Here is a 72,089-nt window from a genome sequence, read left to right on the forward strand (position 1 = left end):
GCTTATTTCTGGGATATTTACAGTCTAATCGACTATTGGAGTACGAGGCAAAAATCTATGTAAAATTCTAGGGAGCTTATTTAAGCTTCTAAAACAATTTTTTAATAGAACTGCAATGTTTCAGAACAGTCACGTCTTCCAAGAAAACTAATCTACTCGTAGTGCTGAACAAACAGAAGTAAAGTCATTTATTTAAACTGAGTAGGTATAGAAATATATGTTGATTTACTGTGGGTCCCTGGTACTCACAGCACGGAGCGTATATGTTAAAAAATCAGTTACTGACAGCTGACAAAGGGTGGTTCTTAAGCCTGAGGCCTGATACAGAGTGACAAATACCTAAACGTAAAATACTTACATGTCAGAAAATTTTATATATGACTTCGTAATTGGATGTATTTTTTTAAGAAGTCTGTTGCATGGATTTCGTGTAAAAGTAAACATTTACTGCAGAAAGACTCAAAACTGTAGGTACGTACAGCATCAGTAAGAAATATATACTCCAGGATTTGATTCAAGGACGCCTGGTGAGATATCATTCCTTCTTTTATTATACAAATCCACGCAGGATTTCGTTGTTGACATTTTACTACCAAAATTTAATTTTTCAGATAAGCCAAGTGGGTTTTGGTTTCGGCGAGTCAGAATTGGCTCTCAATCACGGGCACAAACAGATTCCTGGAACGTTTTATTTTTAGAATTTATCGGGAAATCGGAGGAGAACTTTTATAATACATTGAGACGACTGTGCACTTCTCGACTTCCACTCGTGTAGAATGCAACCTAACCTAACCCCTTCCCCGCCAATGGCCTCTGCACAGAGCGCACGAATATTGAATCACAAGAGAGATAATAAGATGGACTGGAACGCGTCCCCTGGTCTGTGGACTGAGTTCCAGCGTTCACTGCGCGCTCTCTCGGCTACTTGTTGTAATTACAGCTCTCGAAAATAAACGAGGATGCGTATGGAACTTGACAGAGCAACGTGGTACAGCCTACCCTATTATTAATTCTGGGTACCACCGCGAAGATTCTCATTTACAGGCGACTCGAACAAGAAAATGCAAGGCAGAAACCACAATGAGACAAGCGGGATCATTTATCTGCGCTCAGAATTCTTAATTTTCATACTCTTATCGTTTCGTTTGAAATTCATCCACTTTGACCACAGCTGCAGATATCCTGGTTTTATGGTAAATTTAATTAAATACTTTACTCGCGTCTCACGTTATAGAAAAAAAACCCATGAAATGTAGTTATATTTTCGAAACCGGTTTTATATCACATGAAATGGAACTTCGATAACTTTTACGTCCAATTATAAAATTTACAAAGAACGATTTCTCTAACAATAAGTGTACATACGTGAATTTGAAAGGTCAAGCTACTTTGGACACACTCTGTATGCACCGATTTGTCCGTATAAACTGCCAGTTGAAACACTAACAGTCGCAAGAAATTCCCAACATTTTATGGAACCCGAAGGTTCAGTACCCTGTCCACTAGAGCCCGCCACATGCTCCGATACTGAGCCAGATGAATCCAGTCCACAACACTCTGTCTTACACCTCTAAGTTCCCCCACCCACGTCTAGGTCTTCCTAATTGTCTCTTTCCTCCTGTTCAACACACGATGGTGGGATACAAATGGGAAAATTTCACACTGCAAATGTTTTGTTTTTAATTTATATTGCAGGTTTTCTACGTGCTTCAAATGGGCTTTGAATCTAACATGCACGGACTTACAGGACCGTGACCTCGCTGACCTCACAATGAGCAAAACGTGAGGGTAAGTTTCATCACCGAAGTACATTCCAACACGCCCCCCGCGGTGGACAGAAACCAGGACAGACACGACTTCAGTAGGCGGAAAGTTTTCATTTAGCGAATACGTCAATTAGGGCACGAAACGTCTGCTGATGCAACGTCGAAAAGAACTTAGTATGACAGTCTGACACTCTGAATCCATGTCCCTATTAACAAAACAACTTTGTACTTCGTACTATAAGTTTATTCTTTTAGTATTTATTATTAATTTGTTTAAACAAGTTCCACTGAAAATTTATTGAAATTATCATGAACAACTTGTCAACACTGTTCGTAGGTAATTAACTTTCCACCTATAAAATGAAAGTCGTCACATATTTGTACTCCTAACAGTCCATAAAGACTTGCGAACATCAATTTGACAACAAAGTAAGGATCTGTTGGGGCGGAATAGTGTGGACCAGATGGCTAGCAACGCAGGGCCCCATAAAATCTGTTAGAGAGAGCAAACAAAGTCGAACGATGCTCTGTGTATATTGCCAAGACAATAAATATCGAACCTTGAACTACAGTTGTAAAATTCCTCAATAGTACTTCACAGTACAGCAGAGTCCTCTGTCGTATAAAATGTGAGCATCGCAATTCACGGAGTAAGAGATGCGACGTGTTTAACCTAAAAGCGACTTTCGTTAGGGAGCTCCAAGCCTACGCAGTCTTATTCTGAAGAAACAGAAGCCGTTCGCTGGTGGCGAAATGTTGCACAGTGATGACTAGAGTAGAGTCGCGTATTGAGGCTCCCTAGACACGCATGCGCACGACGTAGCAAGCCCCAGTTCAGGCGGAACAACATCGCTTCTCTGTCAGCTCCTCACTCGAAGACCCACCAATCGTCAAAACGTGTAGTCGCAATATTTTTTAACGCTGAGAACAAACGGGAGAGAGAATCATCAGATGATTCGCTTGCAAATAACGAGCGTCGAATACCCGCGGCTGTCGACCAAAGCTGTTTTGAGCGCGACATAAATGGCGAGTCGATTTGAAGGCTCATACAATTCAGCCTACAGAGTACACCCTAACGCAACCCCCATAATCATCCACGTTAATTCACATGCCGATGACAATGTTTTCAGAAGCTGGAAAATAATTCTGTATCATCTTGAATCATATTAAAATGTATGTAATTTTAATTGGTTATCAACTACGGTGAGAGTGTGAGGGCAGATTTCGTCTAGGTGAGAACAGAAATCTTTGCTTGATTCGTGAGAAGATAATAGTAAACATTCAGTTTCCATAAAAGCCACAGATTGCTTCGACAGATGAGGGGCCATACAAGCTTCTCAAGAAGAATCCTGCCACAAAGGGCACGTTCCCTTTCCAGACCACACAATTCATTCATCTTTCTTCTTCAGAACGAACACGTGATTGCCGAGTGTCGCTTTGCAGAATTTCCAACGCGTGCAGAGGAGAGTTGCCAATAAACAATAGTTTCTTGTGCATTTTTATGTACACAAATCGCATTTCCGTCTTCTTGGGCACAAAGAGTTTTATGATAAATATAACACATTTTAATAAAAATATACAGCTGAATGGCTTTAAATATACACCGAGTACCAGGCAACAGGAAAGGAGAATTTTATCGTGTGATTAAGCGTTGTACCATTAGGACCGACCGGGATACAACTCCGCACGTCGTACATAAGGAGAGCAGGTGGCATTTCATGCTTAGCTGCAAGACTTTACGTAATTATCGGGTCTACCTGTTTATCTGCATGCCCGACAGTCTGACCACCCATGCACCCATCTACTCATGCATTTATCAGTCTGTCTGTCTGTCTGTCCACCTAACCTGAAAACAGCGCAGTCACTGAAGACACAAACGTTAAGGTGCAGTGTCTATGTGGTCGTTCTGATGCCAACCAATAAAATTCGTACGCCTTCTGACCAGATTCGCTAATTCACTAAGTGCCAATTCCGACGTATGTAATTGTTTACTTTATTAAAATATATTTATTTCATTCACTAAATGAGTGTCCATGTTTTTGGACAGAGTGTATGAGCGAGCAAGACACCAGCTTTAATAAATTCCATATATTCCAATATTAACTTAAAATTTAATTACAGATGTTAATTGTTGGGTCAAAGCCATATATCGGCAACAGGTGTCCTGAATTTGTATAAACTAATTATACGTTAATAAGGTCTGATGAACTCGTATAATTAATCACTGGTATGATATTTCTTTTACCGAGTTTGTCCCAGTTTAAAATAATGGGAACTTTTTTGGGTAACCACCGACCATCCACTCATATATTTTCGGGTATTATGTAGATGTGTTCAGCGTAATTTTTATGTTCATTCAGTGGTCTGAAAATTTACATTCGCATCACTAAAAATATAAAAAATAATCCACGGTGTTAAATGGATATTTTATCGCCTTTCTTTCACGTCCATAATACTGAGTACTTTATACATCACTAATTGATAACCCACTAACGTGGACTACTCTAAATCTGTTCAGCCCAATAAATTAATGTCCACCTAATGTATCTATCTCATCCTTATATTCTTCTACGCATAATGAGTAGCACAGATATATGGTACGAATTGCGAAAATTACAAACAGGTAATTCATATTTCAGCACTACTGCGTCGTGGGGCTTTTGTGAACACCAAAATAAACCTTCAAGTTCCACTAAAGGCGTGGAATATGTTTACTGAATGGGCGACTATCAGCTTCTCAAGAAGGACTATGCTGCAAGCGTCCTCGTAAAACGATTTGAAAGTGAAATAACTTTAATATCTTGGTTTAGTTTCAGACGGCTCACTTGAAGGAGTTCTAACATCTGAAGAAATTATGCTTTGACGCCCGCGGTGGTAAGAGGTGGGAAATTCGGGGAGAGGAGACGATTTTCCCATTTTCAGAGAGACGTCGATCAATAATTCATAACTTTGCCACGCCGTCGAAATAAAGTCTCTTCGGTGCGTCCGTGTACACCACGCACCTTCAATTACAATCGTCTCTTCAAACGTCTTACCGAATTTCTATTCCCTACATACAACCTAACCTAACTTTGGTGCCGTTCGCCACATTTATACACGTTACTTCCATTATTTACGTAATTTTATAAAGTTATTATGTTTAAATATTCGATTCTTCGCAGTTATCCTCATTGTGTCCATAATATAACTGCGTATAAAATGCAATTCTCCTCGTAAGTTCAATTTCCAAACTATTTTCATCAGTTTTTCTATTAGTACAGGCCTCACGCGCATGCGCCAACACAAATGTTTTAGAACTTCAGACGTGCTTTAAAAAAAACTGCTGTTGAAGCGAGAACTACGTATGGAAGAAAAGCGTTGGTCCAGTGACGTCACTACCCTGGACATACGGACACGACTCAGTCAGCCAACCGGCGCCTGCGCATTGCTGCAAATGGAGCCTTAGGAGCCAAAGACAGATTCAACACTGGGACAAAATTCCCAAACCCATGTATCACGCGGATAATCCGGGAGGACTGAGGTAAGAAATTGAAGCTATCAACAGACACAGAAAATGAACAAAAGTAACACAAGAAAAAACTGGAATAAATGTCGTACCATTAGAAAGAATATGGACTGAACAAATTTTATTTATTCTTTCCGATTAATATGTTCAGGCATTGCAGTTTGTCTCGAGCGATAACTCGTACACTGAAGATAATAGGAACTTCGCTAACGTAGATTTCTCATTCTTCAGATTTACATAATCACGCACACACACAGCTTAACTCAGAGTTATTATTAGTGTTTAGGAATTGTTAGAGCTCCATCGTAGGCAATGAACACCTCATAAGCTCGTCCAAACTTCTGTTCTGTTTTTGAAAAACGATGGATCCCACAGCTGCGTAAAGACGGGACCTCGTATCACATTAACCTTTGGTCATCCCTTTAAGAATTACCTAAGAGGCAAGAATGATTTCCGATCTTGTCAGAGTAACGTCAAGAACATGTCTTTAAAACCAATTTGTTTCAAAAAAAATGTACACATTTACTAAGTCGTCAAAGGTAACATACTACAACAGATTATTTAGAATCTTAACTTGTAGCTAATTATCGTGTTTCCATGCAAAATCTGTCTCAAATTCCAACCTCACATAAATATTATCACTATACACGATTTGTAAACTATAGTCTCAACTCACAATAAACAAGCTTTCTGTAAGCATTACCAGGCTACACGAACTTCATATAAACATTTTCACTGTGATCAGAACGCTCCAAGTTTTTTTCAAAAAAAAAGAAATAGTTTAAACACACGACTGAAAGCAAACGAGATAAAATGTACCTTAATCTTTTATCATCTTTACTCCTTCCCGTTTCTATATTTTCATTTATTATTGTTTCTGGGATTTCTTCAAATCCCTCCCACATGCCAGTATAAATTTAACGACGTTACAAACAAACACACACGAAACTATTACCTTCTGTATTCTGTAATATGAATCTAAAAAGTTTTAAACAAATCAATGTTTCTATTACTTGTCATTACAAGACAACACTACCAATAAATATTAATTATGACTAAATATTACACACTTCCAACATTTTCCCAACGAAATCCCCGCCCAGTTCGTCCGTGAGCTCAAGAAATTACATACGCCCACATCATAAAACAGCCTTTTATGTAATAAAGAAAACTGTCGAGAACTTTACTACTCGTGAAGTATCATAAAAGTTTTACATTCAGAACTAAGAATAAAATACCAACCAAATTCGCTGCATTTCAACAGAATTTTGTGTTCGCTGTTGTTTTAAAACGAGGATTATCACAAAAAGATAGCAAATGTCCAGTACACCTCTGTCATGTCTACTTTAATATTATACTCAAATATGTATCTCGGTCTTTCAAGATTGTACGAAAATATTAACCGTGTAAATATTCGATCTATTTTCCTTCTTCAGAATAATGGCCACTTATCAAGACCACAAAAGCAAAGTATAATAACCATCTCACGAATAAAGATCATTTAAATTTCGTTATATTCACGATCTGTTGGCAATGCTACAAAAATTGCACCCTTCCGTAAAATATAGCCCAATTTTGCCGCTCGAGCCAAACTTTTAAAAACGCCGAAAAACGAGACAAATACACAGGGCTTGTCATTAAGGCAGCCAAACCTGAAAACCCATCCAATAAACTGGCGAGGAGCCAGCTTACTTCAAGCCTGAAACACACAGAGATACGTCACGCCCATGACAGCGTTAACGGAACACACAAAATGCAAACGAGAGTTCTGGGTACTCACAGAGCGGAAGTTCCACGAGCCTGGTCAGAGCGTGGACGTGGAAGGCAAAACGCTAGTGGCTTTCACAAATGTTATGTCCAGAGCTGTAGAGTCGACTCCTTCATAAAATCTCAATTTATTAATTAGTGTAAACCTACGAAAATGTTAAATAGCACCATAATAGATTTCATCACCACCACTTGAACCATCATCCTACTTTTTAGACTTATAACCTATATTTAAATATACGTCTAATGGTTATTGCAGAAATCAGTTGATTTGTAGACAGTTTGTGTTCTTAAGTTACCGGAGGCAAAGTTACAAAGCATTTTTCCCACACCACGTGACTCAAAGCGTCGTTGAATCTCCCTAAGCGTTAGGCCGCCTGCGGCACACTCGGTATAGAAATTGTTCTTAAGATTTTATATCGAAGTCGGAGTCGATACATTTTTATCGACTCCAACTCCACAGCCCTGGTTAAGTCCCGCCACAGATAAGCGTTGAATTGTTTTTTGCAATATAAATAGTTTTACAGCGACATAATCGAAACAGACCTCAGGTAGGCCATGTTAAGAGGAACGCGCATTCCTACTTATTGTACGAGCAGAGTTGATTCAGTGTAGTCACAAAGCTACGACTCGTCCTAGCAACGGCATTACACATAACCTGCATGTATACAGACCTGTAATTAATTAGCGACTTCCTTCTCTGACTCGCGTTACACTGGGTGGGCAGAAAAGCCGGTCCATCCTAGAGAGGGATGCTGGGACCACAGAGGAACCAGTCAGTTTCGTTTGTGACGTACAGAGAGCAACGAATTATGATGCTCTGGACCACGCGACGTCTCGTAACTGGTGGAAATGGGACAAGAAGGCGCGGAGACTGAACCTAATTACACAGACTCATAGCCTTGTATTTAACCATGACGATAAAACTTTAATTTCTAATGCCAAGTCACAGAGCAAAATTCAATTATTCATTAGAATTTTATCTGTTGAAGAGATTGTCCACAAATCTTTCCGAAACCCCCGTTTATACCTATTATTTAGTAAATAATCACCTCCCATAACACTTACATGTACGCTGATTACCCTCCTGACCTCACCCTATCACAGTTCTGGATGAGCTTAGGAAAGTTCTCTGAAAGCGTTAGTGCTATTTCGTGCGCCTACATAATCAGTTAACCCCAAAGTTCGCACATCATATTTCTTCTCCGTCAAATTCCAAATGAAACGTCAACTCGTGTTGAATAAATATTACTTCAACAATCATCAATTACTCTGGGTTCTTTCGCCGTTCTGTCTGATTGAAGTTAGCCGGTGTTTCGGAGGTACTTACTGCCTCCATCATCAGGGCGATACTTCCTGATGATAAAGTTAACAAGCGCCTCTGAGAAGTCGGTAATCGCCTATCACAGTGCACGGTGCTACAACCCATCAAAATTGTGCATTTATTCCGATCACAGATCAAATTAGAATCGTTATGTTTAAACGTCAGAATTACATTTTTATAAAGTGACGACGGTACTCATGATAAATGGTAGTTCTGAAATCTGGACCATCAGGAACCAGACTAAGACGAGGTTCTTAAGATCTTAGACCAAAAGATAAATAACTCGCAGACGGAGGAACACAATTAAATACGTTTTACCTGAATGGGAAAGAAAATTGACAAGATGATTTGATTAAATATTATGAGGTATTGTAGATGCGTCATATTGTGAATTAATAGTATTAAAAATAACCAGCCACTATCCAATGCAGTACGTACAACTCCGATCTCTCCAAATAGGATTACGATATTACTTCTTTGTCCATATACTGAACTTCGACATCAATAAGAAATACAAAATTAGTGACCTGGAATACTACAATAATTGGTACTACAACGAATGGTGAATCAACATAAAGGACAAAACATCATAAGGAAAATCATTAAAAAATCCTTAAAAGTAATTTAGTGAAAAGTTTATATACAAAACACCAGATGATGGCTATATATAGCCGAAACATGTTGTGTAAGTTCCATATGTAAATCGAGTACTCGATAGGGAACATAATATGATATTTTAATCTTTTAATCTTTTAGTTTTATTGTGATTGACGGTTATTTTTAAATATTTTAATAAATATTATGAGTTTTCTAGACAGCGCAACCGCTGTGTGGCGACCAGACCTGACGGGAGATATATCCCTCCCTTCCGCCAGAGTTGCAGTTTGCAAAAGAAAGTCGATTGAATTACAAACCACAATTACAGGGAGACCAACATGGCAATAGACTTTTCCTTAAGAGGGACAGTAAAATGGGTCTTCAACTTGAAGCAGGCGACAATGTTGATGAAAAACCTTTGCATTTTTCAGCAACGTAAAAAAGTCAAAGAAATATAATCATATCAAGACAAGGAAATATACGTCTCCATATCTTATAGGCCTATGTGAGCATTTTAAGGACGTTTTAGGCTTAGGAATTGCACCGGATGTTACAGAATGGCAGGGGCTTGATGGTACCACGTGACGAATTAGAAATTAATGCAAATAGCCCTCATCCATTCGGATGCAGTGACATCCCAGCATTCATCTGGACGGATTTTGAAAAACCACAATACTAAATCGACGATATTCGATATCAAAGCAGATATGGGGACTAAGAAAATAAAGACTTATGAAGAAGCCGATATGGGAAGCATTACATTTACATTTTCAAGGTTAGCCAGTAGCTTAAATGAAAATGGAGTAACTCCTAAGATTCCTGGGAAAGTTTTCCTCTTTTCATAAAATTTATTGACCGCACTCAGAAAGCTAGTTACATGTAAATTATGACGGGGATCGCACATCGGGGTAAATGTTAAGGTCTCGTTTAAGGCGCTGGTATCCCATCGTTTTCCTCCAAGGAGAGAGAAAGCCTGAGAAATCTCAATTAGGTTAGTAGCTCCGGAACTCGATTCGCGAGTCACTGAGCTGAAATTAGTTTCTGGGTGCATGGACACCAGAAAGTAGGTGCTACGAGCGTACTTAGAGAAGTGTTACTTCGTACTAAGAACGTCACTCTCTGAAATGGATTACGATTTCTCCATTATGTCTGATGCCACGAAAACAAGGCAACAGACGTCCACAAAAGGATATATCGAATATAATATCTTCTAGCAAACAAAAAATACATTGAAGATTTCCGTCTTCTGGGTTGTTGCGCTGTTTAGTCTGGTCGATGTTAACCGACGTTTCAGAGGTCATACTGCCTCCGTCATCAAGGCGATGATGAAGGCAGCGTGAACCTCTGAAACGTCGATAAACTTCTACCAGACAACACGGCGTAACAAACCAGAAGACAGAAATCTTCATACTCTGATGATGGAGGCAGTATGACCTCTGAAACGTTTGTAAACATCGACCAGACTACACAGCGCAACAACCCAGAAGACAGAAATCTTCATACTCATCGCTCTGATGATGGAGGCAGTATGACCTCTGAAACGGTTAACATCTACCAGACTACACAGCGCAACAACCCAGAAGACAGAAATCTTTATACTCTGATGATGGAGGCAGTATGACCTCTGAAACGTTGGTTAACATCGACCAGACTACACGGCGCTTCAACCCAGAAGACAGAAATCTTCATACTCTGATGATGGAGGCAGTATGACCTCTGAAACGTTTGTAAACATCGACCAGATTACACAGCGCAATAACCCAGAAGACAGCCAGCTTAAAAATAATTCTATTCCATGCGATTAGCTAGTTATAAGTTTGTTGTAGTTTGTATGCCTGCCGGGAGAAAACCACGAAGCTGAAATAAACAGAGCGAGAAAGGATGAAAAAAAAGGAGATGAAGAAAATGAGAAACCGTTGGAAATAATTATTTGTTTTTTGATGAGAAGGGCAAAGGATTTCGTAGCGTCGTGTTCTGGATACATACAGAAGCTTCGCCTCTGTTCTAAATCCCTGCATGCTCCCTCATTAGCTGCGTTCCCCAGTGTCAGAGAGCAGGTGTACCAACTGAAGGGGAGATACATAAAGCTACGTTTCCTCTCAGACTTTAATACTACGCATTAGACGAGCAGAAACAATGATTCAGATTTTTTCTTTTTGTGGAAAAAGAAATTAGAATCAGAGCTGTTAGTTTTTGTTAGTCATTGTATCTCAGTCTCCATTTCAAAGTACAGGAACGACATTTAATTTCACATCATTGAAAAATATATATATATATACTCACAATATACAAAAATTCGAATACAGTACATAAAAAGCATTAGAAGTGATTCAGAAGTAACTGGAACGAACAGAGATGTTTAAAAACCCTATTTTGTTCTCGAATGTACGAGAGGTTTCAATGAATACGAATGTCCTCTACTAAAACCAAGGACTTCACGAAAGAAACTGAACAAGTGGCAGTTTGTTACGTTGCAAGAGACAAATCTACTGCACGTTCAGTAAAACAAGAGAGGAACTCGTAGAGAAAGGGAATTCGATAGAAATGCATCTCTGTTTATCAGAGACAGGAAAGGAAAGACAATGTTAATTAATTTTAATCAACAACTACGGTAAGCAGTTTGAGGCGGCTGATTGCCCGAGAAGATTTTATTGAAAAAATTGAGCAGTCGACCAACAAACAAAAATAAGAGAAGAATTTTGTGAAATATGAGAATAATACATTTTTTAAAAAAGCGATTTTGAGAATTGTGTCTAAAAATCTGTATATACTTTTAACTAAGATAAATAATTAATAAAATCGTTAAATTCAAAATATAATCACATGACTGCTTGCTTATTGTATTTACACTATTTTCTTACAATAATTACACTTCGTTAGTGAATATGTAGCTGCTTGCATCGAATTTATAAAAGTAAATAGACGAGACCTCGAAACGCCTGTCTGGATGAAATCTGTCTTATAGGAGTTTTCGATTACACCATCGCTCAAAACGCGTAAGACCCTTTAAGTTTCCAGGTGTCCAGATGTTAAAAGGAATTATCCGATGCGATCATCGCCCTGATAATGGATGCAGCAAGGACCTTTGACACGCCGATAAACTTCTATCAGACTACACACCGCAAACAACCCAGAAACTGCCATTTTCAATTATGGTTTAATTTAAAAAAAAATTTAAATTACAGGACACATTATTCCACACGACGAAATTTTGACACTTCATTTCTTATTAAAAATTTATACAGTAATATAATCTGTCATCCTATAATGGACACCGATGAAATTCGTGTGCCTACAGGGCGCTGTATTTAGACAGTACTATACCTAGGCTCGCCATTGTGCTCCAGATAAGATATGCAGATTTGTGAACACGTTTTAACAAAGACATTTCCACCTTTGAGGATACTTTGCCTTTTTGGGAAGGGCGGGGGTAGGAAGTGTGTTACAATTTGAAACAACCGTAGTATAATCAGGAACACAAAATTTCGTCATCATTCATCTGCAAATCTGTCTCTTTTTTCGAAACATTAAAATCACAACAATTTTACTTTTCGAAAACTCTGAGTTGAAATTCAGTGAACCATTACGGGCTTTTCATGTATTGGCTGACTAGCTCTAAAGTAGCACGGAACCAATCTTTTATTTGAGGATTAAAGGCGAGATTCAAGACGACACACAACATTAATACATCAACCGGAATCTAAGGGAAATTTGCAAACGCAATTGTCGGCCTTAAATGACGAGACGATGGTCCATTCCAGCCACAGAAAATGCGAGGAGAAGACTCAGGCTTTTCAAGCCACGTAGTCGAAGTAAAAGCTGTGAACCCACGACCATGCCTCTGGGTGCACTTTCTTACACACTCCTTAAGGACCAAAAGAACGTGAGGAAAACTTCATTACATCTCACTCCTACGTCGTATGGCAGCATTCCATTGTCTCCAGTCCAATTCCATTTCTTGTTCAAACTCCTTCTTTAATTGTTTTTAACTATGACGGAAAACAAACACTTTCTTCCGGAGACAATGCCTTAGTGGGTTTTCCTTCTGAAAGACTTCACTCGATATACAGGTCACACATAAATCAACGTAAAACGCCAGGAGAGGAAGTCCCCACGCGGAGTGGTACAAACGGGGTAAAAACAGACCATTCCCCATGTCACACGTCTCCCAAAAGAAAATCAGGCATCCTTTATGCTTCAGTGCAACTACAAATAAAACTTAAAACTTCCCACGAGCTTAGAATGTTTCCAGGGTTACCAACTTCGAAAACAAATTAGTGTTCTCACGTGTCGAATAAACTAAAGTGGAATACAGTGTCCACGATGGACTGGACCACTCGTCCAATGCCAACACCTGTCAGGGTTCTTGGTTACGGCAGATTCCGTCAATTTATTTTGAAAGGTGTTTTTCCGGCTACATCAAGAAACAAATGTTAACCTATTCGCCGTTAAATGGTATAGCAGAATCGTAGCAGCCGGGCACAGTACGGTCGTAAAATTTAAATGCAAGAGTTTGATTCAAGAATATAATGTTCTCTCTTAAGCGCAGCTGCCACGCCATGACCGTCGGCCATTCGCAAATCCATAAATCGCGGCGTGTTAAGTAAAGGTGTTTTCCGGGTGTTATGAGCCGAGGTATCAAAAGAACACGACCGAGCGTAAAAATTTAACTTCTACTCCTTCTTGTTCTACAGAGAGCTTCTTCGTAGTTGTGCGTTCTTTGCGGGAACTGCATACGAAAACGCATTGTGGGCTGCTCGTGTCTGTCCGTCCGTCCTTTGATTCAACTCTAGAACCACTGGACTGATATTGATGAAATTTTACATGGCGGTTGTGCCAATCTGCACTAACTCAAAATATTATTTTTAATATCCTACAAGCAGCGATAACAAAATGGCGGATGATGAAAATCGCGAGGTGGACATTGATGTACTGCGATCTGGTGGCCAAAGTGGGAACAATTTAATAAGGCCGATTTACGACCTCTAAATGGACCTCGAAAACAACGCGTTGTGTGTATTTTTGAAAGGACCACATTTTCCGAGCTTATTCTATTCAATTATTTCAGACATACAAACCTCCTACTTCAAGTATATTTCGCTTCATTTAACCCTCGCCCATAATTCAACATGAAGCAACTTCGTATTACGTCAGTGCCGTTAACATAGACTTAAGTTTACCCCTGTGCTTAAATAAACATCGCCTCGTACTAACTGAATTACTCCCACTAAACAGCATTTTAATTAATTAAGAGGGCTGACATATGTAAATAACTTTAATGTAGAAGACAGGCCATTAGCATGCTGAGTGTTTGAAGTCATAAAATAGGGAAATTAGCTCACCACCAAAAACCCACAAGAAATTATACGACGTATAACATTGAACATGGGGCTACAAGCTTCAGATCATGTGTGCGTATTTGTATTTAGCTCGATATGAACCATTTTTTAATTTCAAAACTGAATTCATCCATCCACACACACACATCATCAGTGCTACATGGCTGGTCTGAGACAAATCTGATTAATCCACGATCCATAACACATGCGGAAAGCAACTACGTACTACAATAATACACATGATAATGAGCGCGCTATGTAACGAGATGGATTCGGATGAAATTTTGTATGGATGCTACGCCATTAGGGGACTAGCCTAAAATCACGCATTTCAATGTCCCACAATGGGTGATACGACAAACGAACAAGCGTTTGAGGGGATGGGGGATAGACACTAACCCCATTTGCAAAACTTCCATACAATTATGCTGATTTTAGGAAAATAAAAACTTTGGTATTCTCTGTAAAATGTATAGTATCAACATGGCGGATGCATATAACCAAAAAAAAGAAAAGTGTTTATGTAACTATAATTTGATTCTATGACTCCAGGTCTACAAAGCCAATGAACCTCGTGACTTGTCAGTATTAATTTACATTACGTAAAGAGGACTCAGCCGAAGTGAGCTTTCATTAATAATTTAGAATTTACAAAGAACGCATTTGTGTATTCGGTACGGATGACACTTTAACAACCTTGTTCTTTATTCTAATGGTGATCAACACGAAATATTTTAATAAGAGAATTCCGAAGATGGTTTTTTCGGAATCACAACTCATTCTTTAGAAGGTGAAACAAGTTTCAAATAGTACCATCTAGCACGGAGGTTAAGGATGTACCTTCATAGTGAAGAGGGCAGAGACAGGTCCACGATGAAAACTTTTGAGTTGCAGGAGACGAGGATGTTTACTGTTGTGACACGTATCACACAGAGAGCGCGCCATCTTCCGAGCCGAGGAGGACAGTTAGAATTAAAAGTCGAAAAGTTTACAATTTCAAGTTTTGTATGCTGTATGTTTTATTAATAAATGTGAATGTCTGCACAGAATTTGTGTATTCCTGAGCTCCAGAAGGCTCTTGTTTCAGCAACTTATAAATATTTGTTGCATTTGGATAATTCACTGCAAGGTAAACGAAGAAGTGGATAGTTTCAACTGAGTGTTGTGGGATACCATTTTTACTGATATCCACGTCTGAAATTAAGATTACGTCTAAATATCTAAAGAAACATCCGCACAACAAACAGCCTATCGCACGAATTTGGAAGTATTGAAAGGAAAATGGGTGTTGTTCATGAAATTGAATTATCAGAGGCGGGATCTTTATAACATTGCACGTGATATCTCTTTACTCCATGATACAATATGTCGGATCTTCAATGTGTTCCCACGGATATGTTTAACCCCCTATGAGGCAGGTGTGAAGGCCATTAATCAGTCGAAAAGAAGTTTTTATTATCCACGTCTAGATATCTGACGTAGGACACAAAAAAAGGAACAAATATGCGAACAAAATTGTTTCCCAGTTCTGCAATAAATCACTGAAAAACAAATGTATTTTTCCATCCTCGGTACAATTTTTTTTAGGTGTATGAGGCCAACAGTAACAAAAGTAACTGGCTCTTGTTCAAAACAGAAGAACAGAGACTATAAGCGATTGTTAATATCCAGTTCGACATTGATACCATCCACCAAATAAACGCGCATGGAGCAGAGTTTTCAGCAAGACAGAAACAGTGTCTCAGGTAATCACGAATTTCAACGCGTGGACAGAAACAGACGTCATTGCAAGTCTAATAAACGTTTCTCTCATAGGATAACATTCAAGATGTGGTCCTGTTCCCACTTATATAATCATAAAATGAAGACAAAATATTTATTTTTTTAAACTGTCCTAATCTAAAAAGCCCCCTCCTCTATTTTCAGCATCAGTAGGAGATAATCAGAGGTCATTTATTAAATTTAAGTTGTTACACAGTGATGGGACAAGAGGTGTGCACCGGGTATTGGTTGGGAAACCTGAAGGGAAGAGACCGCTGGGAGACCTAGACGTAGATGGGAGGATAATCTCAGGCGGGATCTATGGGAGATAGGAGTTGAAGGAGACTGGATTTTGTTGGCCCAGGACAGGGTCCGGTGGAGGGCTTTGGTTAATTCGGTGATGAACCTTCGGGTTCCGTAAAGCCATCTAGTTAGCTAATTACACAGTGAAAAAACACTGAAAGAACGTCTCTTTATCTGGGACTGTGCGTTATGCGGCCCACAATGTGTCGAATTGTGCGGTGTTCAAAATATCTTCGCCTCTCGCTCAAAATATTTATGAGTGTTTTCGGGTATGTTGGGTGACGTAACTAACTCTGCGACTACTCATATCGAAGTTATAACCGGCAGCTAAGTAACTGAATGACTCGATACAGGGTATTCGTTCTTGAGAACCACCACCACTTACAATATTAGGAATCCGTAAGAATAAAAAAGGCTGGTTCCGGAAACGCTCTTGAATCTGGGCACCATCGACTAATGGAAATTCGCTGTAATATTCTGACTGCTATGTTATAAATTTCCAGTCACATGCTTTTAAGTATTTTACATGTTTTTTCACTGGTGAAAACACAAATACCCCACAGCATCACGAAGATGAACAGAGAGACTCTGTTGTAAGGAAGCAGCTCTAGACGTGAAGGCAGAGAGATCTAGGGACACGTCAATGTCTCGCCAACAGACTCTAGGACAAAATTACTACACAAGATGCATATTTCCCCAAATATTATTTCAAAAGATCAAAGTCACATTTACGAAGACATTAAGAGACGTGTTAAATTCGGGGAAAGATTGCGTCCATCACTTCTTAAAAAGCTGGCAGTCGCTCAGCCGGTAAACAGGTCTGGTCTGTGGTATGGCGAATGACCACTTCAAAGGATAAATGTTCGATGTGTGACGAAATTCGAAGAGATATTGCCCTTCATGAAAGAACAGCGAGACAGCGAGTCTTTGACTCTATCTTACAAAGACCTGTTCTGCAGAGGCGAAAGGAAAAAAAACTATATAAAAGGTCAGGAAGAATAAACAAAGCCATCGGCGGAGTTTCGAGAGCAAGCCACAGCCCATACTCACATTCTCTCAAACGGCTTGCGATGAAGTTTAAGACATTCTGGAATGGCCGGATTTTCACATCGGTTTTTGCAACAAAATTATTAAAATATTAAGTATTTTCATTCGAATATCAACCCAGTGTAACTAGTTTCAATTAAAATCTCTTCATGATGACCCACAGAGTTGGTAAACTTTGTTACACAACATTTCCCTTTTCAGAATCACCCATTTTCTCGACTTATTCCGCATTCGTTCGTCATAGAACACAGCCCCACAACAGAAAGTTTCGTCTACAAATAATTCATCTGGTAAAATCATAGTAAGATTTGGTACGTGACTGTTTTATGATCTGCCGAATCTTGGCTCTTAGTTTATTTAAGAACACATCGTCTAATTAACTACTTACTTGCGGCAAACAGTAAGATGCTATCTGTGAACGATTATTTTGGAAAATATTTAAATAATCGCTCGTGGCCTACTTTAAAACACACTACCAGCATTCGCCTTGATGTACTGTGGAACATTACGAAGATCCTCGGTCACGATAGACGGTCATTGTGCCGAGATTCGAATCTGCAACTCCTTGAACACGAAGCAGGTTTCGACATTCCGTGAGACGCGGTTATCCGCAAATCGTTCAGCGCTGACAAACATTTCCTTTAAATATTCATACAGGCATTCGTTTCCAAACAGTGTTGACCTAACAATTTCAGGCACGTTTAATAAAACACGATCATGTGCTGTGTTATACGCGGACATCCAAAATGTTTTAAATCTTTCTAGATGGAATCGCTTACTCGTAACAGAAAATTTCAATAATTATTCTGTACAAAAAAAAGGTTCATTTTTGCCAAATGCAGATGTTCACGACTCTGAATGTTTCAAGTTGAGAGAAAAGAAATATTTAGTTCAGCACAAAATTCCACTATCAATAAAATTCCTGATAGCTGGGTAAATTTAGTACTCCGTTCTGACAAAACATATTATTGGAATACCGCGTTACTTCCTTCGTACCTAAAACATGATTAGAAAAAAAAAACATTAATTTTTTTTTTCGAATGTAACTGACAAACAATACAGGAAACGTTTTCTGTCCGCCTAGAAGAATTTCGTCGTCACTTTTGAAACTACTACGATTAATCTAATTTAAGTATTTTTTAATATATCTGCAAAGATTTTTCTCGGATCTGGCCCCAAAAATGCAATTCCTGTAAAAACAACGGAATTCTTTTAAAAAAATTGGAAATTTTCTATATGGCAAATGCCATTCTGATGGAAAAGTATAATTTTACGTTTTCCCTCGAATCCATTTACGAAGTAATATAATACAATTAAAGCTTTCAATGTCAAAATTCTCTTTCTAGCGAGGCCATTTTATTTTTTCAACATCAATACAATTACATTCAAAATTACCACAAGAGAACGTAACACTGCTACAAAACAATCTTAGCCTGGCACTTGAAACTTTGCCAACCACACTGTAAAGTGGCCACGTGCCAACGAAACAATGAATTTAACGTCTACGATTGAAAACGTGCACCACTGAAGGTTTTCAAGGAATCTATAAGCTTAGCAGGTGACTATCACATCATAAATCTGCAAACATAAATTGCATTCATCTCCTTCGGGATTAAAACATGTCTCAAGGACCAAGACAGACATACGCTCTAATACGACATTTATTTTAGAACAAAACACGCTTACCTGGTAACACAAACCATGAATTACTAAAGTGAAGTAATTTTGCTTATTAGCCTGGTTCACGTAAACACGTTTTGTAGGGAAAACGCTTTTCAGGCAAGAGAAGACGTTTATACATATTTTATGAAATGTGTTTACACGGAATGTGAATAAACACTATCTGTATATATGTTAGAATAAACAATTTTATAAATGCCTATGTGCTTTACGAGTCAGAAGTTACACGAATAATACGTGAGGAGACATTCTACGTTCCTGCAAAACTGAAGACTGGACATAATGACACACATTCCGCTTTAAATTAATTAAACAGAACCAATATATAAGCGGATGAATCACAGTTTTGTACGGCTACTCAAAGCACCATCTTATCATCGAGATTACAGAGTGTCAAACGAATTCTAAGTGTGGGAATAAAAAAAATTGTACTCGCAAATCGTAATTCGTTCTGGAGCCCACAAATCTCTTTGGCTAGGAAGCCGAGAGCCCCCCCCCCCCTCCCGGGGTTACAGTAGATTTAACAATGGCGGCTTTTATAAACATGACAAATCTGGAATTTCTTCAGGAGATTAGTAAGATTAATCAAATCACGAACAGCTGTTGCCCAAGAACGCGACTTAATGAACCTGATCTCTTGAATGCTGAATTCATCTGACGGAAAGATTTGTGCTTTTTTTTTTATTACAACTAATCCACAGCCTCCGAAGTTTGGAGAATTATATTTAAAACCGCCTGTCCTAATACACGCGGCAGCGCATCTCGCTTTGAATAACGCTGACTGAATCTCTGGAACAAAAAGAGAAAGAGCTGATTTGAAGCGAGCGTTACACACAGCGGGTAGGTTTTTCCGCGGCACGCAACTTAATGGGCGGAATATAAACAAATGGCTTCCCTACAATCCGCCTCCAACGTCGTACTCATAAAACCGCAAATCAGAAAATATGCCACGAAATCAAAGCTAGCCTAACAGCAAAGGACTTCATCGTGGGCGGACTTTCACAGCTTCGACTATAACCAACATTCCTGGTCCTTTTACTTAACTACAATCTCACACTCCTGCTATGTATTCGAGAAGTCCCGGGTTCAAATCTCTGCCCGGACACAGGCTGTGATTTTTCCTGGTACTTCACAGTCCCTACAGCCAACTGCCCGGATAGTACCTTAAAATAGGCCACGACTGCTTACTTCGACATCTTTTCCAGTTCATTATTCACTATCATCCTCCCATACAACGCTGTAACATCTGAGCTACTTAAAATCGTGTCGGTATATAAAATATAAATACGTATTAACTTAAAATGCCTGTTATTGAACAAGAGAATGTGTTCAGTCACGGTTTTTCCTGTGCACCACTTTTCGCACAGTGTGTTACATGTAACTTACAGTGGATTTTCCAAATATATTCCTTCGAAGTTTTCATTTTTTATAGGTTTGAATACTGATTACTTGCACAAAACTATTATCTGGTCGAAGTTATTTTGTCACATAGCAGGCATGTGCGTCATATTAACTGCGTTATCTATGAAATAGTACACATTACACATTACTGACAAGATAAACCATAAAAAGGAACTAGCCAGTCCTTGAACATTCTGCCACGTGAATAAATCCCAGTCTTAGTGTTACTTGTTTATATATTACCTCCATCCAGGGCGTTGGAAATGCGACGTTAAACACAACCGAGCCACGAACTGTCCGGAAGTTATCCGATACGTAATTAATCTGCATATTTTTATTTATCTTAATACAGTAAATATATATTATTTAAATCTTGTCCGTCTAATCACAATAAATTCTTATTAAATATTAAAATATTCCAATAATTAACATTTAAAATATTTAAAATATTAAATGATGTTCTTTATCGAAATATTAGATTTACATTAGACCATCGAATATTTCGATAAAGAACATCATTTAATATTTTAAATATTTTAAATGTTAATTATTGGAATATTTTAATATTTAATAAGAATTTATTGTGATTAGACGGACAAGATTTAAATAATATATATTTATTATATCACAATATGACGCAACTTTACCATCTCATTAATACAGTAACTTAATACTCTCGCCTGTCGTAAGTAAACATCACGGACTCAAATAAAGCAATGAATTAACTGTGAAGGTAGCAACATAGTTGCATTGTAGTCCACCAGACTGCGTCTTTCGTAGATGCACATGGACCACACCCCGGCATATTAATATCATTCAGTAGGAGCTTTAAGGAATGTCAGCTGCCAACCTAACGATCATACAGTGCCCTACAACGTTTGCGTGGGGATGAAATTCCCTTTGCCTCACACTCTCACGTGCCCTGCATATATGTATATATATTCACAATAAAATCTCGCAAAAGAGCAAAATCTTTATCCTGACATAAATAAACTCAACATAAAATACGACTTAATATTTATTCCTTGTAGTGTAAATCAATATGAATGAGACCCAGGTTTATGTCCACACTTCTTTTAACTAATCCAAGACTTTTACGATTAGGTTTTGTGTATAAAACTGAATTTATTATAAGCTCTTCAAGACGACACATTCAAATTATATAAAAATCAGTGGTATGTATGAAAATGTCTGTCTCTTGGATTATTGCGTCGTGTAGTCTGGTAGAATGCTACCGACGTTTCGGAGGTACATCCTTCATTTTACATAAAAAATGTCGACCTAAATAGAAGGGGGAAAAAGCAGGAGGCCAGAGGAAATTATAATTTGTATTCTTCATCTAATAAATCAAAGAAGATGGGGACGGGGCATGAAAAGGGCATTGGAGTGAGAAGTCAAAAGAATAATTTTACATAATAAGAAAAATTTGGGTCAGCAATAATTATAAGACTGCTCTGAATAAAAGGTCGGTTGTCTAAGTTCGGTTGGTCTTTTATTTTCTTTAAATAATCCAAACTGTATAACAACTTTCAAAGTACTGCGATTTTTAAAATGTACTCTGTATGTAAATTCAGAAGTCGGTCTTCAGTCTAAAATTCATTTATAATTCCTGAGTGACCGATAATGTCTATGTTAAGATCATTCATCATTAGTGACTTGTACCTTTAAAGCAACTTAACATTAAGGGAATTTCTAGGAATAAAATTTGCACAGTCCCAAGCAACGGACAAAACTTTCTCAGTATAATCAGAGCTTGTTCAAAGCGACGTACATTAATTAAGTCGCATTTATTTGCTGGTTTGAATTTAAATGCGAATTAACAATCTACATTAAGCTTAAAATCTCCCTGATGATGACAGCTGGAAACACCTCTGAAACGTCTGTAAACTCTTACAAGACAGCCGTCTTTGTAATCGCCTCAGTTAAGCACCTCAAAAACCTCACTCATTGAAGCAGAGTCCTTAAATAAGTTTCTTTCCAGATATTAATTACAGTTTCCACAATAGCCCACAACTGATACATATCCTAACCCCGTTAAATGCGGTCCACAATTTCAGACCCTCCTCTTAAAGATCAATTTTAATATTATCCCACCAAATACATTTGTGTCTCAAGCCCTCTAAAATCGTGCTTGTATTTCTGACATCTCATTCTGGTTTTTGATCACCCTATTAAAATGGGGCGAAGACCTCAAAATATAAAATTATTCGTATAAACGTGAAAAGCTTTTTAACGTTTCCTATCATGCTAGTTTTTATTCATCTACCTAGTCCCAAGCTTGGTACCATTCCTTGTCGGCTGTCCGCTATAGTCTATTTAGTACATTCGGAAATGCCGTTCCGAAAGTCACCTTCCCCATTGAAAACTCAACGATGTACCACGCGTTAGTAACAAAGGACCCACTTACCACGTAAATGACAATGTTTCCAACAAAAAAGGACACGCAGGACCTCCACATGAAAACAAAATGCCATGAACTGCTCTTACAGCTAATAGCCTTTGTTCAATAACACCAAGGACTTCAAAATGCAACCAGCAATCACCAAAAAGCATTTTTCAAGGTCACAGCATTGCAGCGCGAACAGCGGGGTTCAGATGAATTAAGACAAGTCAGAACCAGCAGCGCTGTGCTGGTGGCCTATGCGAGCGTGACGAAGGGACCGAAGTCCTCACATGGCTTTGAAGCTTCTACGTAATTTGATGACGGCTACTACAGTACGGCCTTCTTAGGTTCTAAGTTTCTGCCATATAACCTGCACAAAGCAGTTCCAGACACGTTATATACGTCGACCATTTCCAGAAACTTTATATATTTCAGCTGGTTTCTTAGGGCCCATTTCCTTGCTACGGAACGCATTTACAGACTTTTCCTACAGCTTCCTAATAGTTTTCCCCCATTTTTGAAGCCACTCACAACACAATAGTAGTAGTATAATTCAAGTAAATACACTATGAACTCAAAGAGGTATCTTAGCCAAGGCCTGAGACTGAACTGTAAAATGTGAAATACAGCAGTACTCCGCATCTGAAGACTGTTCGAACACGACTCTCTCCTCAATCAATTACGATAAAGTTACGGTTATTTACAGACTAAAAATGGCCGACGTAAGGATGATATTAAAAACTTTGAGGATGTGAAAGCACGGGGAGACACATCTCGGTTAATACGAGACAAAAAATTCAGATTATTTTAATGATTTTTGTAAAATCATTAAAATATCAAAAATAAGTTTTTGGTGTAATAGCCACAAAGGTAATTACAATACTTTTATCTCATTAAATACTGATATAATACGCCTTAGATTATAGCAAAATGAGCAGTGATTGATGTTGTTTGGCGACAGTTTTAATTATCCAACTCGACATTTATCTCCTGTTATACACGCACGCCCAAACACACCGTATTTCACTTCTTCGATTTCAAGACGAGTTTTCTTAACATTTTGAATTTTCTGAAATCATGGTTCATGTTACATCTGATGACGTCTAAGGATCGATAAACCGTTCTATTTCCCCTTAAAATCTGATACTAAATCAAGTGCATTTCTTACAATCGACTACGTCTTAAAATCGAGGAAATGCGCTGTGCGTACGTCCTATAAATCACTAAAACCTTCTAATGCGAGAGTAATCCCATTATCCATAATTGTTCTTGTAGAATCGAACACAATTGCATACGAGGTTCAATTAATTCTGAAATTTTACAAATTAATACGGAATTTGTGATTGATTATCCTGTTCTGTGGCAAGCGCTCTGGCCTGGTATACTCCAAACTTATTACCCGAGCATGAAGATGGCAGTTTTCTGAGTTGTACTACCGCGTAGTCTATTAGAACTGTTATCATCAGTAAAATCTCATTAACCTGATTATGGAAGCAGCAAACGCCTCTGAAACGTCGGTAAACTTCTACCAGACTACACGGCGTTACAACTCAGAAGACAAACCATCTTCGGACTCGCCTCCGTGAGACCCCAAAATCCTGCTTATTATCCAAGCATCTGCATTCAACACTTAATTAAATATAAAATAGAATTATGTGGTAAATTAATCTTCTGTCAAATCATATTTCCTCACTGGTCATTCTGATTCGGTAAGTGTCTGGGTTAAAAGCACCCACAGTCGCTTAAAATGTTACCATCTAAAATATAAAGACTAAAACTTAATACTTTCGTTCTTCATCAGAGTTCTTGTGCTTTCAATACCAAAACATCCAAATCAAATCATCGCGTGTGCAGTGACATCGGATGCCGTGGCTCTCTTTTGTTAGCATCTCTGTCCTGGTTTGAGACATTTATTGCCATAACAACGGGCCTGGAAACATTCCTACAACCTAATAAAATTGTCCAGGAAGAACTGAAATTCTTTCCTTGTACGAAACTTGTGGTTGTATTTCTTAACTTAAAAAAATACTCGCACAAGAGAAAGGACATTTTATTCGAGGACTGAAAAGTTATTTGAGACACGCAACACTGTTCCATACATTTGTTTCGAAAGCCTTTCAAACATTAAGATATAACTGTCTGGCCAAAAACAGAATCCGAACAGGGGAAAACATTACCACCAAAAAGAAAATTATTCCGTAAGTCCCATTACATTTAAGGTGCATTTATGTGTTACAATTATACAATTATTACACCGACAATAAAATTATTCGTCATGTAACGGAACATTTAAAAACTATAATTAATATCACATTAATTGTTACTACAACCTGTATACATGAAGGTATATTAAAATTTTATTCCGTTTATGTCACCATGAATTAGGACTATGTGAATTAATTATTTGTGGTTTAAATATCAATAAAAGTTTGAAGAATTTGGTGTGTTAAACCTCGACAGCAATAAATCGTGCTGATCCCTCATTTATTATTTCACAATACATAAATAACTAAATTAATTAATTAACATTACGCGTTATAGAAACTGTTAATAAATTCGAAGTACGCTATTTTCAATTTGTAGTACACAACCAAAAAATATAATAGGACTAAATGAGACGTGTCGAAACATAAGGGAATCAGTTATTTTTAATAGCAAATTGTGGGTAAACGCATTCCTCAAATTACTCCACAAACTTGTCCTTAATACTTCAGTTCTGATATTTATTCTAAACGTCAAAGTTTGTATCGTAACATAAGCACTCTCACCCTGGTGAAGCACGCACCAAGGAACTCTGAAACGTCGGCAAACATCAACCAGACTACACGGCGCTACGTCCCAGAAGAAACCATCTCTCGTCTTCAATTTACTGATCGCCTTCGGTGAGAAGTAAAATTCCTTTATACATACGGATGAGGGAAACAAATCAATTTGGTTAGAGTAAATCTGTACTCCTCCCCCAGTATTGTCAGGGTGATTAAGTCGAGAAGAATGAGATGGACTGGGCATGTAGCGCGCATGGATGGGACAACAGGTGGTTGGGAAGCCTGAGGGGAAGAGACCGCTGGGGAGACCTAGACGTAGATGGGAGGATAATCTCAGGCGGGATCTATGGGAGATAGGAGTTGAAGGAGACTGGATTTTGTTGGCCCAGGGCTTTGGTTAATTCGGTGATGAACCTTGGGTTCCGTAAGCCATCTGGTTGGTTGGGTCCACTATTTGGGAAGCCTGAGGGGAAGAGAGACCTAGACGTAGATGGGAGGATAATCTCAGGCGGGATCTATGGGAGATAGGAGTTGAAGGAGACTGGATTTTGTTGGCCCAGGGCTTTGGTTAATTCGGTGATGAACCTTGGGTTCCGTAAGCCATCTGGTTGGTTGGGTCCACTATTTGGGAAGCCTGAGGGGAAGAGAGACCTAGACGTAGATGGGAGGATAATCTCAGGCGGGTTCTATGGGAGATAGGAGTTGAAGGAGACTGGATTTTGTTGGCCCAGGGCTTTGGTTAATTCGGTGATGAACCTTGGGTTCCGTAAGCCATCTGGTTGGTTGGGTCCACTATTTGGGAAGCCTGAGGGGAAGAGAGACCTAGACGTAGATGGGAGGATAATCTCAGGCGGGATCTATGGGAGATAGGAGTTGAAGGAGACTGGATTTTGTTGGCCCAGGACAGGGACCGGTGGAGGGCTTTGGTTAATTCGGTGATGAACCTTCGGGTTCGGTAAGCCATCTAGTTAAGTTAAGTTAAATCTGTCTCAATGTTACTTTGTCCACTTAAAATCCCACTTGGACTGCCCTGGGAACGAACCCAGTAAGAATCCGAAACAGAAATAACTCACAAAAGTCAATATGAACAGTTCTGCATAAAATGTATTAACGTACTGTAAGATTCAGACACAAATCGATTCTGAAGGATGAAAACAAAAAGACATCAACAAACATAAGGCAGCGAGTTATGACGAAAACACCATAAATTTCCACTGCCCTCTTGAACCTGTAATCTTGTTATCGGCCAGAAACAAAAGCGAGAGACGGACTTCCACCTTCAAGTGTTCCCTTGAAAATACATCAGAGTGTTATGACGAGGGCGAAGTACGACGGGGAAAAAGGGACCATTTGGGAGAGCAGAGGACGACTTCGGTCTGTCTCGTTCCTCCTGTTCTCAAGAACTAAAATCTGTATTAAAAGCCCCACTGCTGGAAACAGATGACAGCCTCGCTCTATTATAAATATTATTTAACTACGCTGTCACAAACATAAAAAAATGTAGACATTTCTATAAACTCTGCAATTTATTTACGTCGCTGGCTACTGTCCTCAAACGTGAAAATCCCCTCCCACAAAAGACAATGTTCAATTTCAGACTAGATGTTGAAATACTTGCATTTTTAACCACGTGTTAACACTACAAAGCAACAGAACTTTGCGAAACATGGTCAACACGATGTCTACTCTAAACAACAACAATCTAGACTAAAAAATCACGTGACTACAGCCTCTTTGCGTTCTCAGATGCAGTCTGAGGTAAACCACGATACGACGAGCGTAAACATGTCAGATACAAGTTTTAGGTTTTAATCTGACACGAAACGCGAATGCAAATTAAATAGATCTGCAATGCAAACACTTCAGAAACAATTAAGATCTAAGTCCAGATGTAAAATATATTTTCCTTTGTGTAAACGTAGAATATTACTTAAAAAACGTAAATTAAAAAAACCTTTTCCGACCTTGAGATTTGTGACATTTCTTATAAGAATAAACTTGCTTTCTTTAGCGAAGGCTAAGATAAAAGAAAATTGTACTCCTTTAAGTGACGGCTTAAACTAATCGTCCCATGCGAACGTATTACTGTCTCATGTTTGAGCATCTGGAGAGTCAAAATATGTACGTATTTTTCATTTCTCTCCGACTACGTCTATAGAAGATAAAGTTCTGCCAACATATTTTTGAAAACCTTGCGTAATACTTAAACAATTTATGTTCTCTTTCTACTCGTGACAACTTTTCTATCCTTGTCACTTTCCTCTCCATTCTACTTAAATTTATATTCGTCTTCTCCTCCTACATTAAGTTTATGTTTCAGTTTGTAAAAATGTCCTCGGATAAACAGTGGATCACTGCATGTAAGGAATTTACGTTACTTAATAGGATCTGAGGTTTTCACGGCGATGAGTCTGAAGATTGCTGTCTTCTGGGTTGTTGCGCCGTGTAGTAGAAGTTTACCGACGTTTCAGAGGTCACTGCTTCCTCCATCACTCATCGCCCTCATGATGACTACACGTCATAACAACCCAGAAGACAGCAATCTTCAGACTCATCGCCGTGAAAAACCTCAAATCTTTCATTACGGTATATTTTAAGTCGGTGAAAAGCTATGGAAAAACACGATTACATATTACAGGTGTTATCAAAGGTGGAGACGAATAGAAGTTTGAGAACCACAATCGGGTTCCTCACAAACCGTCTCCTTAAGTCACTTTAGCTTGTGACCCGCAACGTCTATGATATTAGAGACACTACAACGGTTACCTATAAGTTTTATTTCATAATTTAAGCTAAAAGATGAACATGAATACATCGCCTAGGACTTTAAATTCCACAACTAGAATATAGGATCCACTCTACCAGGTTCAACAGAATTGGTTTAAAATGTAATAAGAAACCAGAGCTCTGTTTAAATTCAGAAGTGTTGTAACAGAAACCTACGCACCTAAAGAAATTACACCACACGCTTACACTCTTGGGAGGTGTTACTGATCTTACTTTCTGTACATGGGAAATGCGACTCCACGCTTTAACTTCGCTCCCTAGCGCTCCCGCGGCTGGAACTGCAACTACACAACGGATGGAGTAAGGGCGAATTAATTAACAAAAGCCTGGAGGAAACCGAAACGATGTTCCAGCAAATTGTACGGGGCTGAAAATCTGTAAATTCTACATTTTAATTAATGTTTTCAAACGCCATCGTAACATGTTCTGAAGTCTTTCTTAATACTGAAAGAGAACTTTTGAAACTGTACCAATTAAAAATAACATTTTGTTCTCAAATACGGCCGCATTGTTTCGTACCGAATCTAAACCGGGATTTTACGATATTAAAGTAAGGAAACTCAATAAAGTAACTTGTAAAAATAATGATAAAATAGTTTTAAAGGCACAAACGCAGGAACGTCGTTTCAATACACTGCAAATTTTGAAGAAAAAAAATCTTAATATAAATCAAATTAACTCGATTCCGCGGGGCACATTTCTCCTTGGGAAGCTAATATTGGCGCAGCTAATCGAAGAACTTCAAAATTCCTTCTTTTATGGTTACACGGTTACCACCAAAACTTACAAACGCTGTAGGATCTGAGGTTTTCACGGTGGCGAGTCTGAAAATGGCTGTCTTCTGTGTATTTGCGCCGTGCCGCCATCATTGCCCTGATGATGAAGCCAGCAAGGACCTCTGAAACTTCGGTAAACTTCTAACAGACTACTCGGCGCTACAACCCAGAACTCACTGCCGTTAGAATTTCAACATTCACAAGGTAACTAAGAATTTATCGGATCACTCAATAAAGCTTTTCCAAACCAGATGAAGGGTGTTGAGGCGGGTATTTAGGCCTAGGAGAGAAGGCGATGGGGTCTTTAGAAAACCGCGTAATGGCGAACTTAAAAATCTGTACTCCTCCCCCAGTATTGTCAGGGTGATTAAGTCGAGAATGAGATGGGCTGGGCATGTAGCACGTATGGATGGGACAAGAAGTGTGCACCGGGTATTGGTTGGGAAGCCTGAGGGGAAGAGACCACTGGGGAGACCTAGACGTAGATGGGAGGATAATCTCAGGCGGGATCTATGGGAGATAGAAGTTGACGGAGACTGGATTTTGTTGGCCCAGGACAGGGTCTGGTGGAGGGCTTTGGTTAATTCGGTGATGAACCATCGGTTTCGGTAAGCCACCTAGTTAGTTAGTTATAACAGATGCAGCGTACAAATAAAATTACCTTGTTGCATCTCGCTACTAGGTGAGACATGTTAGACAATAGATTCAAGTGTCAGGACTCACTTCGTGACTTTCAACTCGTAAATTGTATTAAATCGTTGAATCTCTTCATAGTGATCCTGAGGAAGACTTACGGAGAAGTAATTTTTTATCCACCCAGAAACGTCAGTCAAATTCTACGAGCCTGAAAATGTAAACTGAAAGGACTGCAAATTGAACACATTTACCCTTCAAGAGGGACGGACACAGTAACAATTCAGGGGGGGGGGGGGGAACTAGGAACTGCACATGTCACTTTGAGCACGTGATAAAGAGGAAGCCAGGGACGGCTCACTTTTAAAACCCTTGCACTAGAGATGGCAGCAGACCGGCTTTTAATCCTAACCCATTTCAGGAAAAACTAAATCCATCATGGCACTACTGAAACGTTAATTGGGGGTTGTAAAAAGTGAATAAAAATTATAAAAAGAATCTTTAATGAATTTCCCAGGAGGCTCTTTCATTGTAGGTTCAGTTCTGTGTCCTAGGCATTTCCCCACTGAAGGATTTTCCTTGTTCCTGTGTCACTTGGACTGTGTAGGGAGACTTCTCCCCTTGCTTAAAGCCTGAAAATGAAAATTCATCAAACAGATTCTAAAACCTCTTAATTACTCGCCTGTTCCGACAGCTCCAGTAGACTACTTATACAGTTCAACTCAAAGTTATAACACACCTTCTTGTTTGAAGAGAGAAGGTGCTGGAAATTGGTTTAATCTTTAAAAGCCCAGTCGTAGCTACACGTATCACGTGCTTTAACAATCAGTAATTCTGCATTCTGCCCACAGAGTGCGACTCAGGTTCGTATGATTACTAGAATAAAGAACATTTCCCTAAGCTGCATTAACCAACTTGTCTTTCAAATTGAGAACTGTTTCCTCTCAGATGCTGAGTGAATTTTTAACTAATATTTAGATGGAACTAGGCTTCAAAGTCTAAAAGGAGACAATCAAATTATCGCTACATGAACTAAAGAAACACGCTCAAGAGAAAATTACAGAGTAATTGCTGTAAAATGGGGTGTCCGACCCTCCTCTGAATTACATCGTGGACTGACTCTACGGACAGAACGGATGGCATTCGACTCCCGGAATGGGCGGGGACTTCAGGCAAAATACGAAATACGTTCCTAAGCACAGAAGCAACTTCAACATTCTTACTTTATACAGCCTACGTACTGAGATACTTACATCATAAGATCTACTAAATAAACTGTATATTTTATTTTATTTATTTGGTGTTCTGTCTGACGACAGGTCCATATGAACAGGATCCTTCCATCCTTTTCTCGGACTGGGACCTGTTCATATACGTTCTTGGCAGATGATCCAGAAGTGGTTTGCCATTGCCTTCTTCTGTGTGTGAATGGAGTAATTGTTGGGATGCCACGGAGGAAAACTCCGTGTTGCCTAGACCACGGCCTCGCCCAACACAAGTTATAAATTCGAACCCGAGACCCCAGGATTACAAGGCCAGCGTTCTAACCGCTAGATCAGTTGATCTCTATTCCAATGCTATTTAACGATGCTACATCAACTATATCATTCAGCGTCGAATGAGTTCAAAGGCTAAAACTGGTTTTAAGTTCGCTCGGTAACTGACACGGATGGCAAAAATTAGCTAATTGTGTTTAACGTCATAAGTTTCGAAAAAGCATCCGAGTGCCCCATTCCATCAAAAGCAAAATCCCGGCCTTAGATACGAACTCTTGAGTAAACCGAAGAATTATGACGTAGTAATTCCACCTGTTCGCTTTTATTTCGTTAAATTTACATCCTCGTCAAAGCTCTGAAGCAGTCTTCCATTTCCAACATATTACGGACTCCCGAAACTCCGAATTACAAATCGCAGCCCACAGATAGTCCATTAAACCGCTGTAACAACCTCGTCATGTGTTTCTACAGGCACCTCGTGTCCAGAACATCCTTCGATCATTCCAATATTCTTTAACAGATCATGGTACCGGAATTAGCTAAGTCGAAACGCAGAAAATATGTTGATACGAACGGTACTTTGACTTAGTCCAAGTCACATATTGTGGGAGAAACGCCACTGACTTCATAAGCTAAACCTAAGCCTTTGCTGTTAGCTAACAGATGTAGCACAGAGCACAAAACCAGTGATTCTGCTCGTGTTGTAAAACAAAGTAATAACTGCTATTCCAATACAAATGCAGTTCTGCTACGAATAGCAATAACAGTGAGGATTTTGGTGCGCTAAAACCCCAGATTACACTCGATACGAGGTGCTGTGACCATTAGTTCTTCAATACAAAATGCAGAATGACTGTCGGGCCCTTCAGAACAAAACTCCTTTCCTTCATCATGGACACTTCACAGCTCGTGGGGCTCGGATGCCATTATATTTAAGTGTAAAGATTACTTAAACATAACATTACTACGACAGTAAGTAACCTTAGGGCAATTTTACATGTTAACTCTAAGCGTGTCTACGTAAATGTAGTCTCTGAGGCCCAGGTTCGATCCCAGAGCTGTCCACATATGAAATGTGCTGGACAAAGTGATAAATTAAGTCGGATTTTTCTCCGAGTCTCTTAAGTCTCATTGTCAGTATCATTCTTAAGTAATATATTCTATGTTATGTTAATGTATATTGGAATCCAGTGAAATCGGAATGTGACTTAAGATCGTTAATCACTCCATCTTGACAATACATATCTAATTTGACAGATCTAAATATGAAACTGTAAGCAAGAATCGATTCCAAGAACAGACCACAGAGCAAGACCATTCGATAATTAGTTTTCTTCAACAGTAACCACACCCTTGTGCAGAGTCATTTTTCGTTTCCCTAATTAAACCTTTGACGTTGTCTTTTTAATGAGCTGTTCCCACAATTACGCCTAACAAACGGATTCATCGTCAGCCCCCAAACTTCACGTCACGATGGATCACTGCGTGTGTCGTGCGTTCACAGTGAACTCATCGCCTTATTTTGTAAAGTTAATTGAAGTCAGACTTTTACATAATTCGTCCTAGTAATAAAAATCATACTGTGAGATATCACAAAATGAGGAAAGTAATTATTTTTACTCTTAACTAAGTGTCAGGATAATCAAATCAAAGAAGATGATGGGCAGGCATGTAGCATGTTTGAGGCAGACGAAGGACTAATACGAAATTTTTGTTCGTAAACCTGAAACGAAGTGGCAACTTCGTATGTGGTAAAATAATATTAAGACGGCTGTTAAATAAATGGTGGGGGGGGGTAATTGGAACTAAATTAATGTCATTCGGGATATGAACCAGTGGCGGAAGTTATGAAGACTGTTGACGAATCTCCGGTTATTAAATTGGTTTCATTTCTCGGTCTTCTAAAAAGTTTTAGTCAAATGAAATTGGGCCAAACGGCGTAGAGCGAAAGCTGGCGTATTTTTTTTACTAATATTTCGAGGCATATTTGATGGGTGGGAAGGTATAACACCTGTCACAGACGGGGAATGCAGGGTAAAGGGACGTCAGGTTAGGTTAGGTTACATTGTAGGTTATGTTTTGTTATGTTAAGTTGGGTTAGGTTGGGTTATGATAGTTTAGGTTTTGTTCGGTTAGGTTAGGTTAGATTGGGTTAGGTTAGGTTACGTTAGGTTACGTTAGGTTTTGTTAGATTGGGTTGAGGATTTGGTAGTTATTTTGGGAAAGGTCTAGGCCTACTCGAAAACGTCAACGTTCCATCTGCACAATTCCGAGGACTTGGAGCATTCAGAGACCGAAATTTTCAGACGATTGGTGATGGAACTGTATACTCCGCAATGGACATGTTCTTTATTATTGCTGTTTCTAATGGTGCTGTCTGCAACTGCTAACAACATAAAACTCCACCAGGCTTCAGTATTCACGACTGTAATTATTTGGGCCTACTGCGTACCGCTGAGCTCTGCTGTTTATGTACTCACTTCCTCTGTTTAATATACACTTACCGGTCCGTATGACAGCTGTGCATACTGGCTTGCTGTATGTATAGTCTCTTTCCCCGGGACGGTCCAGGATATTGGTTGGTCGTGCGTATAATAAGAGGGAATCTTGGATGCTACTGGGCACCACTCGCGCATGGCTACCAACATTCCAGAAGATATTACCGCCAAGCGGGTATTTTAATAGACAACACGGTGTCCTTACACCGAAGATCACAATCGATGCTTTCACCGGAGTGAAATCGTAACGTTAGCAATTACATACATGATTAAGATAGATTCCATAAAATTTATAATAATTTTGTTGATTAAAGACTCTGAGGAGGTACAGATTAAAAAAATAGGTCTTTGCAACCAAAATTTGAGAGGAATTTATGTTTTACGGAAGCATTCTAATTAAAATATAAATTAACTGAGAAATACGAATTAGTCGTGATTATCGAGACACAGATGGTACCGAAAAGTCGATTTATTTTTCAAACTTCACATAGCTGATGGCCGAAATGGATTTTATTAAGTTTAGTCATTTCAAAATCTTTCAAATCGTATAAAAACAGTATTGTCAGCCTCACATACTGTTCACAACATAATCAATTTTATTCTGCAACTCTGACAAATATATTAATAACCAATACGACCCATGGTTTTGAAAATTTTCCCGATCACCAATGTAGGGTTCTTAAAGAAATATGTATAAGATTGTGGACTGGTTTCAGCTCACAATGCTCCTGTAGAAAATCAGAAATTTTCTTCGCCATCTTTTCAAGACGGATTCTCGTCCGTGGAATTCGTTAATACAAACTTTTCCTTTTAGGAAAAAAAAAAACAGAAATAAACAAAAAAGATAATGTGAATAACGGAATACATCCAAAAACTTTCCGCTACTTTGAAGTACAGCCTTTCAGTTTCCTACAGACTCGTGCTAATTATGTCTGAAACCCTCAGGGTACGTGTCTAACTACAAGACAAAGCAACCAGACCACTGGGTACATACCCTATGATTACTTTTGATACTAAGACACCGAAATTAATTCTCCAATTATAACATCAAATTGTGCGGAAGGATATAGCCCCAAGGACGTTATTCTTCGCATCGCATCTCGTTTCTGAACAAGCACTGCCACGCGGCTGTCGAAAATCATCACGAACGTTTTAGACAGAAAGGGTCAGAACGAAATTGCAGTTGAATTTGCACGATGTGGTTCATGGGTGCCTACATAATCGCGTTTACGTAAACCTACAACAACTAAATCAAACGTAAAAATTCATAGCAAAGACGTATCAATTATCTAAGTCTGTGCAACTTAAGATCATATCGCGTGGCGCCATACTTGCCCGCAGCGGTAAAAGTTATCGCAACCAGAAAATTGATTGAAACATAAGAAGAACGTCTTCCATACTCGTATCTTCTTTTCATCAGAAAATAAATAAATCAATAATAGAAGAAAAGTGTATATACCGTAGTTGCGACAAAAATCCACTTTCCGAATTTCGAACCAAGTACCTTAAAGTGATCAGCAGACTTATGTACACTCACACACACCACAAGTGGAAAACGTCGACTCAGCGTAATGAGTCCTCGGCATTAATCCCCATTAATAACATTTGCGGATTATTGTATAATACCCAGAACACAAAATAATACGAACATTAAACAAATATACATCTGATACAGCGCTATTAGTCACATTTAAGAACCTTTTTTTAATCCATACACCACTCATGCTTATTATAATAACCCCTGAGGTTTGTCAGAGTATTTGGTTCAATTATAATCTTTGATTTCGACATATGAATTTTACAGTAGCCTATCAGTTTACACAACGATTATCACATAATTACGAGCAGGGAGATAACCAGCACCAGGAATCAATAAACTCTGAGGATTAACACAGAAAAGCCCTTGTTATGGCTTCCGCAGACACCTCACAGATCGAAAACTGAGCAATCACCTTCCACATGTCGGAGTAAGCTTTTTAGAGACACACATTTATAATTGACAGAGTTTGTTCTTCAAGAAATTGGTCGTGGGTATTCGCTTCTGAGCCTCCTTCGTATTCTTTGCGGCAAGGTCGCCTGACGTAGCAAGCCCCAGCTCAGGTGATAAAAAGTAGCGATGCTTTCAGCAGTTCGTTTGGACTCAAATCTTTCAAGATATCAGCTTAAAGCTTGTAGCAGTCGGAGCACATTCCATTCGGGTGATTAAGTGCCGAAACAAGTTGACAAACACGTGACCGTCAGCCAATTACGTCTGGACGCAGACAGGACCGAGCACTGATTTGAAGAATTCCAACCGAAAAAATTCCTTACTGTCCACTCCACCAACGGCACATTGTGATTTAAGCCCTTCTTGAGAAGCTAATGGTCGCTCAGGTAGCCAAGTTATTTCTCAACTTGTAAGGAACACAAAATTTCATTATTTTATTCTCTAGGGATCGCCGCTGGACCCCACCTTGACATAGGCAAACGAAACACCACATCGCTACATTCCACTTCCGTTAAAATAATTTTTTATTATCAAATATTTAAACGTGTCAAATTTTATGTTTCGCGTGTTCTGAATTTGCGGACTCTCCCCGTAAATTGTTACTTGTGTACGTAATTAATTTTCCGTGGATTTAATGTGGTGCGCTGCTGAGTAATTCCTTTAATGGTCAAACGGCTTGTTAGGCCTACTAACTTAGCAAAATCCGATTAGTAGATCTAATTAAATAGCCGTCTTAACCGTGCTTGTAGTCAAACCAACGTGTATGATCCTACCTTGCTTAATTAACTGTTTCATAAACTGGAAGCGAGATTTCCCTTCCGCACGGGATTTACAAGTTTATTCGTAGTCAGTAAAGCATTGTGCAACCAAATACAATATTCATCAGTTAAAAGATGAATCCTATGGTTGCGGCGTCCTGGCTGACAGACAGACAGACACTATTGTCTCTTCAGCGTGGCCGCAAGACGACTATATTGCTATCAATACGAATTTCTTGTAAGACACTCATTCGCGGTTCGATTCACAGTAACTGTAACTTGTTTTTCAAAATAATATCTTGATTCCAAGAAACGAGAGTGCAGATATTCCTTTTCCTTATTTTTTATTCTTTCTACAAGAAATATCTCTTGATTATTGGACGATAAATAAATGAATACAACGCAATTCTTCTTACTCATAAAAAAAACGTTTAAATCGTGATTTGGAGCCTCGACTGACTCAAGACGCATTTAGTATTCACGAAATACAGACTGATCTTTACGTCTCTTTGTGTCTAAACTGGTCCACCCAAACCTTTATCTTTCTCCACACAACTTAATTTTCTTTAGATGAGATGATATTGTTGCGTCATATTGTGATGATTATAATTGTTTATTTTAACCGTCTAATCACAATAAAATATTTTATTAAATATTAAAATATTATTACTATAATTAACATTTAATATTTAAAATATATTAAAATATATATACAATTAAACAATTAATTTTCTTTGTTTTATGAAATGTTCTCTACACATCTTCCTTCACGTATATACACGAATACGTATAAACATGTGCGTAGGCCTACAGTCACACAATTTATTTTCCCATTTTAATAGCGGATTCGATCGATCCACACACAAATTTGCGACAAATTGTGCATTTGTTAGTAAATCACAATTAAAATTTTGTTGTCTCGAAGGCTTTGAGTATCTCACGGCGTTGATTAAAAAGATGGATGCCTTCTGGGTTGTAGCGGCTTGTAGTCAGGTTAATGTTCACCAACTTTTCAGTGGTCCTCGCCCCTTCCATCAGGAAAACGTCACTAAACTTCCCTTTCGCCCAGGAAATAGAAAGGAAGGAATGTTATTAAAAACAAAGTTGCATCTGGCAGAACGGAAGTATCAATTATTAAATTTTCGGAAAATTAATATAATCCCGCGCTTATATATCACGTCCTTCACTCCTGACGACTTAAAAGTGTTTTGTGTGAAACAGACTGCGTAAATCAAACGCATGAACGTGTGTCTACCTCGAAAAACCTTACACGAAATTACGACTAGGTTACTTCAGATAAAAACCTTAACACGCTTACATTCGGATTAGTGTCAATCTTCTGTGCCCACAACAGTCTTCACACAACTCAGTCTCTGTGCGTGTGTGGATGAAAGGAGGGTTAGCGAGACTTCGTTACGACAACCCGGACTCTTCGATCACCACCAGCTTCTACGGAAGGCGGTAGTCAATTATCGGCAATGCGGGTGGCTTACATTCTGGCGTTCTCCTCCCGAGCATGGGTACAGCTCCCCATAGACCTTATTGTTACCAAAACTGACAAACTGTCCGACATGATTCATGATCCAATATACCAGGTTCGATGAACATCGCTTGTTCGCTTGACTAGATTCAGCCATCGCTGTAACCACAGGCCAACGGAGGAGTTTAACAAATGCGTCCTTAAACGTTACGTACTGTTTAACAAATTATACGGAAGACTGCTTAAAAATTATAAATACGACACCCTTGTGGGATCTTGCACCGTGTAGTACTGTAAAAGATTACCAACGCCGTGAACCGACGTAAATATAAACACGACAAACAATTATCTTTTCTTTAACTGTGAAACTGATATTATTTCAAGAAGTAATTTTTAGACCAATAACACGCCTATACCGCCACGGTGGTCTAGCGGTCAGAACACTAGCCATGTAATCCTGGGGTCTCGGGTTCGAATTTATAACTTGTGTTGGGCAAGGCCGTGGTCTAGGCAACACGGAGATTTCCACCGTGGCATCCCAACAATTACTCCATTCACACACACAGAAGAAGGCAATGGCAAACCACTTCTGGATCATCTGCCAAGAACGTATATGAACAGGTCCCAGTCCGAGAAGAGAAAAGGATGGAAGGATCCTGTTCATATGGACCTGTCGTCAGACAGAACACTAAATAAAAAATAACACGCCTATGCGCTGCTCACTAATTTACATCCAGACACAGTCGTTATTTTTCAAATAACTGCAAATCTTTTGAGAGGGTAAAAACTAGGGCCACATTATCTTATAAGTAGTTGTTTTGGTATCCCTGCCTTCACTCAACAAAACAAAAAAAGAAACGAATTGTGATGACTTCAGCGTCCAAGTGCTGTAGTGGGGGTGACGTGTATCGTGAACAGCGTTGCCAAATTAAACATACAACTTTTACCTAATTCATTTATGACCTGGAATGTTTGTCTTCATGTCCTCGACGCTGTAGGAGTTGCAGAGGTCGGATAGACACGTACATGAACGCTTACGATGTAACACGTTGTCTGTTCCTGTGCTGGCTTTAGGTTATGTTATTGGGAAAACATCAGACAGGAGAGATAGTACAAAGTCGACCGCACTGCTTAAAATTGGGTCATGACGCTAAGAGTCGTCACTTATTAAATACGAAGAATGATTCTGTCATGATTTTTCATGGAGATGATTTTTATTTTTAATTTTGTGCTTTGTATTTTGAGATTAAAACACATTCAGAGACCCGAAATCTTCGAAAAAGTCTCCCTGTAGGAAAATTTAAGAATAAAATAAGGTACAACACACAATTATCTTTCTTTAAACAGTTCTTTGAAAGTCAAGGGTCAGACGTCGAAACCATTCTGTTAGAAAACATTTTGAGCGAGTCGTACGTACTTACATTTAGACAAAATTCTAAAACGATATATAACTGTGGTATCTACGTGATTAATTGCTTATACTAGAGGCACAAAATTAATATCGACATATACACGTCGAGCGAAACAGTCACTTCAATATGAACCAGTGGTTCAGTATCGGCGCACATACCTGAAAAGAGAAATATTCTTTAAACAAGAAAACTGGTGCCAACTCACTCATTACTTTAATACACTGATATATTCAATTCAATTTAAAGTACAATACTAAAATGAATATTCGAGTAAAAGTGCGTAAGTATGGAGATTCTATTCATGTGGCTTGGCGACTAAGTCCTGTAATGAGCTTTGACGAAATTATAACGAAAATTTGTGGTATATAACATGCGGGGAAAGTCTTGACAAGCTCAGTAACTATTAGATTCTCCGGAACAATTCCTTCCCAGTGTTAGTCATTAACTTATTCAACAAATTAAATTATTTGGTATTCCGTCAAATCACAATATATTTAAAATAAGATAATTAAAATAATTAAAATATCATTCTTTGTTCCATATCGAATAATCGATTTACAGTTGGAACAGTTACAACATGTTTCGGTTTTATTAAACCATCATCAGGTGTAAAGTTATATTAAATTTAAAATTAAATTAAATTTTTTACAATTTTTTCGTAGTGTAGTTTTGGAGGTCGTGTGCAGATATGTTCATATAATTGATCAACTTTATATGAAAATATCTGCACACGACCTCCAAAACTACACTACGAAAAAATTGTAAAAAATTTAATTTAATTTTAAATTTAATATAATTTTACACCTGATGATGGTTTAATAAAACCGAAACATGTTGTAACTGTTCCAACTGTAAATCGATTATTCGATATGGAACAAAGAATGATATTTTGATTAATTATCTTATTTTAAATATATTGTGATTTGACGGAATACCAAATAATTTAATTTTAATTCAATAAATCACAATATGACCCAACTACACTATTTTATATTCAACAAAGTTTATCTGAATCGTCCCACTTAAAAAAACTCTTTTCGGGCTATCAGCCTTGTCAGATGGTTAAAACTCACCGCGTGTCAGCTATCATCTCTGTGATGTCACCAAAGATTTAGATGATTTTAACCTCCTCACAACCCCGCCATGAATTTAAGAGATTGCTTTTCAGAGTTGTGTTCGTAGAAAGCTTACGCGGTGCCAGACAGAGACATCAGCACGGAGCCAAGGCAAGACAGGCCCACAGCACTCTCAAATGTTCCTCCTTAAAGATTGTTAAGGAGACGGAGAAAAAGTGGTCATGGATGAGTCAGACCGATGATGTATGGACCAGGGGTCGCACGCCCCGGCACACGCGCCACAAAAGCTACTGGTGGTCACTCGCTTCGACGTTCCCTTCTCGAATTTTGGTACAAGCTTTCTGTTGTGACTGGCATTTCTTTCGAAAATTCATCTTCGGTCCGTCATTGGAATGAAAATTTATTGCGTTAAGTATACCACGGCCAATCCTTCACGTCTGTCAGTTTCTTTGTTCGCAATGCAACGCACAAGACATTTACTTCAAAATCCAACAGCCTCTAAAAATTACATCAGCACCATCAAGCGATTTAGAACTTTACCAACTCGAAGACTGATCGCCCTAACCATTTCCCCTTTCTCACAGCAAACCTCAGGTCCCCTCCCCCCCTTCTCATCACTTTTTCTCACACGGTCTCTCACTCAGTCCATGGGTAGTTAAATATTTCTTTCATAACCTCCTTCTTCCTCAGGAACTCCATCGGAGAACCTCCCCTTTAATAAGCGGCTCATAATCCATTCCTCACTCACTTCTACCCTGAATATGAAGCTGATACGTTCCTCTCAAACGTTGGTAATCTCCAAAACGATATTTCCACCGCCGTGTAAACGTGAAATCTCAGGCTGTAATGCGGTGATCGCCATTTCTGTTTCGTAACACTGAGATATCAGGATTATCTCGGCGGGCACCGGACGTAGTGAATCTTTCACTGTGTGTTATTCCCTGGACAATGGATTCATCAGGGTCAAATCACGAAGGAACTTTGTCTTTACGGAGCATCAGCCAATTTCTAATGTCACTTAAGTCGCTGTGCAGCGTAGGAGAAATCAGGACGATGTCATGAAGTCAGAGTCAGAAAATAGCGGTCTGTACCTGCGGATAACAGGTCATATGTTATTTAAGGATGCTGCATTAACTTCAGCAATTATTAAGGCGTCCAGTGATATCAGAGGACGGTGACGTACGTGGAACGTAAAGGCTCAGCAAAGTCGCCATCTATTTAAAGGTATTTACGTAGATTTAACTCGACGAAAAACCATTTTACTTCTGCAATACCAAATTCCAGCAAAACAATACAATAAAAACTCAAGACGATAAACGAGACATGAAATTAAATTGGTAGCGACCCATCGCTGAAGACTGCATTTCAGCTGTAAGACTGTGTAAAGTGTAACTATTAAAGCAATCCGCATAACTTTTACTTGGAACGTACTTCAGAATAGCAGACCCCAAGCATCTGGGAGACCGGGAATGAACCAAAGGTCACAATTCTTTCACAGACTCTTGGTCTTATCCCTCTGCTCAGAGATGATCTGCGAGCAGAATTAGGGTCCTTGCGAATTCTGACGTGCTCGCTCACTACTTAAAATTTCAATTATTCCTGAGCGATTCGCGCACAATTTCTACTTAGATTCGTTTTTTTTTTAAAACTCACTTCAACGTAACATCATAAAACACATTTTGATGAAACACGTCGCTAATTTAACATTCCATTAATTTTAAATCTCAAGACGTTACGAAAGGAAATTATCATTAAAAGATGAATAAATTATACGAAGATAAAAAGAGAATTTTAAGAATCGCTGAACAGTCGATGTTGAATTTCACGTGCTTCAATTATCAGAATTATTTGTGGAACGTTCTCATTTTATCCTTCATTGTTCTTTATTTTTTTTTAAATGGAACACGAAGTGCTTTCTAATGCACCTCATCCATTATACAAAATTCTTTAATCTTTCCTTATATTGTCCTGTGCGTTACATGCCACGTACCGACAGTTACAATTAACAACATTGCTATCGGATGCAGTTCAGAACAAATTAAATAAACATTTTATGAATTCTATTGCTTTTCTCTTTTGTCAAAAACAATTATAATAAGTATAATATTCCCCACATCTAACACAGATGTCGTAAGTACAAACAAATATCATGCAGTTATATTCTGGCTACCAAAAATAATCAAAACAAGAGTAATTTGTGCATTTATGTAAGAATATTAAAATAAACAGAAGGCATATTGAATAATAATTTAATATGAAGACAGAGTATTTCTTGTCGAAGTTGGTATTCCGTGCAGTACCAACCCGTGGACTGATAGGTGAATTATAATAACGTTTCAGAGGAACCTCATCTTAAAAATCTGTATGCAGTCTGCAACTCCGACTATCTTACCTACAAATCCATAGGGGGGTCTACCCAGAAGATCAACATGCTTATTATCACCGCCGTGAGTACGTAAAAACTCAGATAATATTTTAGCTGCAGATACCAACTGTACACTACGATCCAAATGTCTACCCTCGTAGGTGATGTGATATAACACACTGCATTATACAAAGCGAATGACTAACATCGTAAATATTCTTGGATTCAATGTCACTTAAATAAAGCCTCAGACACTCCAGTCAAGTTGTTTGAATGCAAATCGCTTGACAAATATGACGCTGTGTTTCAAACACGTTTAAAATCTAACGAAATGACGCATTACTTACTTCTGATTACGTCATTTCAGATTACCTGAATGTGAGCATGAGCTTGGGTTCCAGCTGCTGAAATTCAAGCCATCTGACTAGTCGGAACGAGCCTTCATCCGAACACAGTTTTCGCATCCTCACACCATGCAACGCATATTCCAGGAACCACACCAAGAGATCAGGACAAATCATCCTACACAACGCAGTGACGTGAAGTGAACGCTGTATTTAAGCCGGGCTACCAGGTTAGGGTTCCCGGCCATTAGTCTGTTGTCCCGAAACATATCACAATAACTTTCTCCCACATCTGCCACAATCTATCATCGAGTCACGACGTAACTCTAGGTGATACGGCGTCGTTAAAAAGGCAAAGTGTCCAGAAAGGAACGGCAAAAACAAAATAACTAAAAAACAGAGAGGAATATCGAAAGATAGTCAGAGGAGAACTAAGGAGGATAATCAAATGGAATAGGAGAGGAAGAACGCATGAGAATGAGAGGAATAGTTAAATAACGAGGGTGTCGACAGAAGAGGAAAGGTGACAGGAACCACGAAAGAAATTGAGACAGAGGAAAAGAAGGAAAAAAAGTTGCAAAAAAGAGGAAATTAAAAAAGTTAAATGTTTTCCATTCGGTTAACTTCTGTTCAGACGGAATATGTACAGGCCTATCAGGACGCGTAATATGACAGCTTCTTTTAACCTAACCTAACCTAACCTAACCTAACCGTAACCTAACCTTAACCTAACCTAACCTTAACCTAACCTAACCTTAACCTAACCTAACCTTAACCTAACCTAACCTTAACCTAACCTTAACCTAACCTAACCTAATCTACGGGATAGAGACAATAGGCGCAGACGCAAGCCCTGAAGATGGCATTCTTCGACTCAGGTCGGATCTAGATAAGAACATAATTACGTGAGCTTAATCGGTTTCGGACACGCATCCAATGCCTCGACTTCAGAAATATTTTCGGGCATGTATGCCCGCCCAATTCAATTTTAAAACCGAAAAATAAGGTTAACCTTATAAGTGAATTCTGTCGCTAGACCTAAAGATAATTTTACCGCGTATCATCGGAAGTTTGTAAATTTATCTACCATTGGGACATGTGCCGAGGACCGAAGCCAAGTTCTGTAAGACCACGGAAAACCAATCAGCGCGCTACGTTTAGTCCGTCCTGTGTTTTTCATCGTTTCGCCACGGAAATAAGCAAAGTCCAGTTTCTCATTCGGCCCCGCCAATCGTCTGTCATCAATGACCTTGAAGCGTTATCTCACTTGCCTCCGACGTGTGATGAGAGGCACGCGAAGGTCAACTCCGTGCGGGCGACAGAGTCTCGTTTGAAACGCAAATATTCGCTTAGTCACGAACGCCAACACCCGTAACGCTTAGCAAAGTACACTTCCGCGTTCACAAGAACCGAACACCGGTCCAGACGAAAGAAACCAAAAACCCGAAACTCTGGTTTTAAAGTACGTCTTAATGAAGACTGCTGTCTTCTGGGTTATCGCCCTGGTGATGGCGGCAGCGAGGACCTCTGACACGTCGGTAAACTTCTACCACTCTGTACGGCGCCACAACTCAGAAGACCGCCATCTTCAACCTCAGATCCTACACACATTTTAAAGCTTCCTACACGTCTACACTGATGTCTTCCACGTGGGGTTTAGTCTTCAGATTCTGCGATTCTACTGAGGAATTTCAACTTTCGTCGACCTGAACCGCGTTCATATTTCTTACTGACTAAATATTCTTTAACACACTTTATACTTGTCGCAAAATATCTCCGAGCTTATGTGACCGCCACAAACACACGCATTGTCGTCCACCGGACCGGGGTACGGGGGAAATAACAAATGATAGTGCATGAGGCTACCATCACACCCTACACTTCACCCACATCCCTCTTACTGTGATTCATCTTACGCTCGCAGATATTTTGCGTCAGTTATAAATTGAAGAGGAAATATTACACTTGGGCCCGGAGTGATACCATCGTAGAAAATTGTGCGTGGGCTGCACAATTGACCCCGGGGGGGCTCGTGAGGCATGAAGCTTTAGATCCTATCTATGGACATGCTTAAGAGAGGTAATGGTCGACCTTCGGTAGCTGAAGTGAGCAAAACAGGGCGATGTGTGGCCAATTCCAAGGCACTTATGGGTCGAGATAGAACGATGGGATGACGAATGTGTTCTCCAGAAAGGTTAGCTGTGCCTACAGGCCTCCATTAAGGGCATGCGTGCTGAAGGTCAGAACTCGGTGGCGTGGGTTACCTTCCAGTTTTAACGATGATGTTTCAGGTAAGGATGACAGGCGCTTAACATAGATCGAAATTTGCATGAGAACAACCGTTCAGGACATGACGCAATATTGCGCCTACGTGTAGAGACGCAGAGGTGAAACTTTCGTGCCGTCTTCAAAAAGAGTCAGGAAATTAAAACAAATTACCCGACTCTTGCCAGCCTAATCTAACATATTTCTCAAAAAGAATCCAGTGAGGTAGAGTGTATCATTGTGACCATAAAGTCCACACGTCGTGAGAATTTATAGGTTCAGGTACCCTAAACCCCGAACAAGATAAAACCCACTATGTACAGAATTTCGCAATGAATAACCGACATTCACATACACAGAGCAGTTAATTACATTCGATTTAAGAGAAGGTAAAGTTCAGCATCAATGCGTCTCACCAATCTCATACGACACGTTTAATATAAAATTACACGAGAAAATTGAAATGCATTACCCGATAAGTTTCCCGCCCGTTGTGTCATTATCAGGCAAAGCTACGTCACTTACTTTTTATTTAGTGTTCTGTCTGAGGACAGGTCCATATGAACAGGATCCTTCCATCCTTTTCTCGGACTGGGACCTGTTCATATACGTTCTTGGCAGATGATCCAGAAGTGGTTTGCCATTGCCTTCTTCTGTGTGTGAATGGAGTAATTGTTGGGATGCCACGGAGGAAAACTCCGTGTTGCCTAGACCACGGCCTCGCCCAACACAAGTTATAAATTCAGGCACCGCCGGGAATCGAACCCGAGACCCCAAGGATTACAAGGCCAGCGTTCTAACCGCTATTCTACAACTTACTACAGCCATTAAAAGTTCACAAAATTGCATTTCTGTCTCAAGAATGCATCTCATATTAGAATCCGGACAGGCAGTTTGAATCTAAATGAAAATTAAGAAACGTGGTTTTATTTAATATCTTCAACACATTAGTAGTAGTAGTAGCAGTGATAGTAGTAAATTAAAATAGAACGTCTAGATGCGGTGTTTGAGAGGCTGACTCCTCTCTCGCGTTCATTTCATTCATTAATATATCCATTTATGCAGACCGTCTACCATGACTGGCTTCTCGTGGTTTTCCCCGGTCCCTCCAGGTAAATGCCGGGATAGTATCTCAGATTAGATCATGACCACTTCCTTCCACATCCTTTCCAATTCATTATTCACTACCCCCCCCCCCCTCATTATTGAGCTACTAACAACCGTCTTTAAATATAATATCTTCTGAAGCGGCTTAAAAAGGTCACCTCCTTTCTAGTTTATGCCCGCGGCTTCTGCATACTCGGACCTGCATTTTGCTTCCGACAGCCGGAATCAATTACCATCTCCTGTCGGATGTTTTCAAAGAATTCAGCATGACGCGAATAAACGCCATGGTTTACGGACATGAAAATCACGTGGATAAATAAAATATTCTAATTGAATTTTGAATTTCTGAATCACAAGAAAAATAAATTGCTTTCTCGATTCTACATTGGAACTGCTGTCTTACGCCACCCAAATTCTAAAGAGTTTTAAAGAAATGTGGTCACACCATTCAGTCATTTACGTTGTAAAACAATACATTTCCATTAAATCCTATATTCGACATACAATCCACCAGGAAAATAGTATATTTTGTATAAACACCAAAAATCTCACACAAAAATTACATCAAAAGCCTTCAAAATAAATTTATTTCTATATTAGTAATTAGTTCATAGTAACAGTAATAAATTATACCAACTTTAATATCGGTGTAATAAAGAGACGTTCATTCAATGGCACCTGTTAATAATTAAATAGCCTATATTGGCATAATAATGCTTTCTGCATCAGTAGCATCTGAAACATTGCAATTAAATACTTCATCCCTGAATCACGAGAAAACACCCACAGTAAAATATATCATTGTATATGCACAACTGTAATTAGCGTGTCTCTACGAATAAATATGTTTCCTACAGGTCAACATCGCTCTTTCTGTTTTAGCCCACGGGTTTGGGGGAATATGGATCGGTTGGGAGGATACGTGGCTTTGATCAATCACGTAGAGGCAATTTGGGTACCCCGCCTCCATATATGATGCATACAGCTGCTATTTTAACTACTGCCTACTCTACATACCACACAGGTCCCTCTCCGGCTGGAAGGCAGCGTTTAAGTTCAGTCTGGCCGTGTTCCAAATGCCACTGACAAGTTTCTGCCATTCTGCAACACGCTACGAATTCAAATTTATTTCAAGACGCCGATAACCTTAAGTCTACTTGCATTTCAGAAGTAAGACCGGGGTCGTCGTAGAGTTAGATCAGATTTCGTGCTGAAGTAACCGTTTTAATGCTACGAAGCTCATCCGGATAATATTTCAGAATTCATGTTCTTACGTTCTTGCAGAAGGAGATCGATATATAAATTCGACTTTCGATATTAAGCCGCGTCGGTTGTTGAAAGTTTTCAAACATTCCAGCTGCCAAAACATTGTAAAACCTTAAACAATTTACGGAACTTATCTCCGGAAGACAGAGAGTAGTGGATACCAAGTTATACATTTCATAATTTCATTTCTACTTACAAAAAAAAAAACAACAAAACGCATTTCTTCCCACCACAAGCACCAACTGTTTAACCCTTCGAAACCGAAGATCGTCTAAATAATATTTAAGAACTCAGGCCGTACCGCGAAGAAAACACAACTCTTCACCATTTTGGGAATCACGCGAAAACAAGTATTTGTTGAGTGTTAAACCAGATGGTAGATGCATAATTACCGCTGTCCTTCAAAGGTTTAACCAAGAGCGTCTTTGGGAGCCCTGCAATTCCAGGTGAAGACCGTCTGTCTCCCTGAATCAGTGGCGCAAACTGCACGATGGCATCTCATGAAAGCAGACCACAGCTAATGACCTCCCTATTACGCTACTAAGCCTTCCTCTTGGTTGCTACGTCAGTTCGCTGATTTTACGGCAAAAGCCTTCGTCCTCGTCGGCCGTGTCCCTAAATACTGAACCGGAGTAACTAAATACAACACAGAACTTCTTCAGAAGCTAAAAGTCTCTCAGGTACTCAAGAAATTACCTGCCGTTCACCCCCAGATATAATTTCTCTTCAACTTTGTACCCCCAAAGTTGTTGATGTATAATTCAAGTTATACATAGCATATAATCTACATTTAAAATAAATTAAATAAATTACATTACTGATTATTCAGTGTTTATCATAAAATAATATATATATTTTTTAAATTTCACGTATCCCCTAAGATGTCTTCGCGTACCCCCGGGGGTACGCCTACCCCAGGTTGAATACCACTGGTGTAGGGGAACCCGGGGTACGTTATCACCAATTTCGTATTTGATTATTTTGCCTAATGATATATTGATTTCGTGATGAACGTTAATCACACATCCTTTTTGGGCACTTAAATCGACATAATTACATTTTAATAGGATTACGGGAGTAACATTATAAAAACTGTATAAATGTTGCAAACAGCCCGGATTTGGGGGGCGAGTTGCAAAACACAGCGGGACGCTCCGAAACGCTTAGATCCAAGTGATCGCGACATCTCGTGTCGTGTCGTAAACAAGCAAAATGTGAACACAGTTGATATTTCATACATTGCACTCAGTCCTCACCTGTCTTGTACCGTTCTAGCACAAACTGAACACCAAAAGAACTTTCTACGTTCGTTTTAAGAGCGTAAAAAGAGTTTTAATATCTTCTCGGTCTCTAGTTGCTGATTTCTGTTTAAACGAACAACCGGAGAAAAGTCTTAATCGAACGCTGAGTTCATTTCATCAAATGCAAATTACAGCAGGCCTATGACGTTATAAGCTGAGAAGAGAGAGAGACAGAGAGAGAGAGAGAGAGATGACGCAGTGTGTCAAAAGAGACTACGGTTAATATGTCCATGTACACAAGTCTGCATATTAAGTCAGTACAAGGCATTCAGGTACATGTTTCTCCTTCAGACCTGATGTTAATTTGTGTTCAGAAAACACAGTTTACAGTTCTGTCTAAAGGTAAATTATGTTGTTGTGGTAAGCGAAATCAGATTTAATTAGATATCCTTGTGTACAGACGGCTATAAACGGGAAACACCGTTTCAAGTTTAAAAACCTGCGCACTGTGACGTCATGCAGATAGTTTGGATGCTAGATGGCACCGGAGGGGGAGGGGGAGGAACATTGTCAGCGAACCCCCAGCGGAATTATATTAGGACTCTCAGCATAACCCCAGTTTATTCACAGAAAATTAATCCCAAACGTCAATTTGATTACACATCTGATGTTCGTATGTAAAATATTTAACGAATATCAGAAGTGAAAACTAATTAGTTGTTTCTTTTTTCGAAAATCTATCGAAATAAAAATATTCTGGAAAGACAGCTTCAAGCCAAAAATTGTTCACAAAGAAATTAATAAGTTTAAATTCCAGAAACATTTCCTATCATTATGTCCAGAATCGCTTGTTTCCAAAGACTGGAATACAACAGACTCAGTTTACCTTTCGTCCGTTTGGGCATGGAACTGACTCACAAATTAATACAAATTAAGGACGCTTGATGGAAGGATACTGAGTACAGGACGTAATACAAAGACGGGAGAGGCTGCACAAATCGAAGTTTCTTTGCAGTTTGTAGTATTCCCGGTTTACACGGCGGTGAGTCTGAATATGGCTACCTCATAGCCCCAATGACGAAGGCAGCAAGGACCTCTGAAACGTCGGTACACTTCTACCAGACTACACGGCGCAAAAAAAACAAGAAGGTAGCCATTTTCAGACCCACCGCCTTGAAAACATCAAATCCTACAAATATATGATTTGGTTTCTTACTTTCTGTGTTGAGTCCAAATTGATGTGTAAGTCTTCTAAATATAAACAAAGACATAACGTCGTATTTGAAATATTTTTGAGCCAAAAAAAGGCTTGTATCTTCAGTACTGATAAAATATTATTTTGCCAATGAATACAACGATCAAGCGGTCTGTTTGTTTCATCGTTTATTATATCTTCTGGGAGCTCTATGCGTCACCAGAATTGTTTATAATAAGAGGACAGACGAAATAAACCTCCAGCTCCATTTTGTGTTAATGTTTATTCCTCTCTGTCTTGTATTTTTATTTTGAAATTGGCACGTCTTACAGTGTAGATGCAACACGACACATGAATTAATCTTTGAACACTTAATCATACAAATCATTACGGACTAGGTATTATAATAGGACAAGGCTTTTACTGTACATAAAACGTTTAAACGTTTATCTGACAGACGTAAAATAAGTAAACCTGAGATAAATTTGGTATCAAATATCGCATTCTGGAATCTTCCGGTTCGAATATCAGCTAAAAATGTACAATTCAAAGTGGAACTTCACTCTAATTCCAAAATCGTTGCAGCAAACTAAATCAGAGTATCTTTAATTAGGTAACGAGTTATCTACCACATATGTCACTGTGCAACACTCTAAATCAGTCTTATTATGTCCCAATCGCTGCCATAATAGGCTCTTCACGTGACCAACTGGCACGAATCCGTAAATATAATCGAATTTCCAGTCACTTTATCTAAGAGATCCTAGTTTCCCATCTTTCTATTGTCTCCTTGTACGTAAAACGGATTTATCGTAGTAAACTGATTACCTTCTCAGTTCTGAGCCTCGTGTGTCTGCGTGTAGTGGCTCACAATGCCAGGTACAACCACCAGTCTCATCGCTGTAATCATTATCATCTGTTCGTACTGCACACACGTAACATGATGATAATTTAAGACAGTTTAGGTAATAAGGAGAGCTCTGGTAACGTTCACAATGACACGCCTTAACCATTTGCTGGAGGCTGTGTGTTATGAGAGGGTGGGGGAGTTTGCGAAACTCCATTCCGTCATCAGGGAAGTACGCAATGATGTTGCAGACTGAAATCTTATCTGGGACTCTTCATTAAACGCAACACCGAATTCTCACGTGACATTGAAGGTCTGGCTTTTCGACAGCCCAAAGGGGAACACGTGTTCTAACACCTCCTTAACTTTGCAATTCACAGGTTAATAATGTTCCTCATTACAAGCTGTTGCATTTCAAAATCAGACGATACACATCATAAGAAATATGCATAGAGATGGTTACTTACTGGCTTATTGCACAGTGTAGACTATCGCCCTGATGTTCAAGCGCTTCTGAAACGTCGGTAAACTTGTACTAAACTAGACTATACGGCACAACTATCATCTTTATACGCGTCGCCTTTAGAACCTGACATTTCACTAACAAATGTAAGTGCTTACTGAATTTACTGAACATTTTCAGTCCGGAAAAAATGCTGTACTAATGAGGATTTTTGATACCCCTGAAAAGGATCTCTAGTACCCCCAAGGAAATGTTTCAAGACAAGCACTTTCATAACCCATCCCATTCTAACCAAACTTAATCGGATTAATCGAAACCAGTCTCTGAATTTTGCGGACAAAACACAAATGAAAATGGATTGAAATAAAGTTAAACTAAGAAAAAGTTTACTGAAACGAGGATTAACAGATAAATTATCCCTTAATTTGATTATGTGAGCCATTACAACGAGAATAGCTTTGAAACAAACTAATTTTGTCTTTCATTACAGGTAATTCAATACGGGTAAAAAAATTATAAAACATGGAGACAACAATAATTTCTGTATATATTTAGGATTTGAGGTTTTCGTGGCGATGAGTCTGAAGATTTCTGTCTTCTGGCTCGTTGCACCGCGTAGACTGGTAGAAGTTTACACAACGTTGGAAGATGGAGGCAGCAAGGACCTCTGAAACGTCGGGAAAACTTCTACCAGGCTACACGGCGCAACAACCCAGAAAATTCATGTCAGTGCATAAAGACGTTTCCGTGTTTGAGAACTTGTGGTGATAACTGCAGGAGGTATTGCTTCCCTGGATACGCGTTTCGCTTTTTGATCTAATTCATGGCAGTGGAAGAGGGAAAAAAAACAAAGGAAGGGAAGTATTGGTGTGCTTCCGTAAGGCTCTTCAGTCAACTTCTAAGGGAACTGAACAAACATCGATAAATTGCGAGAGCAGATGCTGGCATCTCTCAGAAGAAACTACGTAGCTCGCAGGTCGGAAGGCAAGTTATGAAGTTGACCAATATTCAATGAGGAGTTATCTTCATGAACGAATAAAGGGAACTTTGCATAAACAGGGATCAGAGAAATGTATTTTCAAGAAAGCTTAAGCTCGCGATCGTTTGCACGTGAAACTACCCTTCTAAATGCTATCCCTTCAGTCAACTTTATAAAGCAACCTATGGAGTTGATAAAGCGCCGTACAATAAACAAGTTAACACGATACAAATATCGGAGATTAAATGTTCGATCGCCGGAGAAAATCTCGATTATGTTCTTCCGGGTTGTCACGTCATGCATTTATCGTGAAGATGGAGACCTCGACACTACTTCGCATTCGGGAGATCCCCGGGTTTAAACCTCGGCCCGGAATCCAAATATCCTCAATGGGGTCTTTCGTGTATTTCCTCAGTCCCACCAGGGAAATTCCGGAATAAAACCTTAAATCTGGCCACGACCGCTTCCTTCCACATCCTTTCCAATTCATTACACACTGCCATCCTCTCATTCGACGCCACATAATCTGAGGTACTGAAAAAAGCTTTGTTAAATAAACCATAAGTAGATAACTTTCTCGGAAAGATTGGTAACCACCTAAAAGACTACGTAATATCACAACCCAGGAGACCACCGCCCTCTGTACAAATGTTTTACCGTGTGTGGCATGAGAATCACGTGTTATGAAGTAATTTCTAGGAGATTTTCTGATTTTTCTTCTCTGACAACTTCCTGAACTAATTTACCTTCAAAAATTCACTGCACTAAGCACTTACGGTCCTCACTCAAATGCAAACTTGATATGATTAAATAATATTATGACACAATTATGTGCTTAGATAAGGGTTTAAACGAGACGGCTATGGCTAATTTCTGCGTAGCGTCCCAGAACACACCTCGACAGACCGGGTGGGGGGGGGGGAATGAGGAAAATTCCCTCAGAACATGACGGGCACTAACGGGACTTCCTGAATAACGGGCTTCGGGTACATTAGAACGGTTGTACGGTCGATTATCTGTCTATAAATAAGCCCATGTCGAGAATCAAAGGCAGGATGTATACATGTAAATCGCGGGGTTGTTTTGAGTTACCAGACATGACACTGGAATATAAGTGTTAGATTTCGATTCGCTTCGCCCCTATGGAACTGCTGAGTTAAGTGGCTGCCAGCTTGTCAGGGTGTCCCTCTCGGTCACCACGTCCACACCAGAACTGTGACAGGCCCTCTGCCCTCAGGCAAAGCTGATGGAACGTGAAATCCTACTATCGCAGAAGCCTGAACACGATCCACCCCCACGCCTACAATTTCTACACGTTCGGTTTTACCTTGCGATTTACTATTTTACTTCTGAGGACGTCTATGGAAGTCCACCGGAATATTTAATATTCATAGCTGGATTTTATAAAACAGCGGCAGATTTTGCTGTGAGCCTACTCCAAGGAAATCGAGTTATGCATTTACTGAGTTGAGTTCTCTGCACAAAACTGTATGTCCGACGATCACCGGGATTTTGCTGACCGACGTCTGATATGCAATCTAGTATCGCCCTAGAGACGTATACAAACATTACCCCTATAACGAAAAACCTACCCCACCCTTCCCAGTACTCAGACATATCTTACAAATTTTTATTATTTAATTTTGCATCTAATTTCATACAAGTATTCTCCAGTATTTCTTAATTTGAAAACCTTGATACATTTACAATGTCTTGCAAGTTATACGCACAAAAATTTCCGTGGGTTAAGAAGAATCAGGGCTGCCACCATCAACATCAATTCTATAGAGCATAGTATTCAGTGGTATATATAATTAAATCGTTCTGGGCTGCCAACTGTGCGGAAAAGTACAATATTTGTGCTGATACTGTCACAATCGGTGATGCGTTACTTGTGAATGCTTTCGCAAGATTTCACAGAGAAGTCGAAACATTTCTGCCGCTATTACTGTTTATTATAAATACCCTGATGAAACTAACTTACGAACACAGTGCAATCTTCAGAGCGATATACAGAATGTCCCAGAAAGATATATAAAAATACAATATGGAATATTAATCCCGATATTGATTTCACCGCTGTCAAATGTACCACGAAGCTAACGGTGTCCATTTTAATTAACTGAGTGCCAATGCTGACGTATGTAATGATTTACTTCATTAATGCGTATATATCTTTATGGGACATACTGTATCTGTTCATATATAGGCTCGCCCATATTACATCTGAGAGTAAGTTTAGACGCTAAATAGCCGACCCCCCCCCCCCCCCCATTTTGACATTCAAATCTACCCGCGGCATTAACATTCATGCTCAGAGCTGAAGTTCAAAGGATATTCTACGATTAAACACACGTGATACTCTGTTTCCCACTAAGTGAGATCTAAGGCTTTATATTTTTTTACGTGCGATAAGTTTAATGATGTAAAACTTGCAGTTATGTACCAATACTCCTCAGCGGATCTTTTGAATGCCAGAACTCACCCACAATAACTTCCTGAAAGCATCATACGTAGTTCATGCCGTTATTCAAAGGTGTGGGATACGCCACGGACTAATACACGACCGGAGCATATAAGTAGCGAAGGAAAGATTAATAATTGACTTTCGGCTTGATAAATATTCGTTCATCTTGAAACAGTGAAGTAGAGTTTTTATTTAGAGTAGTATACACCGAGCCAGAAGTAGCCTCCATGAAGGAATCGATTACAGGACCTCGTGGACGCATGCAAAACCATCGAAAAGGTTAATTTCTTTCTGCATACTCTGTAGTTTGTTCCGGGGTCTGAGGTTTTCATAGTGATGAAGATTGTAGTGACGTTTTCCGGGTTGTGACAACTTACGACTAAAATTTTGGATGAACGCGTAGCCTCAGTCTTGTTGGTAACCACACAAAAGACCACAGGTTGAAGATGAAGACAGTACGTTCTTCCAAAACGTTCGTAACAAACTAGAAGACCTCGTGGCAGATAAACACATGCCAAAACATCTTCCTCTGGAAACAAAAGTCGTAAAAGTTAAGTTATTTCTGTTTGCGATGCCATTAAAGATGGCAGGCAAGATAATGGAAATCTGGACGTACGTTCTCCATTGAAACATGACAGAACCGCATTACTACACTTCACGATGAACAAGACCTCTTAGCATAACGACTTTTATCTCTCACAAAAGAGCTCGCGACACCGTAGGACTGGAAAAGGTAACCGACGCTGATAATCAATATCGACGCACAAAGCAACAGTGTTGACTGACGACATGCGTTCATAGTTTCTCAAACGTCAAGCACAGTTCCGCTAATATAATAAATTTCCATCATGACGACGCGACCCGATATATCACCAAAGAATACAGATATTAATTTACATATAAATGCGGAGAATGAGAAGAAACTCTCTTTGATGAAGATTCAAATATGTATTCATACGTTTATGCAACATAAACCCTTTCAAGTTTACTAACCGATTCCTTACGTCAAAAATACATTTCCTAAGATGATTGCATTCTGGGTTGCAGCATCCTGTCCTCCGGTAGTTTACCAAAGAGTCAGGGGTCCTAGTACCTCAATCATACGGGCGATAATTACTAATGACAGAAGCAGCAAGGTACTCTGAAACGTCGGCAAACTTTTACCAGAATACATGGCGCTACAACCCAAAAGACAGCCATCCCACATTACAATACCTATTATAATGCATAGCTTATAGGCTAACATTTTATTAATTTTAAGAAATGCGTATTAGATATAATTTTACATATGAGTTACGAAGTAATTAAAAGTTTATACAGCTGATGAATATCGACACAACGTATAATTTAAATTCGTACAAAGGGAAAGACGTTGCCCTATTTGTAACCAGGATACAGACATTGATGTAATTACATAATTTAGAAGTCATTTACATGCAAAATTAATATTCTTTCCTGCAGATAGTAATTTCAGAATACTATAGAAAACAACGCCATGAATAACAGAGATAAGAATAAGATACGAGAAGTGGTATTGGTCTATTCTAGGCAAAGCGAAACTCAAAGAACCTATCGATATTTCTGAGACCCTAAAAGAATGCCACAAACCACGACCGTAGCTTTCCGGAACTCAGGGAGACAAAGATCTTGATTTTCTGACTCTCGTAGTTTTGTTAACGTCACAGAATCAAGGAGTTTACGATGTCGATGTGAAGGAAATTCACGAGGGTGCATGAGCTCCACTCATATTCAGGTGTATTTAGAAGTAATTTATGACAGAAGGAAAATAAATACAAAATATTAAACTGACACAAAGGCAGGCCATTCTGTATTTTATCTAGAGTTTCATTTTATTTTGGACAGAATCATGTTTAGATAACTGAGCAGTTCCTACGTCATGATACAGCGAAGTGAAAAGTACTCTCTTGGGTTCGTTGGATGCAACTAATCACTAACCGTGGACAACGGCGCTATTTGTTAGGGGATAAACAATGAACGCCCCGGGAATGAACAGCAGGAGATAAGCAGGAAACAACTAAAAACTGTAAAAATTAATCGTATGTCCACAGAACACTGACAATGATGCATATCGCACCCACATGCAAATAATTTACAAAGGTTAATCTGTTAGCGTTGGGGGTCGCAAGAAGTTCTTAACAAATCGCATACGTCAAATTTTTCCAAACTGTCGGCAATACAAAACTTCCAGCTTCAGTACATATCACCAATTTACTTATATTCCATAGGATACATAAATCTGTACGCGGTAACATAAAAAAAATTATATCGAGGTAGATTTTTCCTCTTAAAATAATAAGAATAAATGCGAAATTCATGATCTGCATGTTATGTTATGTTCTCGGAGCAGCTGTACTAAAAATCCTTTTACACGAACACATCTATTAGACGTTCAACAGTAACAGATATAAACACGAGGCATCGCACCAGAGGTTATAATCGCCTTACCTTATACGTATCGCAGTTTTTCATTACTGAGCTACTTAAAAATGCACTTAAGTCTCCAGCGCCGAATGACAGGGCTTTTTTGAAGGACAATTTGGAAGGCTGTGCATAAACACATTTCAAACAACGCGTAACTTGGTAGACACTGTATATTTTGCAACAAGACTTCAAGTAAAGCAAAAACTTCTATAATAAATTGCCTATACGACTATAATGTCTATTATCTTACGATTAGTAATGATATTTCAACAGCTGATAATCGGCGTTCGCAGAATATGTACACATACGCGATATAAGAAATGTTAATGTCTGAAGGTTGACGGACGTGTTCTATTAACTTGCACCAACTTTGAATGTAACTATTTCCAGAGACCCGCACAATACATACACGTAGATAATGCTCTGTCTTGACGTACTAAATGATTTGGAAGAAAGCCAAACTGACGCGGAAGGGGAAAAAGCTGATTTCCCGAGCAGCAAATGGGCCAGAAGTTTCTTCAGATAACGGAGAGCACTTCCCTTTTTCGCAGGCGGAGGATGAAGACTGGCATTTTTAAGACCCTGGCGTCTTCACCGAGTGGAGTACGCCTTCTCCACCACGTAATTTCGTGAACGACAGGACGGAATTTTGAACATAACCATTTTCTAAGATATACATGCGTTTGACACATGATTAATCGTTCTCTCTTTCATGTTCGGTTCAATTGTGAACGCCGGAGATGGTTAAGAAATGTGTTATTATGCGCGTAAGTACCAGGACTCAAGATTTTTTTTTATGGAAGAATTTTATATAATTAATCACAGTCTTCCAGTTCGTAAAGTAAATTCAGTGAGTATGCATCTATGAAGAGTTCATTTAGTAATCTGCTAGGGGTTCTTAAGTATTTATCCATCTACCGTGTACGTCACACAAACCTGTTCCATAATTTAGACCTCAACGTTATAACTCCCAAACGTCATACGAGTACAGCAGTCCTTGAGAACCATTCGTTCAGCTACTCAGATATTACGTTGCCCCTTACAAGACCGTAAAGTCCATTACAGTGTTTAACATACAGCAAATGACCCTTAACATAAGCCAGACGAATCCATTTCAGAACCTCCCAGCACACTGCACGATGCGCTCTCAGACGGCCTCCAAATATGAACAACCGACAATGGGACGTCCTCAAGAATGTTTGGAAGGAACTAGTGTGTTTTTGAGATGACAATGAAAATAAACTGCAGGTAACGGGAGATATAAAATTTCAGGTAAAGTGTAACGTCATATCCCATGGTACACGCAGAGTACGTACCAGTGAGCGAGCTGTTTCCATAAAGGGACGTGGATTTCACTGCTATACTTGGAATTCTTTTACCATCCGAAGCTAGGATTCATTCCATCGACATTCGGTCCAGCGTTACACCGTTCTGAGGGCATTCGGCTGTACAATGCACTCCTCCTCGAACTTAATCACTGTAGGAATCCATTTCGTGAAGAAATGGGAATATGCAAATTCCCATCTAAAATTACTTTCTTCCGTGATAATTTATCCCTCGGGTGCCACTTTCTCTCGTCCGAGATTCCCACTTTACCTTGTTCATCACCACAGCGCTCAAACTTTACACGGTGTTTCACAAAGAGCTCAACTTTAAATGGAAAAACATTTTCTACGCGCTTAATACTTATAATATTCATGTGGAACAGGGCACAAAATATAATCTATTTTTTGTTGGGTTGATTGTCCGTCTACATAATAATTTTTATTATGGTTTCCATTTTTATTAAGAATCCACTATATGTTTCCACCTTAAGTGATCATCTTCAGGTTGTAATTGTATCTTAGCCTCTGTTCGCATGGGTATTTCTTCCCTCTCCTGAAGAATAGGTTACGAAAATTACACTGTTGTAATTGTGGACATATCATAAAAAATCATCAGAAATTATGTAACTTTATTCTCGATGAATAGACACGAAAATTGTTACAGCTGATTAAGAATTTCGAGAGAAACAATTCGAGAACAGAAACATCTATTTCTGTCGGACCATAAAAAAGTAAACAGTACAAGAATATCACCGAGACTCCTCCGCGAATGAAGTTCACACTTGAAGAGTCACTGGCATACCGCCACCAAATTAATTCCGTGTTAATTGGAGAGTAATGTCCTGTGCGAAGCCTATTTAGACACACGAAGTGTAAAATGTACTTAACAAAGTGATTTCACTTCAGAGACAAACATTTCCAGCAATTATGCCTTCTATTAGACCATATGAGTAAGCACGCCACGTCTGTAATGCTCATACATTTTCCTGGGAAAATTTCTTAAGTTTCTCCCTTGGCCTAGACGACATCGTAAGCGGAACACACGACGAAATACATAATTAAGAATACTAAAAAAAATACGAACTATAACACAAACTCCATAATAAAGGTACTATTTGAGGTTTTCACGGCTGTGAGTCTGAAGATGTCTGTCTTCTGGGTTGTAACACCATGTACTCTGGTAGATGTCCACCAGACTATACGACGCAACAACCCAGAAGCCAGCAATCTCCATATTGAAGCATTTAAGAATACCGTTTAAATTTTGCGATCATGATAAATGAATTTTGTATGGAAAATCTGAAAGAAATACACCACTAGGAATGCGTGGGCATACATGAAAAGATAACGTTACAATGCATCTTAAACAGGGCATGAGAATGAATGTTGAATTCATAGGAGAACTTTTAAAATTTCGGATCATAAAAGCCGGGGAATTTATTGCCTAGTTGAGCAACTATTAGATTCTTAAGAAGGACTCTTAACTTTTGCAATACGGATCCCAAAGCTCGCAGTTTTACCCCAATTTTCTTCTGCAACATTAAATTCCTTAAAAGTTATGAAAATATCCTTATTTAGTCTAATTTGACATTAAGTACTTGCAGAATCTAATATTTTGCAATACCACAAGAAGAGGGCAAGATAAAACTTTAACGCCCATCGATAAACCTAAATAGTGAGATTACTTTCACAAGACCGAGTTCCTTTTCGTCTCCAAAGACGTGTTAATAGGAAGGCCGATTAGATATCATGACGAGGTGTTGTGTCGTGAGTCCTTTAACGACGTTTTTATCAAGGCACTACCGAAAGAAATTAAGGAACAGTCACGAGTGGTTTAATGATAAATAGGAGGCCTTAAGCCATATTAAACCATTTCGTAAGAAATTACTTACAGGGACCCAGGAAAACTACAAATATCTACCAAGAGTTAATCCCCCTTTAGATTATAGATCACTCCTACATTCCATTAGGGACCTTGAATTTCTAAACTCGGATTGGACAGCGGCTCTCCGGAGAATTTTCAGTCTGTCCAGCCAAGAAGCTGCCTGCCGCGACTGTCATGAACATCTATTAGTGTTTAGTGTCACATCTATTCAACGTGACACTGATGACCAAACCTCGTAAGAATAATACCGAGACGACTCCGACAAAGACCTGCGACTTTTAAAACTGGCCACGACACAACGTCCTTCAAAATTCATAATTAGAATTAATAGTGTCATTTTACTTTCTATAGCATGTTTTACTGTCAAATTTAACAACAACAAAAAATTACAAAAAAAAATCCCCCAGCAAAGTTTCATTGTAAAAATGCAGGTAAGTTCATATCTGTTTATAAATATTTGTAAACTCTACGAGGGTTAGTGGCTTTGACATTTGAAGCTCTTCAAGAGACATGCCACTCAGTAAACAAGGCATTGCTGTCAGACAGTTTCCAATTCTCTGCTCATGAACAGCCCTGATCACGTAGCGACTGCTATATGATTTTGGTATCATTCGACCCACCAACATGTCCAGGGAAGTCCTAAAGATTCCTATATCGAAGCAGAGGACGAGTCGCATATTATTAGATCGCACGACAGACTCTGCCTTGAAGCGAAAAGAAAACCACATTTTCAATCTTCAAGCAATCGATAGCAAGAATCCCGTATCATGGCAATTTCTTTCAGCTCAGAACCCAACACTGTTTTATCTGCGTTTATAAGGCAATCTGTCAGCGACTGCTAGGGCTACGTTCCTGAAGACACCGCCGTCAGCAAGATCAAGACCTCATGAGGAAACAAAGATTAACTAAAAAAATACTTGAAGATTTCTGTCTTCTGGGTTGTTGCGCAGTTGAGGCAGTATGACCTCTGAAACGTTGCTGGACATCGACCAGAATACACAGCGCAAGAACCCACAAGACAGAAATCTTCATACTCTGATGACGGAGGCAGTATGACCTCAGAAACGTTGGTAAACATCGACCAGACTACACTGCGCAACAACCCAGAAGACGGAAATCTTTATACTCTGATGACGGAGGCAGTATGATCTCAGAAACGTTGGTTAACATCGACCAGACTACACAGCGCTTCAACCCAGAAGACAGAAATCTTCATACTCATCGCCCTGATGATGGAGGCAGTATGACCTCTGAAACGTTGGTTAACATCGACCAGACTACACGGCGCTTCAACCCAGAAGACAGAAATCTTCATACTCTGATGACGGAGGCAGTATGACCTCTGAAACGTTGGTAAACATCGAACAGACTACACAGCGCAACAACCCAGAAGACAGAAATCTTCATACCAAGAATCGCCCTGATGATGGAGGCAGTATGACCTCTGAAACGCTGGTTAACATCGACCAGACTACACAGCGCAAGAACCCAGAAGACAGAAATCTTCATACTCTGATGACGGAGGCAGTATGACCTCAGAAACGTTGGTAAACATCGACCAGACCACACAGCGCAACAACCCAGAAGACGGAAATCTTTATACTCTGATGACGGAGGCAGTATGACCTCAGAAACGTTGGTTAACATCGACCAGACTACACAGCGCTTCAACCCAGAAGACAGAAATCTTCATACTCAACGCCCTGATGATGGAGGCAGTATGACCTCTGAAACGTTGGTTAACATCGACCAGACTACACGGCGCAATAACCCAGAAGACAGAAATCTTCATACTCTGATGACGGAGGCAGTATGACCTCTAAAACGTTGGTAAACATCGACCAGACTACACAGCGCAACAACCCCGAAGACAGAAATCTTCATACTAAGAATCGCCCTGATGATGGAGGCAGTATGACCTCTGAAACGCTGGTTAACATCGACCAGACTACACAGCGCAACAACCCAGAAGACTGATCTCTTCATGCTCATCGCCCTGATGATGGAGGCAGTATGACCTCTGAAACGATGGTTAATATCGACCAGACTACACAGCGCAAGAACCCACAAGACAGAAATCTTCATACTCTGATCACGGAGGCAGTATGGCCTCTGAAACGTTGGTTAACATCGACCAGACTACACAGCGCAACAACCCAGAAGACAGAAATCTTCATGCTCATCGCCCTGATGATGGAGGCAGTATGACCTCTGAAACGATGGTTAATATCGACCAGACTACACAGCGCAACAACCCAGAAGACAGCAATCTTCATGCTCATCGCCCTGATGATGGAGGCAGTATGACCTCAGAAACGTTGGTAAACATCGACCAAACTACACAGCGCAACAACCCAGAAGACGGAAATCTTTATACTCTGATGACGGAGGCAGTATGACCTCAGAAACGTTGGTTAACATCGACCAGACTACACAGCGCAACAACCCAGAAGACTGAAATCTTCATGCTCATCGCCCTGATGATGGAGGCAGTATGACCTCTGAAACGATGGTTAATATCGACCAGACTACACAGCGCAAGAACCCAGAAGACAGAAATCTTCATACTCTGATCACGGAGGCAGTATGGCCTCTGAAACGTTGGTTAACATCGACCAGACTACACAGCGCAACAACCCAGAAGACTGAAATCTTCATGCTCATCGCCCTGATGATGGAGGCAGTATGACCTCTGAAACGATGGTTAATATCGACCAGACTACACAGCGCAACAACCCAGAAGACAGAAATCTTCATACTCGCCGCTGTATAAACCCCAAATCATACATTTTGGAAACCCCTGAGTCTGCAAACTCTTGCCTTCCCCAGTTAACAGGCTTCCGTTCTCCTTCCAGTGGATTCCTGTATGGAGCGCCCATCAACAAAACGGCACAGTTGTCCACGTTTATGACGTCGTACCATGTCGGTCCATGCATATCAAGAGACAGATCTTGATCACGTATTCTGTAAGCATTCATTCAAAGCCTTCAACGTTCGACAATATTTGACATCGACGTCATGTCTCTTGTTATGAATAACTTACATTAACGCATGAGGACATCGTCTCTCTATCCTCCTTATGTAAATTAAATCTCGGAAACTGGTAAACTGACTTGAACTGAATTTGGTACAAGCTCCATCATTGCGTATTGTGGAACAACTTCACTAGCTTACTTCTATGGACGGTTGCTATATAATAAGGTCTCTTCTATTTCCATCCACTGTCCTTCTGGTACTCTGCAGCAGGACTGATAATTTTCGTTCATCTATAGTTCATTCCTTTTCTTGTGATGCTTAATCCCCGCTGGCACATAAAACATCCAGTGAAAACAACAGAAACTTTTGTACTATATTCGACAATTCAGTGGTGTCACGTTTTACCTTCCAATTATTGAGAGTCTGGTATGAACCACTAAGTTATACTTCGCGAAGCTTGTGAGATCGACCGAAACAGCCCGAGAAGCACACGAATTGAGTCAGTCGGGCCACCCGGCTAGCATTCGACCACTCTAACTGGTTTTCACTCAAGCTTCACGAGAAAAGGAATCTATTACAACTCTCGGCTTTCTGTCTTCCGCCTTGGATGTATCCACTCAACACTTGTTTCTACCATTCTTCGGGCAATGCTAACTGATTTGTTTACGTGCCTCTTCGGGGGTGGGGGTTGTCTCCTTTCGACATTATTTCCGATCGTCTCCACGACCTCACATCTGCAGGTAAGGCCATGAAATTAAGAGCAAAGTAGATAACACAGAACTTCAGAAGTCTTAATGGATTATAGACTTATTTTTGGCTCTTAATTTCAATGGCTGTTTCTTCATTACAGCTGGCATCAAGGCGTACGGTACGACATGCTTGTCACAGAGACAATTGGTTGTGAAAACTGTGTTCGTTGCATTGACAAGGAAATTTCAAATAATGAGTACCAAAAAATAATTTTCGATCAATGTAATTAGTCATCACGGTTGAGGACGTGTTACGATATACAGATATTTTAACGCAAACACAATACAATACGTACAATTTTCACTACTGTATATAACGTGAAGAATATTCCGGACGGTTAAATACGTGATTTATGTTTACATTATCAACAGCATGATCGTCCAAAATTAACTTCGTAGCAGATAATTTTATTAACGTCTTTATTTCAGCCATAATCATAACTCAAATGCAATGATCATGACATTTGATATTTATACATCGGTGCAAAAACAAATCTGGTTTTCTAGGCTGTGAAGACGAAATCACCACCACCATCGTCACGGTATAAGGATTAAGCTATGTCCTGTCGGTCCATATTCCAAACATTCCTTTTCTCAATATGTTCCCTGCATCAATTGTATCCTCTGGCTGTCTGTTAAGATTTATACTACGGAATATGAATTCATATTTTAACATCTTCATACCCATTCACCTCTTCAAATTTAATATTATTTTATTATCTTGCCTGAATTTCTGGTCAATAAGAAAGAATGAGTTTTCTATTATCGTACAAACTCTGCATCATCATTTTTGTAATTATAAATTTGTATGTGAAGAATATTAAATTATGTTTCCAGATATAATTTGAACTGCTCTTAGCTCTACTGGAGCAGAACCCGAAGTATGATACTGACGATCTCAAGCCAGTTCTATCCCCACCAATTTTTTTTTAAGATACATCTTAAAATCATAGACCCCCTTCTCAACATACCTGTCCGATCAGACTTCCTATTTCACTCTCCATACAAGGAAGGACGACTTCCGTAATTAGTGGGGGTCTCTTATGCAGCACCATGAAAATCGATATTTTATTCACAAATACTTATGTTATTCGCTAAGTAATTTGTTCTAAATTTCTCTTGCTATTTCTTAGTTATGAAAAGAGACACAAATTTTTCGATAGCATAAAAGTAATTCGTTTTTATAGCTCGTGGAGAATCAGTACACAAATCAATACAAACGTATTGCAAAACAATTAAAATTTATTACAAAAAAATGGAGCCCAGCAACCGTGGAAATATATTTTAACCGGAAAATAAAAATCTTTAATTTTTTAACAATATGGTGAGAAAGATTCTCATTTGTTATATCTAGACCAAACACGACTAGACATATCGCTTCTGAAAACGATGACTTTGTTTCATCAAAACAGACGCATTTCAATTTATTAAGAAACAGTCAAAAATAGCTCTGGTATTGATGAAAGACTCTCGGGTTACAACACGCTTCCCAAATGCTTCACGGACAGTAGAAAACAATTTCGATTGGAATAGAATTTTCGAGAATGAACACATTTTCCTCTCGTGAACACTTGCACAGAACCTGCGGCCTTACGATAAGGTGACCTAGAGTCCAGTGTCACGATATTGGGAGAGTACCGACTTATGATTTCATTTTGTTCTGTAGTACTGTTACAGGGTTGAGTTTGAAATGAAACATTCTGTGTGTGTGTATGTATATTTTTAACGCATATGCATATTTCATCAATGGGCAGAGAAATCGAATTAAAATCCCTTTTGAAGGACGTGCTGATGGGAATTAATATTATCCATGAGAGGAAATTGGAAAATTTACTAAGGGAAAACCTGAGAAATGGGGCAAAAACAGTGGGGGGGGGTGTTTCTACGTATAGAGGATATTTTATAACACGTTATACGGTTTCAGGAGTTTCGAAGTGTGTATCTGTATGTGTGTGGCTACAGAACACATATATCATCTGGCAAATCCGAGATCAGCTTCTAGTCAGAATGAAATGTGTTTTGTAAACAAGACGCCGATAGATTTTAATGTTATCCTGCAATTATATTCAAATATAAACTACCGAGAAACTGAACATAGTAAAAATTGAAATGACATACCTTAAATTAGGCCACGACATCTTTTACATTTAATTACTTACTATCATCCTCTCATTCCACGCAACATAGTCGGAGTTCACGAAAAAGCAGTTTAAATTGATGGTTTTATTAAAATATTAAATTAAAATTGTGACTAGTCACCTGCTTGCGACCGGATTAGTAACAGAGTCACCAGTTATATTATAAATTGGAAACAACTAGTTGATAGAATCTTCCTTCAAATACTAATATAAACATAGTTCCAGTGCATTCTACATATCCCGCCCATATCATTTAATTTATATGTGGCGAAGTTCACGTTACGAAATAAAACACACAAATTTATCCAAAGACAGTAATTTCACTCGTCTATCCAGACAGAATAAAAATCGTGCGAATGTTTCCCACATTTTCACACTTCGCAGAATTAACGACATTTTGTCTCCAATATTACCATCGTATTCGGCCTGCCCCTTCACGAATTCATTTGTCCCTGACAGCAGAAACTTCCAGAACACACGCTTACAAGTATTTTTAAACGAATAATTTTCAATAGTGTGTGGAAGTGTGAGGTCCACTAAGAGAGACACTAATCTTTCCCTCTTATATCCTATCTTCTATTTCTTTGTACTCTCTTCCATACGTACGGTTGGAAAGTCGTGGAATATATGTCTCATTGATGTTACCAGCAAAGTAATGTATTTCTTAGACAACGTAATAATAACTGTGTAGATACGTCTCCATATTTACGAGATCCTTTCTGCCTCCATCATGAGGACGATGGTGATGGAGGAAGCAAGGACATCTGAAACGTTGGTAAACTTCTGCACTCTACAACCCAAAAGACAGTACCTCAGTATAATTATTGTTCATTTACAGCTTTGCTGTTCATTCGACTGTCAACGTTTCTCATCCTCCCTCGATTTAGGTCCAGTAATATTCTAAAAGTAGGATTTGAGGTATTTACGGCGGTGAGTGTGAAGACAAGACATTTTCAATTACGTAACGGAGTTGGCATTTGAGATTGTACGAGATGCAGGTTAAATCACGCGGGGAAATACGGACCTTTATCACAGACCTCGGTACGAGAAAGACGGCCAGAATCGAGAGAATTATTTAAGACCCTTAGCTACATACAGGCCTACATGGTCAGACAAAGCGAAAGAGATTGATTATTTCTGCCTACAGTAATACAAAATACGAGGCTCGTCCACAAAGTAAGTTTCCCTGGGGCCGTTTACAGAAACAAAACACAATTTCATGGAAATATTTATTGCAACAGATACAGCAAGTGTCCAGCTATTTTTCAACATATTCGCCACCGGAATTGAGACATTTGTCATACCGTGGGACCAACTTTTGAATACCTGTGTCGTAGAAGTCTGCCGCCTGGGATTGGAACCACTGTGTGACAACCATCTCCGCCTCTCTGTCATTCTCAAAACGCTGACGCTGACCGGACAGGAATTTCTTGAGGTGTAGGAAAAGATGGAAATCACTGGGAGCGAGGTCCGGGCTGTAGGGTGAATGATTAAACACCTCCCAGCTGAACTCCTGCAGGAGACTTGCTGTCCGTCGAGCCGTGTGCGGCCTAGCGTTATCACTGACCGCACTTCACAGTCGGCGGGAGCTGGAATAAGAACCTCCATCTTCAACAGCTGCAACGATGCTACTGTGAGAACGCGGGAAGTACCGTTAGTGCATGCGCCATGCTACGTCATTGCTCTATCACGTACGCACAGTCGCTTCGTGCAATATAAGGTTTGCTAGCTGTGGGACGAGTGGGAAACTTACTTTGTGGACGCGCCTCGTAACACACGGAGAGAATGTGTGAAGGCTAGTTACATCAGATAGTAGGGCGAGGGTAGGCGATTAAGACATTCGAAAGAAAATATTAATACATTATATGAAGTAAAGTGGAATAGTAGTTGCTGAAAAGGAGAAATATGAAGCTCCTCTTTACTCTGTTTAAATCAGACTAATCTTTTTTACACTTTCTTTTAAACTTCCTTCGTCTCCCTTATCCTCAGGACGCATAAAGTTAAGTACAACGTCCATGTAAAGCAACGTGTAAAACTATTTGTACACAGACGTGACTTGTAAAATAACAAGGAGGCCGGAACGTTGTACAAATTACCTGTTTTAATTTAGATTTATCTGGCTTAACACAATGGACGGTAATAGCATGTTAATAAATAATTTTATTTAACACAAGACAAATGGACATAAATTTACTTGCAAATAATCACACACAACGTAAATGTATCGTTGAAACTGTTACCTTCACACGTCCTTTGAAGCATTGCACATAAGGTAGTTACATTTCAAAAAAAACCTTTTTCCTTTATAATCTCATCGCCAAGTTGACAAAGGGCCTATTATCGCTAGTTAAAACAGAGTTTTCCCAGTCGGTGAATTCATAAGAGCCATTTCTACTGCCATTCCAACTTTATACTCGAGTAATTTCTTCAATTCAATCGCAGAACCGCGACTGACACAAGCTATATAATTAGATTCTCTCTTCGCTCGACCCGAAAGCTCCATTTCTTACAATAGGAAAGGCGTGGTTTCTGCATATTTAACAGCTAACATTTCCTTACACGGTATAAACCTATTAATCTTTGTAATGGAGACGCGTGGTGTTTTAATTCAGTAAGAAATTATTTTTTAATTTTCTTTGAAGACTTACATAATAGACGTTCTGAATTTCTCTCTTAAAATTTCGTATCATCCACCTCATATCCATATCCTTAGAACATATTTCATTACACCCTTTCAAATATTTTGATTTGCTATTTAATTATAATTATATCATATTTAATTATTCATCGCATCTGTGCCCTGTATCCACTCGATTCAAGCGAAATTCGCCGCAGAAAATATTTTGCAGCAGACAATTTAGTTCCATTAACCACATCAGTTCTTCCTGTTTGCTCCAAACTTACACATGAAACACGGACTTAGTCAGGGCTTTCCAAGAGTATTACAGGAACAGCATGATCCATGCATTTAAGACAAAGATAAACGAAAGGCAGAAATAACAAACTCCATGTGACTGCCCTTTTTGAGAAGATAAAAGTCAATGGTTCAAGAAACGCCCCGTAATTTGTAAAAAGAAAAGTTTAATTCTCTACACACCAGAGCCCAAAAGTGGTCATTTTCGTCACTAGTGTTGAAATCGTCCATCAGTACGAGCGGTATGTCATTCAGGCTCGTCAGATGCCGCCTGAGTTGTCCGAGCGCGCTTACGTTGCCTATATTCGCGGCAGTACTGCGCGTTGGTTTTGGGTCCGGGCCCGACGTTTTCCGTGTCATTCTCTTTGGAATGTTATGCTCTACGCATTCGTGCACAGATTTTTGTAATTCTGGTTGTACTTTGCCCTCATATATCGCGACATTTTAAGAAAATCGGGAAATTTTCAAACTTTTTTCAAATTCACAGCCTCGTATCTTTTTGAGTTTTTGAGATACACACTTGGAGGCCAGGATGAGTTGCAACATATACACTCCTCTTCAAAACTACACTTGTTTCACTCAGATCGGATAATTAGTCTCTGAGATATGATCCCGTTTATGGACACGTGTCGAATCCGGAAAGTCGAAAATCGCGGGTTCAATTTGCGCGTGCGCAGTTCGCGACTTCCAGCCGCCACGGATGTCGGAGCGGTACTGGCACACACTTTCATCCTTCCTCTTTAAAGCGAGACTAAGATGGCGACGCTATGTCTATTTTCAGCCGAGTTATTGAAGTTTGAAATTACTTCGACAGAAACTGTCGCTCATTTGGGCATTTTAAAGATGTTTTCACGTCAAAAATCAATCTTAAAATTTCTCTTACTAAAACACACGTGTTAGGATAACGTACGAGGGAGGTAGATAACACTACGGGTCTACAATGAGGTTGAGGAGAAATCAGAATGCAGAGAAATGCGCAGCATCCCAAGCAAGATAAGAACTATTTTCGTTTTCCGTCGCGCAAAACGAAGTCACGATTTCATTAATTCTTATACCGCGTGCCCCATATCAACTTCGCCTTAGGTGTCATTGTGGCAAATGTTTGGCCATGCCGTACTTCTTATACGCACCCCTAAAAGTGCGTATCTACAAATTTGCATAAATATAAGACGAAGAAGAGTCCCACAGAAACACTAATGCCCGATTACTGTCCCATAACAATACACATTTGGAACACCCGTTATTGTATGAGATACGTTGCTGGCTTACAGGAACTACAAGAGTTAGTTACTAACTTTTAACCCAGTAAGGCCACACTTCTGCCATCCCTGGAAGGAACTACGAAAAAATAAGGAACCAACCGAGGTCAATATTTCATTATCCGCAATCAAGAACTTTCTATGTCGGATTTGAGGTTTTCAAGGCGGTGAGTCTGAAGATGGCTGTCTTGTGGGTTGTTGCGCTGCCAAGGATCCCTGAAACGTCGGGAAACTTCTACCAGATTAAACTACGCAACAACCCATCTTCAATAACGTTCTTTCTTAAGAATAAGTTCACTTCGCAAAAATTTTGTTTTAAACCGTTGTTCTAATCAGACAAAGTTTGTTACGAAGGCAGCCTTTAGCTGTCTAGATGGTACACTTACTATCAGGGCCAATAATCTAAAAACAAAAATACAATGGTTATCAAAATCAAGATGTTAGACCATTGTCTTCTTCTCTATCACAGATAAACCTGACCCCACGTCCTACCTCCTGTTCCAGAACAATAATTATCATATAATCAGCTCATGTAAAAACCTTTTGTTTCGTGATGGCAACGGCGTAGATTAATTAAGACATCGAAGAAAGGAAAGTTCAGATTCCCGGGGCCATCACCAATTAAAACAATTTTCTTGGAGACTCTGTGTTTCGAGAAAACATATTCGGGAAGAGAGACGTGTTACAATTCTAAGTATTGTCCACGCGTGGTACAAATGTATCCGTAAAAAAATTCAAATATCTGTTTGGAAATCTCGAGAAAGTGCAGTTTCAACCCTTCAATAGGCTCTGATAACAAACAGACTCGAGGATATAACAAATATTAGCATAGAGACAAGTAAGAGGAACCTATTTAAGTAAACAGACAGATATTGTACATAACTGGGTCCCGATAAACCGGTATGACGACTCCAGCTGCTGCGAAATCCTCTTTTCTCGCGTAAACCACTCAGCCAATCAATACCCGAAGCTAGCTAAAACCTTTCAGACCTCAGCTGGCCTAAACATCATATAAACATTCACTTCTCACCTCAAAGAAAACAAAACACCTCAATATTTAGCGCAATTTGTTCAATACGGTCAAAAACGAAAAAAAAAAATCCATTTACATACACGCAAAAAATAAAACAGCAGTCGTTATAAATGCTGGTTCCTTCAACATAAAATCAATCCTTCGTTACGATTTAATCTTTTCTTAAAAAAATTTCGTACGCATTTTACAGGCGGGCGGACGGACGGGGTGTTGAAATCATATACCCCTGTACTAGGTAAATTGTGATGATCCACATTCCAGGTGGATCAGAACAAGATAGCCATGCAC

This window comes from Zootermopsis nevadensis, unplaced genomic scaffold (assembly GCF_977971745.1).
Source record: "Zootermopsis nevadensis isolate Lab colony 2312 unplaced genomic scaffold, Znev_1.0 Znev_ptg000048l, whole genome shotgun sequence".
NCBI classification, from domain to species: Eukaryota; Metazoa; Arthropoda; class Insecta; order Blattodea; family Termopsidae; genus Zootermopsis; species Zootermopsis nevadensis.